Here is a 72,089-nt window from a genome sequence, read left to right on the forward strand (position 1 = left end):
AAAAGACCGGAGGGAAAAAAAAACATTCATGAAACTACCCACAGCAATGAGCTGAACTGAGTATCATAGCATATCAGGTCAAGAATCTAATCATGTCTAACTTTGGTTATGATTTAGTGTGTGCTATATACTGAAGTAGCCATGTCGTTTGCATGAAATCAGCTGTATCTCTCACTCATCTCACTGTCCTGTCTCCCCGAATGAAACACAAGTTTCCCTCTTGTTTCCAACTTCTGTATCTCTCACTCATTTTTCCTTGTCATTCGTGTCGCTTCTCTCCTTTTTTTGCCTACCTGTGCATTTGGAGTGGCAATGTTTAGCACATGAAATGCACAGATTTGATTGGCTGTGAGATGCCTTAATCAGTGGATTTCCTGATTTGATCAACCAGTACTGTAAAGTCTAAAAAAGTCGGTCACAATAGCATCACCCCACCAAAACTTGAAATACTAGAATAATTTCTTGACTACAGGTCCAGGTCCGTATAGGATGGTGTCTGGATCCAGACTTGGACTGTGGCCTGCCAGTTAGTGACCTGTGCTGTATGCCGCATTTCCTCAATTATTAACACCTCACCCCAAATAGACACGATGCATTGTCCACTTGAATAAATAAATGCCTCACCTCAAATAGATGCAAAAAGTATATACGTTCTGTATATATTTATGTATGTATATACAGTAATCCCGCCTTTATCATGGTTAATTGGTTCGAGACCCGACCGTGAAAAGTTAATCACTGCAAAAGTAGGATTCCTTATTTACAAATAAAATATTTTCCAAGTTAGAGCATAGAAAACCTGTTTACGACCTTCTAAATACTTTTAAAAACATTATTAGAGCCCTTTAGACATAAAATAACACCCACATAGTCACCTTTACAGTTGTATTACCCAATAAAGTAGATATAATCAGAGAAAATAAGCCATTTAAGACATAAATAAATAAATAAAACTGGTGCTCGTGTGTCTCAGTAAATGTCTTCCGGATGTTTGGAGGACAGGAATGATGTCGGGAGTTCCCAGCTGAGTACAGTATTTACCACAATTATTTATTGTCATACTTACTACATCATAATTTGTGGTAATGAATTATCATATTTTTATTTGTATTAAAAATATATGATTTTGTATAAGGCCGCACGGTGGTCTAGTGGTTAGCACGTTGGCCAACACAGTAACAGCCTGGAGATCGGGAAGACCTGGGTTCGATTCTCCCCTGGGCATTTCTGTGTGGAGTTTGCATGTTCTCCCCGTGTGCGCGTGGGTTTTCTCCGGGTACTCCGGCTTCCTCCCACATTCCAAAAACATGCATGTTAGGTTAATTGGTGACTCTAAATTGTCCATAGGTATGAATGTGAGTGTGAATGGTTGTTTGTCTATATGTGCCCTGCGATTGGCTGGCGACCAGTCCAGGGTGTACCCCGCCTGTCGCCCGAAGTCAGCTGGGATGGGCTCCAGCATGCCCCCGCGACCCTAATGAGGAAGAAGTGGTATAGAAAATGGATGGATGGATGGATGATTTTGTATAATGATAAATGTATTTGTACAAATAATAATGATAATACATCTTCATGACAGTAAACACACAGGTCAGGTTAAAGAAAAGAAAAACATTTTTAAATAAATAAATAATGGATTACAAAATGTAACAAACTGTGCAAAGGCAGTATGCCAAATAAATGCCTAAATGTGTCTTCTGAATGGTATTCTCTACACTTGAGTGAACACACTCTTGGCCACTAAAGTTTGAGGAAATTCACTGCGTAAGTGCTTTATCTAGCCATGGCCAGGAGTGTCGAAGTCGTGCCATGGAGGGCCGAGACAATGCAGGTTTTCTTTCCAGCGGGTCACTAAAGCAGGAGATTTTAATGAGCAACACCCCCTTCAATTTGAGAGAAGGAGCTCATCACTTAAATCACCTGCTGAAGAAACTGGTTGGAGAGAAAACATGCAGTGTCTCGGCCCTCCAGGGCACGACTTTGACACATGTCAGCTATGCAATCTGACCTTGCTCTCGCCATTAGAAGCATCCAAAATTTAAAAGAAGGAAAATACAATTTTGTTTTCTATACCGCTTGTCCTCATTAGGGTCATTGGTAAGCTGGAGCCTATCCCAGTTGACTTCGGGCAAGAGGCAAAGCACACCCTGGACTAGTCGCCAGCCATTTGCAGGGCCTCAAATAGACAAACCATTCACACTCACATTCACGCCTACAGACAATTTAGAGGGTCCAATTAACCTAAAATACATACAGTACATTTGAAATGTAGGAGGAAGCTGGAGTACTCAGAGAAAACCCCCACACACACAAGGAGAACATGCAAACGCCACACAGAGATCCGAACCAGGATCCTCCTGACTGTGCGGCCAACATGATAACCACTAGGCCACCGTGCGGCCCTACTGCATACAGTTCCTTGTTAATGCTGAGACACATACAGTATAAGAGACATTGTGACCCTGACGGTTTTGGAACACTCAAGCGACATTTCTTGTCTTAATCACCTTAAAAGCCTCCAAGAGTATCACGACTAAACGCAACTAAATCAAACTGTCTGAGGTGGCAGAACAGTTGGCATGGAAACGGCACATTCACATTCATAAAGAGATTGGCACTGGAACGGCGGCCAAGGAGAAATGAGCCTTGTACGCTATCCAAACTTAAAAGATGATGTTCACTATTTAGAAGATACCTTACAGATCATATATGAGGAAATATGAGTGCACACATACCTTCTTGATACTGCTGATGGTATCCTTATGAGACACTGGGAACGTGAGGTAGATGCCAGTTGGCAGCAGGAAGTCCATCCTGACCCCTTGGTTGCCCTCCAGCTCCCACTCTGCCTGCATCCCATACTTCCCCGGGGGCATGGTGACGACAGCCTCTCATTTACCATACCACACTGATCACCAGAACACGTGTGGTTAATACAATGACATTATACTGTATATAACATGCACACATGTTGAATGAATGGCAGCTTGTTATCCTTTTCCTATGCCTACCACTGCATTAGGGTCATGGGAGTGAGTGCTGGAGCCTATCCTATCTGGTGCACATGTATACAAATATCATTCACACTCACATTCACACTTACGGACAATTTAATTTAGAGCGTCCAATTAACCTAACATGCGTGTTTTTGGACTGTGCGAGGAAGCCCATGCAAGATTCGAAGCCAGTTCTCAAGACTGTGAAGTGCTAACCACTGTGCCACCGTGTGACCGTTGACTAACGTGCATATTGAACTATATACTGTATACCTTTTTGCACGCACAGCTTAACAATGTTTGTTATGATGGCTGTAAGGAACTGCATTATAGCTTGTTACTAGTATTATGATCCATCGTGTGGCTAAAAGAGTGTAACCAAAATATTACAAACAGATAAACATCAGTGAATACCTCTTTGAAACAGAGCATTATTATCTCGGTATGTGTTACCATTACTGTAGATGGTGCAGGTGTACCTAATAAAGTGAACATATGCTACACAAATCAAATGAGATATGGTCTTGTGCATAGTACAAATCAGTTACAATATCAGCACAGGCCAAATGTTTAGCGTTTGCCATAAGTAATTCTACACTATTGATTTGAGGTAAGGGGACACTTGCGCTGTGCGAGGCACAAAATGGGCAACAGTCCGTATATAAACACCAGTAAATGTGGATATTTGGAAAATATCTTAGCAGATGCTAATCAATGCCGTCCAGAAGGTGAGACTAGACTATAAGAGCACATTTAATGTGGAATGAGTGGAAGCACTCGCCTGTCAGTCCCCACACCGGCCATCTGTCCCTGTCTTCGGCTTGTCACGGAGACGATGGTGGCTGGACTGGCATCGTGGACATGATCCAGATCTGGGAGGTGTTACACAGAGCTCCGAAGGACCAGGTACACCAGAAAAGTGCGTGTGTGCGCGAAAACGTGCACTCCGACTGAGAGAGGCTGAGCTTTGCCTCGCAGGTGCAGCAGCCAAGGAATCGTCTGACAAAAGTGGAGCTTCCTTGACGCGAAAAAAACCCGCCCACGTTTGTTGTGATGGGAAAAAAAATAATTTAAAGGAAATTTAAACAAATACCCCTTGTTAGGCTGAAACACGTATTTGTATGTCCTCCTCGTGCTTGCGTGGGTTTTCTCCAGTGTACTCGAGCTTCCTCCCACATTCCAAAAACATGCATGTGAATGGTTGTTCGTGCATATGTGCCCTGCGATTGGCTGGTGACCACTCCAGGGTGAACCCCACCTTTCGCCCAAAGTGAGCTGGGCAAGGCTCAGCCATGACATTAAAATACACAGAAGTCATCTATATTTCTTTGGAGTGAAATTTGTTTAAAGTTAAAATAATTAGTTCATGCATAAAGTTTGAAGTTACAGAAAATAATGACTGTCTTTCTTTTGATTATTACTGTACATAAGTTAAAAAAATGTTTATTGTTATGTCTAATACAGGGGTGTCTAAACTTTAAACTTTTTATATTTTTTTTTACTTTTTCTAAAAAGGCTATGAAAAATGTTACATACAGTATACAGTATATTTCAAGACAAAGCTTTGTGTTATTAAGTATCAAAAGCTCAGCTTTTTGTCTTCACATTTTTGCCTTTTTGCTTTTATTTCTATACTGTGCCGCGGGCGACAAAAACAAGCCGCCAGCTGCAAATGGCCCCTGGGCCTTACATTGGACACGCCTGGTCTAACATATGCTACTGGAATATCCTTTGTGATCAACATAGTATTTATGTATCTGAATGACTCAGAGGCACATCATTACTCCTTCATGCTTCCTAGAAAATTGTGTCACCTTATTTTCTATCATAATCACCAATTATTAATTACCTATTTCTTTTATTAATTGCTTTGTTTTCCTTGTTGTTTTAAATGTCTTTTTTTATTTGATTTATTAGTTTTTACTGTAGTAATCTATACTTTTGCTTCTTGTTTATTTACTAGTCTGTGCAGCACTTTGGAAACAGTCTTTATAAAATGTGCTCTGTATATAAAGTGGATTGGATTTGATTGGAATTACCTTAACTTCAAATCTGCAGTCAAGAACACTACTCGAACCAAAAAAAAGTGATAAATGACAGTCAAGGTTGTTTTTACCACGTTTAATGTGTGCGCGTTTTCCCCAAATCTGTATAAAAATGCACAATCAGAAATGCAGAGTGTTAAATTATAGGTTTATTAACTTCACTATTACACATTGTTAGCCGTTTTTCCCCTATAAAAAGTGGTACATTACAGGGAAGAAAAGGTCAGTCATTGCTGAGACATGGAGAATGGGTATGATTAAAAAACCCCAACTTCTTCCTACTCATTTTTGCACATGTTGAATTTGAAACTCAATGTAACTTTAAGCATGTTTGAAATAAACTAAACCTTTACCATTGCCCTATGTTTTCTAGTCATTCACATTGACAAAACGGGGGAACTTAGTACTTTCTCCTTTTGAGTTTCACATTACTACCCAAAATAGGCTGGAATGTTTTTTGTAAACTGTTACAATGTAGACGGATGTTTGAGGCCAGTTTCTTTGCAGCGTCACTGAACAAAGTCCACCTCTCCGTCAGGCTGACTGACAGTTGCAGACGTGAATGTTGGTAAAAGTCATACGTGTGGACTTACTTTACACAAAAAACTATTTGAATACATTAATGTTGTATTTCAGATATATGACACAAATAAAAAATAAGTTCTGAGTACAACATGGAACGTGAAAGAGTTAAAAGTATACCGCAAATGAATCATGTTTGTGTGTTTATCAGCATGCATGCTTTGTTCTGTGCACAGTGATGCTGGTGGTGTAGGACCGCTGCAAACCGATTTCCTTTGTCTGTATAGCAAACTCACTTGATGTAGCTGAAGCAAAACAAGTGTTTGTGAGGGTACTTTAGACCAACTGGGGAAAACAGGAAGTGACTGTGCAGAAGAGAAACTTTTGGTCAGAGTGGCAGTAAAAGTATGAACAATGTATTCCAGCCAACCAGCCCCCGACTAAGAGTAGTGAGACAGAAAAACACCCGATAGAAAACAGCATAAACATAACAGTACAGTGAGTCTGACCCATACTGACACTTGTAGTTGTCAGGAAGTCATGTTGGAGGTAACACATAACACAACTGAAGCCGTGTCTGATGGCTGAGTGCAAATGCAAACAATAATGTTGCAAAAAATTACATGCATTAAAATAAAGACAGCAAAAGGGCAAAAGAGTCAAAGTAAGTCATTGCTAAAGAGCTGAGAGGAAGCTAGATCCTCCTGAGAACTAGAACATTTTTATTTTTGTGCATTGAATAACTGTCAAAATGGCACAATAGTTTGTTTTGTGTTTCTTTTGTATGCAATGTCCTTTGCAGTTAATCATATCTAGCTCCACCTGAAACATTCTTATACTGTAGCTCCGACTTGCCTCAAATCTTTATATTCCATTTTTGTTGCTGGAACCTGAACTTTTCTTGGTTCGTCATTTTTTTTAATTTCATGCCACACATTTTCAGAAAAAGGTACTGCAAGATGCAGTTTTTCTTCTTGGCCACGCAGTTATGGTTCTGCCGTGACCATCTCCATTGTTTCATATTAAAAAGTAGTACTAGTACTTGTCCACCATACAGGACAATGTCAAATTGTGATAGCCTACTTAAGATACTGAAAAAAAATACAAATGTTTTGTGTTGTTTTCAGTATATTAAAAGTGACTATATGTTGCCAATACCACCTCAAAACTATTGATTAAACCTGCTAAAAAGCACATTCTAAAAATATAACTGGGAAAAAAACAGAAAAAATGCAAAAATCTGCAGTAATTTTAAAAGAATAAAGTCAAACTATAAAGACAAAAATAGATGTAATCTAACAAAAGTTATAAGGTTGTATTATGAGAAAAAAATTTAGTAGAATACAGTTGAAATAAATTTAAAAAAACATTTTTTAACATAATGAGAAAACAAACAACGAATAAAGTGAGGAGTTCAGTTACAATTACAAAAATATATTTTATTATAAAAAGAAAAGCATGGATCCAGGATCAGTTCCACAGAGTAGAGCACATTTTGCATTGCACAGTGACAAAATATTCATTGACAATATTCATAACATACAGTAAAACACACACATGATCCCAGAACCTTCATTTTAACAAGTCTACAAGAGCACAGCACTTCAAAATATGCTTCAACCACAAAAAAACCCTTCAAAATAAATGAAAATCTGTAATCAATAGGTTTATCTCTTTCCAGAAAAAAATAATTTACATTTTTACATGTAAATTACATTAAACATAAATAAGTTCCTGGAAGAAAATACTTACAAGCCAGTAACACACGACACGTCCCTGTGTAGACACCCTTTAAAAAGGTTTCAACAGTGTTGAATAAGCATTATTCATTGTTCAAGTGCACCGAACTGGCAACCGATGCTTATAAACGAGGATGGAGAGCCAAGGTTTGCCCCCTGGAAGTTGGCTGCAGAGGGTTCGTGGACAAGTCTACCATCAGGATGTTCAATGATCTGGGAATTCGAGGCCTAGTCCAACGCCAAACTATCAAAGCCCTCTCAGGAGCAGCAAAGAAAGCTAGTCGGTGGCTCTGGGTGAAGAGGCGAGACATCTCCTGGGCCGCAAAGTAACATCAGGGGGGGGGGGGGCACACCTGAGACACCAGGCGTTGCCGATGAGCTCTCTGTAGGTGTCGTAGGCCTATCATTGAAACACCAATGAAGGACGGCGGCCACCTGACGACACCAAGAAAGTTTGAAAACCACCCCCCACCCACGACGTCGCCATACATCACTACAGCTTCGTGATAACTGATGCATACATCGTTAACATTCATACCCTGGTATGTACAGCATGTTCATTCGGGGGTTGATCCACCTAGTCCTAAAAACCACTGATGTTGCACTCATTTCAATCACAGTCATTTCTTGCACTAAGCACCTTGTCAATGTAACTTTCAAGAACCCCGCTCCAAACCCAACAATCAAGTGCAAGTGACACATCCAAAACCCATAATTGTTCAGGAGTGGTAGCTTACTTGCATCAAGCTTTCAAAATGCCATTAAAAAAACAAACAAACAAAAAACAGTCTATTCTCATGCAAATGTGCATCATGTACTGTCAATATAAACAATGTGTTTGTGGACTTTAACACTATGTAGTAGTTTTGCCCCTTGCAACTCAACAAATGCCTGGTGACATGCTACATTCTATTGCAGTCAAAGACAGATAATGCATATAATACGTAAATCAAATATGCACTACAAGATCTTTGGCAAACATCTCAAAGTGGGCATAAACAAACCAGAGTACAGGTGTGACAGGAAACCCAATGGTGACTGTACATTAAGGTTGTGACTGTCTTAGGGGGTACAGTAGGACACAATGGAGTGAGCAGTGAACAGCATGTTATTGCACATGTAACACCATTGTGCTCATGTCAGAGAAAGACGAAGCAAAGCCTCACTGTGTTTTAGTTAGGCACTCCACCTGACTCCTAAAACATGAGAAATGATGTAGAGTATCTGACGGGGGCAGTGGTAAAGAGCAAGAGGTTTCTTACCAAGTGACACCCCCAGAAGAAATAACAGTCCGGATGGACCGGACCAGTCAATGGCTAGTTCATCTCCAGTTGTAAAATATCCACAGGCCGGCAAACAACAGGTTGGTGCTGAGGCTGGCGAACAAAAGTACCATCCAGACTTGGCGCGTCATAATGTCTGGGGAAGTAAAATAGAAAATGAATCATTTGTCATTATGTGGCATGTTGAGTTATAGTTCAAGGCTATTTAACTTGACTCATTTTATGACCTCTTATAATCATGGCTATTCAACCAAATGGCCAATATAGTCAGAAATACTGTAGTTACAGTATACCTGGCGCAATACTGTATGTTTACACTAGTCCAAGATCCTTTTCGCAACATGTGAGCTCTGCTGTTTAAGGATCTATGGCAAAAACGCTAGTCAGAGATCCTCTATATTAGGGGACATCAACCACTGGGCCGTGTGGAAAAGCAATGTTAAAGGAAAAAAAAAAAAAAAAAGTTGTTTTGTTGCAAAGGGCAGAAGCAGACAGGTTTAAAAAAACAAAAAGCCTACCAAAACACAACCACTCCAAGTGGCACATCACCTGCAGAGACAGCTGTCTATTGTCTATGTCACAAGAGCAGGGGTGTATTTAGTCATTTGGGGGCCCAAGGTAAACCTAGTCATTAAGGCCCTCCAGATCCTCTTTTTACATTTTTACAAAATATGAGTATTTTTTAGTTATGGCGCAGACCCCCAAAAATTGATTTTCCCTTGGGCATTTCTGTGTGGAGTTTGCATGTTCTCCCCATGCGTGCGTGTGTTTGGGTACTCCGGTTTCCTCTCACATCCAAAAACATGCATGTTAGGTACGTATATAAAGGGAAACGGCAAAAGTGGCCGCTATAGACAGATGGCCGTTATAGACAGGTTGGCGGCCATTTTGAATTTGTGCACGCACATATAGACATGTCTATGATTAGAAGCTTGTTGTGTTTGCAGATACATATAATTATACTGTTACATGTTAACCAGTAGAGGGCACTGTGGGACTGCGGATAAAAGTTGTAAAGAACTACTAGGTTAAGTGCATCGGTGACGTGAGTCTCTCCTTCCTCACAACAAGGGGCATTACAGTATTGACCAGTGCACATTGTCTCACACCAGGAAATAAACGGTGTCACTTTAGTAGCAAGCTCCAAAGAAGACGGCTTTTTTTATGTGGAACAACTGACAGTTTGTGTGGATCTTGTGAATGATTGTGACTGAGCTACAACTCAGTAATTAAAGTCTACACACGACGGCTTCATTGATTAAAAAACAAAACTTTTTCGTGCATGAAGCTTCTGCTTGAGTCGGCATTTTGGCCGCTATATGCGGTCAGATATTGACCAAGGGATACAAAATGGGTGGCCGCTGGCCACATTAGACAAGTGACCGCTATACACAGTGTCTATAACACACAAATTTTCTGCGGGGGATTTTTCAGAGGCCGCTATAGGCAGGTGGCCGTTCTATACAGGTGGCCGCTAAGACAGGTTTGACTGTATACATATCTATATAGCTATGCTCCGATCGTTCGGCCACTGATCCGCAGCGGCCAATTTCTGTGAACAATCACATGATCAGCAAATGCAGGATAAATGCCTTTCAACATCGATTACAAAAGCCCATCACCTGTGGCTCGTACTACTGCAGCCCGCAGCGATCACCGCATGCAGTGTAGTGTTTTGGGCAGCGTGCTCCTCCCACTTTCCTTCACACTGCGCAGGCGTGCCGAAACAAAAACAATTATGTCTGCCATGTGGAACTTAACTGCCAACACATGCCACAAAACTTTAAAAAAAATTTTTTTTAAATGTACTAATATTATTAGTAAATTACCTATATGTTGGGGCCCCTGACAGTCAGGGGACCTTGGAATTGTCCTGACATATCCCCTTTATACAGCACCACTGGCCAATAGCATTCATCATAAATAAATTGAAAAAATGTATAATTATTCTATGTGATCATATATCGGACGATTTCACTCATGGATGATCGGTATCGGACTCGGCAGCACAAAACCCTGATCAGAGCAACCCTAGTCATTACATTTACGTGAGTACATATGTCCGCTTAAACATTTCACATACAGCCTACAGAGATGTCTGTGAAAATATAGATATAAGTATCTGATGATAAATCCGTCTAATAACAGTTGTTTATGGTCTGGTTGTATTGCTCTCGAATAAAAATGTGACACTTTTTTTGTATAATGGTTAATTACAGTATTAAATATTTCTTGGTTGGCTCTGGAACAAATCATTGATTACTGTTGATTTCATTTCTAGTGAAAGACTTCCTACAATACTGTACATAAATACACTGCTTACTTTGAGAGAAGCGTGTGTTCTTTGGTACTGCTGTGGTTGTGCCAACCAGGCAAGTTAAAGACCCCGAGGAGCTGCTCTCTTTCGTCTTCACACCCCTCTCGTTAAGTATTGAAGCCAAATCTGCAACATGGTGACACAAAGCAATGTCGGAAGTGTAATTTACTTCAATCCAAAAGCCTGTGGTGGTAAATGGTAGTGTGGTGCATTTCAGAATCTAAGAGAAAGTAAGGACGGATTGCTGTACTCACCACTCTGGCTCTGGAAGAGTGACATGTCTGGTGAAATGCGGCCACTGCAAGCAGAAGTCTGGTCCGCGAGGAGAAAATGCGATGAGGACACCAGAGGGGACTTCAACATGGACTCTGTATCCATCGAGTACAGCTTTGGTGGCTTCTGACTGCTGAGGTTGAAACGCGCTGGGCTGATGAGAGGGCGACGTTGTCTGGTCGAACAGGAGCTGGAAATCCCAGAGCCATCCACTGAGGGAGTCGGCGAGGGCCCAGGTGATGATGGCCGACTACACGACTTCATTGAAAAGTAGTCTGTGGAAAAACAGTGGCGAGACAATGTCAACAAGCTGCTTTAAAAAGGAATACAAGTAAAATAATAGAAAACCAATAGGCTTAGGTGTCTAGTATTATGCTTACTTTTGAGCACAAGCACAAATTGCACCAAATTTTAAGCTACACTCCCGATCAAAATTTTAAGACCAGTTGAAAAATTGCTAGAATTCCATTTTGCACATTTGGATCTTAATGAGGTTTTAAGTAGAGCTACAATATGCAAAAACAAGAAGGGGGAGTGAGACAAAAAGCACTTTGAAAAAGTAATTTATTGAAAACAACAATTAAACTGAACAAGGCTGTTAATCAGCTGATCAAAAGTTTAAGACCATCGCTCAAAAAATACAAAAAACTCTCCAAACTAGAACAAAAAATGTTCTCAGTCGGACTCAGTAATGAGTAGCTCCACCGTTCTTGTTAATCACTTCAAAAATTGGTTTGGGCATGTTTGATGCGAGTGTTTCCAGGAGGCTAGTGGGAACATTGCTCCACGTGGTGAAGATGGCTTCACGAAGGGCATCAACTGTCTGGAACTGATGGCCATTTTTATAAACTTCCCTTGCCATCCATCCCCAGATGTTCTCTATGGGATTTAAATGAGGGGAACATGCAGGATGGCCCAAAAGAGTGATGTTATTCTCCCTGAAGAAGTCCTTGGTCAAGCGAGCATTGTGAACTGCAGCGTCGTCCTGTTGAAAAACCCAGTTGGTACCACACAGACGAGGGCCCTCAGTCATGAGGGATGCCCGCTGCAACATCTGTTTGACTACCCCGCACCACCTGAAGCTTCGGTGTTCTACTGAATGAAAAAGCACCCCAGATCATGATGGACCCCCCCTCCACTGTGTCGGGTAGAAAACATCTCAGGTGGGATCTCCTTGTCATGCCAGTAACGTTGGAAGCCATCTGGACTGTCAAGGTTACATTTATTCTCATCAGAGAACCAAACTTTTTTCCACCTTTGAATGTCCCATGTTTGATGCTCCCTGGCAAAGTCTAAACGGGTAGTTTTGTGGCGTTGAAGGAGACGAGGTCTTTGAATTCGATTTTTAAACCCTTTTCCCGCAGATGCCGTCTGATGGTTACTGCGTTGCAGTCGGCACCAGTAAGGGCCTTAATGTGGGTGGAAGACCGCCCTTTGTCTTGATGGACAGCCAATCGGATCCTCTGGCTCAGCACAGGTGTGATTTTTTTGGGTCTACCACTTGACTTTTTTGTTCCATAATGCTCAGGATCTTTCAAAAAATTTTGAATGACTGTCTTACTGCACCCAACCTCAGCGCAATGGCACGCTGCGAGAGGCCTTGCTTATGCAGCTCGACAATCCGACCACGTTCAAAAAGAGAAAGCTTCTTAGCTTTAGCCATCAGTAGGGCATGACAGTGTGAATGCCTGACAGAAAATGACAATTTTGAGCAGATTTTGGCTTTTATAGCCTGTGGTCTTTTGATCAGCTGATAAACACCCTATTTCAGTTGAATTGTTGTTTTCAATAAATTACTTTTTCAAAGTGCTTTTTGTCTCACTCGCCCTTCTTGCTTTTGCATATTTTAGCTCTACTTAAAACCTCATTAAGATCCAAATGTGCAAAATGCAAATTCTAGCAATTTTTCAACTGGTCTTAAGATTTTGATCAGGAGTGTACTGCTAACCCCTGTGTCTGCCTCATCATTAAATGTTTACTATGTCATCTTGTCTACTCCGAAGACAATTATGAAAACAACCAAGCAAATTTTGGCACAATACTACACTACACAAACTTGAGAACAAAAGGTGAGCTGTGTGTACTTAGAGACAATCGCCCGTTATATGCACAACCTGACCCGAGTGCCAACTGAACCTTTCTGTCCACCCTGCCGATGGTCTCTGTCCAGGCTGCTCAGTACAAACACAGCCAAGTTATAAGTCAGTTGAGCTCAGTTATAAGACAGTTGACAGTAGCCATTAGTATTACTACTACTACTAGGTAAGGGTGTCTTAGAATAGTCGACTGTTCGACATTTCAGTTTGGAGGAGTCTGATTTGACTCTCGCTGTTGAATCGTATTGTAGCAACGGGTGTACAGTATTATGTTGTTCTGAGATGCTGTTCAGGGTGTGGGCGATAGATGGCAGTGACGTTCTGCACGCTGGTTTAGCACAAGCTTTAGGGCAGTGGTTCCCAAACTTTTTACAGTAGCGTACCCCTTCAGACATTTGACCTGAAGCCATGTACCCCCTACTCCTGCACACTTAAAAAACATAATATCTTTTTAAGCTTAACTAAGTTGAAATATTGAACAATAAATTTGATAGTACCGGTAATTCCTGGTCAAAATTAGTATTTTTCATGATCACATTTCACATTTGTAAATGAAATCTTCAATATGGAACACTCTTAATGCACAAAATAATCATCAAACTTACTTATGTGTTCATATGATGCACACAGAGCAATGAACAACTTCATACTCTGTCTCCTTTCTGCTCATTCTCCTTGCGCCATGAGGCGTTTAGGCGCACTCGTAATTGTGAGTGTTGGATGCTAATTAGTTTTATTCACGTATCCCCATGACAACTGGTGTACCCCCCGAGGGTACGAATACCCCACTTTGGGAACCTAGGCTTTAGGAAATAAGTCAGAAGAAGGAGAGAACTAGGAAGCGTTGACTGTTCATCTGCTTGCAAGACACCCCGTGTATATTTCGAACAAAAGGCGGACTTTTCTGTAGCTATCCGGCCGTTGTGTCATTCAGCCATCATGACAGTATGAAAATGCCATATGATCAAGACTGTACCATTCTGACTACATGGGGGTGCCCATGGGTGCTGCGGAGCATACATTTTTACATAATCTTTGTTTTTGTTATACCGTAAATAGTCTATTTTGATACAACAACAGCCTAACTTGTGCTAATAAAAGAATTGAAAATGATGGGTGTTTAACATAAGACCGACACTTACCCCGCCTTAATGAAATCACCTGTTTCAGCGGCGCAATCCAAAATGACCTGAGATGAGCGCTGGCTTTGAACGCTGGGAAGACCGTCAACATCTACGGAATTATTGGCTCATAATGGCTACTAAAAATCATCCAAAGTGTGGAAGCATTTTGAAAAGGTTAAAGATGAGCCCAACAACGTGAAGTGCAACTTGTGTCAGCAGCTTCACACAACAACAGACAACATGGCAAATCATTTACAACAGGCAAGGCTGTTACGTCAAATTTTATATCCCAATCTTGGATTTTAATCCAAGAAATTAGACTGCTCCCTGAGTTTTGGCAAGTTGTTTTTCAGTCCACGTTGTTCCTATTTTATGTGCACTTTTCTAATGTGCAATATGCCCACTTGCACTTTAAGACATTCCTCGTAATTAAGGCTGGGTGCAATAGCAATATTTCTTTTAAGCACGATATAGAAAGCAAACGTATCGTTCAGATCTATATATATGGGATTTGGGCTGTAATTCTTTGTCTTGACGCGGTGGTCTCACTCATCACTACATGTGAGCGCCATTGAGCGTAAGTGTGTGCTCAAGCAGATTGCAAGCTTTTTCTACATGCAAGCTTTCTTTATTCACTACTCACTGCAGCAACCGCAATCTTCTGGCCCGTTGTTGTGTGCACATTGAATGAACAAATAAGTAAATTTGATAATGACGTTGTGCATTATAAGTGTTTCATCTTGAAGATTTTCCAAGATCATTAATACTGTGTGCTAAATGACAGCTAGTCTTCTTATGTTTTGCTGTGACTAATCAGTGTGGCATTTTCTGAGCTGTATGAGCCAGTCATTTGTTTGCTGACTGGATGCACTGACTGTTAAAAAGCCCCCAATTTTGAACGAGTAAATAAATTTATGCTTTCACAAGTAATGTGTGTTCTTCGGGCGTTGTGGCCACTTTGTTCGGCGGTCCTTGAACACACCATGTGTCACACAGATTGAGACTTGTGTATGACTTTCTCAGACGTTGCACAGACAGACGTGTGTCTTCTATTCTTCCTTTCACCGCGTCCTTGTTCACAAATGTTAATGCTGTGTGTAAATGCACAGAGGTGATGTCCATTTGGCTAAATAATAAGCCTCATATTGATTTAATTTCCTTATTGATTTCTGTACGTTATGTGCCCTTGTTTTCATATTTATTTATTAATTATTACATTTACGTGGAGTTGCATTGTACTGATTATTTCCATGTTGTTGCAGACCAAAGCACAGCAAAACAGCATAAAGATCACAGTTCACCACATCTTACCACAGCTTGTCACCACTTAAAGACTCAATACACAAGCAAGTACAAATAAATTCACCAAATAGAAGACAAACCTACCAGGAGATATCTTACCCCTCTAAAACCATCTCCGTTTTAAATTAGTACCCTGTGTGCAAAAAAATAAGTGTTTTTTTTTTTAAATAATGTCATAATAATATATCGAAGGTGTTTCATTGTGTAGCTTATGTTTTTTTAAGTGTGCAGGACTAGGGGGAACATGACTTCCCCTCAGATGTCTGAATAGTCGCGTATTTAACAACTTTATTTTTTAATGTGCGGCTTGCATGAAGCTTGAGTCAGTCTTTCATTCGTTTTCTATGCCGCTTAATCGCCATTAGGGTCGTGGTAAGTATTTTTTTTGATAGAACAACTTGACACGCATATTTGGCTTGTTCTGTGTTTAAACTCACTTTGCAGAAAAAATATCGGGATATACAGTATATCGTATATTTATCGATGTTTCTCAAAAAAATATATCGGGATATGAGTTTTGGTCCATATCACCCACGACGCCCAGCCCTACAAGAAATATGTCCACTGGCCGTAAAAAAAAACTAAATAAATAAAAACAACATTCAACAAATTGTCAACTATGGACAAAGCAAATCAGATTAGACTATGAAATCCTTAGTCAAAGACTGCCCTAATAATAACAGCAACAACACCACAAGTGAGCTGCATATTATAGAATTTGAGACAACTGCTGTTTTTGACATAACTGGACCCCAGTGCTGCTGTCCACCTAACCCATGGTCTCCGTACAAGCTCCTCAGTACAATATGGCTAAGTGGTCAACAATAATAATGCTGAATGCTCATCCAAAGTGAGCTGCTACTGTACTTCTCAAAGTTATGAGTAACTACACATTTTATGGCTTTTGGCATCACAATATTAACATTGACTTATTTATGAACATGTATGACAGTTCAACCCTTATTTAAAACAACCTGTACAGCTAATAAACGCTTTAGGTTGTTCCTATGAGAAAAGTGTTTTGAAGTAGGGACCAATTGGAGGACAACCACCACTGTATGATGCATGTAAATACCTGAGGGAGGGGAGTCTTTGTAGAGGGAGGCTGGTCTGCTTCCACTGAACAAGTAGCCTGAATCTGAAAAACAAAATTAATATATTTACAACCATTAGCTATTAGACCATTTATATTCAAAGAACATTTCAAGGGAGACCGTGTTAGCAACAGTAAGAAAAACGGATGGGAATAAAAACAAACAAGCTAGCATTGATGGGACATCACACAAACTATGTTTTTCATTGACAGAACGTTTGAGTTGCTCAAGTGTAAATCTTTTCTGCCTCCTAGTGGTAAAAAAAATTAGATGCAGCTTTGGGCTAAGCATGATTATAGGAGGCTAGAAATATAATTTCAGTGCACCTGTCCTGGTGAAGGTGGAGATGGTGCCGAGACAGAGGGCGCTGCTGAGACGACGAGGCAGGGAGGAGAGGTAATCCTTGCCTTTCGGGGGAGCCTTTTGGTGGTTGATGAGTTTGGAAATGTTGGGAGGAGGCGAGGGAACGAAGGAGCGAATCATTTCTGGGGTGAGCATAGCGGGCTGGTTGCTTAGGGAACGCACTGAAGAACCCTCGAGGTATCTGCAAAACAAGAGCAGCGACAATCTACTACCTGGAGTTAAATTACATTTTAGAAAGGAAAAACAATAGTGTCGTAAGACCAACATTTATTTGCATTTTATTCCACCACCGTTCAAGGGCAAGTGTTGTCTGTTGTTGTGAGCTTTGTTAACAGCACTACTGAGATGACAGCTGTTGGTCAACATGTAAAGATTGCTCACTGCCTGTTGAACAAATGATGCTCTATCTACAATGCAGCGTCAGTCTTTCAGTTTCACAAACACACAAAGTGACTTACGCAATGTAAAAAAAAAAATCACAATTGTTTTAATTAATCAAAAAATGCAAACTGGTATTTTTAAAGGCCACTTGAAGAGCATGGTTTGCATTTACATAAAATAAAAACAGGACACTTGCTTACATAAGCAATTTATTATACATACACACACACAGCAAGATTTCCAACAAAGTCTTGATAAAAAGTGTTTGTAAAAAATCCACACTTCAGCATTCAGAAAAAAATAATGAAGGGTGACAAACACAAAACCAAAACTGCCTGGTTGCAAACGTACAAAGGCCTATAAGAGCCGCACTAAAATATACATAATACTACTATTGTACAAGATTAGTCAGAGAATTTCAAGGATAAAATCAAAATGTCACAAAAAAGGAATTTTATGTCATATGAGAAAGAAATTACATTTTATGAAGATAAAATTGTAATAACGCGGTTTTACAAGAATAAAGCCATCATAACATTCCAGCTTTTTCTTTTCAGTGTGGATGGGTTTTTAGCATATTAACACTGCTAACATTCTAGGTACGCTTCACAGTGTTCAGGATAACAGTCCTCTAAATAAAAAAAAAACAGCAGCAAAAAAACATTCACTACATTAGTAAAAAAAAGTAGTTGTATAATCTAAATCAAAACACAAATGTGTTTGTCGTGCTAAGGTGGAGCAGCTACATTAGGCCACCTCAATAAAACTAGTGTCTTCAAAGTTACAAGTTACAAGTCACATTACAGTGTTTCCTCGTTTATCACGGGGGATGGGTTCCCAAAACAGCCCGCAATGACTGAAATTCGCAAAGTAGCCAACTTCTTTTTTTTTATTTTTATTTTTTTACAATGATTATATTTGTTTTAAGGCTGTAAAACCCCTCACCATACACTTCACATACTTTTGTCATACAGGCAATAACATTTCCCACATTACTCTCGTTTAAACACTCAAAAAAGTTCAAACCTTAATTTGAATTTGAATGATCAACAACAAATTATTAAGTCACTCACGCATATTTCACTCCTGTGACTGTCTTTTCGTCCTGGCGCGATTCCGCTGTACTGTAGCGTTTTTGTATGCTTGTTAACAACATATTGCCGCAGACAAACCGAAGATTCAGATACAAGATAGCAAGCTAGCAATGACACAGGAGACATGGCAGGACGACACGAAGGAGACTGGTTGGCAATGGTCTACAGCCAATCAGGATGTAGAAAACAATGGACGGGGCAGACAGACGAGAGAGGGAAGAGATACACTAAACTTCCCACAATGCAATTCTTCTTAAAAGGGCCAGGCTCGGCCTGTAACAGCGTTCATATGCAGTAATAAATAAAAATAAATATTTTTAAAAAGCACTAAAAAAATCTGAAACAGCGAATCCGTAAAAAGTGAACCGCGATAGCGCGAGGGAACACTGTATATGCAAAAGAGGAACTGGCCACCTCTGTCACGTAAAGCCAGTGCATCGCGACACACAAGTGACCATAACACAACTGATGTCGTTTATGGAGGTTAACAGAAGGTGTTTCTAAATAACTACAACAATCAATCATTTCATCCACCTTCTCAAGGGACAATGCATGCTATGAAACTTGGATATACAGTAGATCTCTGCTCTTTGTGGGGGTCATGTTCAAATGTGAGTAATTGAGACGCCCATAAAAATTACTATTTTTGACAGTAATAAAACCTGGATTATGCTGCTGCATTGAGGCACCACTGTACACTAGGCCGGTTCACTCCTGCTCCAAAACATCCCCGCTTGCTTGACATTCTCCCCCAATTTCGGATCAACATTTGCAGCAAAAGTGACCTGTGTAATTATTAGCTTAGATTCAGCTCCAGAACCCTCCCGGTCTCTCTTCATTGTCCGCTCATGGCAAAGGACACTAAAAAGCTAAATGCATAGAAGCATAATCCAGGTACAATGCATACAATACATTTCACATATTGGAGGTTAATGTCACATTTCGTCTGGAGAAGTTAGTTTAGTGTGTGAAATGCAGCCATAATAAAATGGAGATTCAATAAGTGGCAGCAAAGGGTGCTCATTTTTACACTGACTGGTGAGTCAGTAAGTTGTTTTAAAGTGGAGCATGGGGGGCATGCATACGTAAGAGCATTCCAAGTCAGAGCAGTGAAGCAAGAAGGCACACAAAAGGAAAAAAAAAAAAAGAGCAGACTGAAAAGTAAAGAAGTGTGTGCAGGAATGGCAAAGAGAGTAATAAACTTACAAGGCAAAGGCTAAGCATTAAATGCTACATATTGCAAGAAATATCATCTTAAAGTGGTCTCAGATGTAGTACATACTAAAAATGGTGCCAGAAGGGCTATTACGTAGGACGGCTTTATTTCGTTCAGTGTGAACCAAGGTGTGTGTGAGTGGTAGTTTGGAGAGGGCTGGTAATAGTCAAGTCAGTAATTCATGCAATGTAATGACTGCTGTCAGCTCCTTAACTAGGTTGTTCTAGTCAGTTTCTTCTACAAAAAACAGACATGGATCATTTTTGCTACATAGCAACAGCCTTAAAGTATAAATGATGCATGACTATTTATCACACATTCTTTAAAACACACACATGGCACAGTACAACAGGACTATTTAAGGTTATGTGTGACGATGTTTTCATGCCAACCTCATCGACTTGTCATTTCATTTTCTAAAGTCTCATAAGGTAATTTTTTTGGCATGTTTCTAATATGGAGAATGACTATGTACTGTAACACACTACAGTGTGCTACTACAATGCTTCCAAATACCAAAATCCTTCATGGACAATGACAGAAGATGAACAAGTACAACATCAGCGCCGAGATTCTGACCTTCGATTTCTGCCTCTTCGTTGACCCAGGGGGTTGCGCGTTGCTACGGCAGCGGCAAAGCTGACGATGCAACAGAGGCCGGTGGTGATGTGCTTGGCTGTGTTCGTCCAGCTTGACCCATCACTACCCATGTACTCCACCAGCAGATGCCAACACAGAACAAGGAACCACAGCACAGAGGACACAGCGTCGATTCTCCTTAACCTGAGAATAAGACCATTTATTAGGACTTCCTCTGTCATCAGACATCCATAGCGAAATTTGACTTACCTGGTGGTTCCTCCCAAGAGGATACCAATGAGACACAATGACACACCGACACAAACGACCACCATCTGATTAGCTTGTCCGCAGAGCCACAGGAGTTTGGCATAATCAACAAGAGGAAATGAGAGGATCCCAAGCAGGCCTCCAACGCTCTCACTGCTGCTATCGGACACATTGCGGATGGAGGGTTTGGGTGATTTCAGCCCTCCACTTGATGCAGCCGGCTGGTCGGCAGGTTGATAAAAAGATGTAGTAAGCAAGAAAGCACAAATGAGCATGGCAAGGCATCGGAGTACCACCACCCCAAGTGGACAAGAACCAGAGAAATAGCCCTGTGCAACAGAAAATAGAATAGAACACTTTTAAGACATGGAAATAGTAATCTACTTCAAGATAAGGGGAAAAGGCACACAAATATAAAAGCTCATCAAATACTCTACTGACCTAAATGTAAGACTACCACCCCCCCCAATAAAGTGTAGATTGCAATAAAAAGAAATAACAACATTTCTTAGCTGCTTAACAGTAGTTTGATGACTAAGCTTTCATCGGAATTGGCAGCATAAAAGGCGAGTGTATGTTCTCTTCAAAGTAAAATATGTTTTTGTCTAAATTAAAATTATTTTATGGTTCCTTTCATATACAGCCAGTAGCAAGGGTGCAGCCTTTTAATGTGAATTCTGCAGGGGGTTTTTTGTTTTGTTTTGTTGTTTTTTTTTATAAAATGGGAATTCTGGGTGCCATTAAAAAAAAAAAAAAAAAAAAAAAATGTTGTGCACCCGTCCAATTTCTCATTTTATTAGTAATTACCTATTTTTGGGGCCCCCTGGCAGTCAAGGGACCTTGGCATTGTCCTGACTTTTCCCTTTTATATGGCACCCCTGGCTATTTGCACTCATCACAAATAAATAAATTGAAAAAAGTATAATTAATCCATGTGATCGGTATCGGTATCAGCCGATTTTAGTCCTGGATGATCAGTATCGGAATTGGCAGCATAAAACCCTGATCAGAGCATCCCTAAAATATATCCAGTCATACAGAATATTACTTAACATTGTTTTTACATAAAAAAAAAAAACATTTTTAAAGGAAAGCCTGACATGATCAGTTCCACACAACTGATCACATAACTTATTTGAGCAATCTATTATTATTATGCAAAGCCATTTTTGCTAACGCACAAAATTTAATTGTAACCCAAATAAATCTGCTCGAGAAAAATGTCAAAGGTGGTGGCAGATGAATATTATGACCCCAACATACTTTGGCCAGTGGGCTTTAAGTTTGATGTTCCATCATCACCATTCATTCATTGGTTGGTTTTGTACGCGACATTACGTATTGGCAGAAGTTCTGTGCTCTACTATGAAATGCACTTACCTTTATGAAGCCCTTAAGAGATTCTTGGGTGTGTCGAAGCTGATTGCTGAGCAACACAGTCCTTAGCTGACGATTCTGATACTTGATGTAGTAGTCCACAGCTGCCTGACACGGCCTGCATAGCTTGTAGTGCTCCTCCAAGTGACACTTGTATGCGTCAACCTCCTCGTCGTAGTTCTCCTAAAGTTAAAAAATAAAAATAAAAAAAATTATTGTTTCTTATTTGCTTCTGCAGGCCTAGCAATAGTAAAACAAGTAATTTGATACATACATCATTCTTTGGCATGAATGAGGACAACAGCTTGAGCTTAGTTGACTGGTTGTGATTGCACTTCCTGCATAACAGCATCTTAGAGTTGACCCATTGCAGTTTACCAGGAGATGCTTGCGTAGGCAGGCTACCGGACACACCGTGGTTCAGATCCTCAGTGTACTGCGCCGGAATGGGCTTGTTGTAGTCCCCATTCTAATAGAATGAAAAGTAGGGATGTTCCAATCAGGGTTTCATGGTGCCAATTCCGATACCGGACGCGTGTTCTGGAGTAATATGAATAGGTGGAAAATAAAATGTTCAATAATTATTTTTTAGCTCAAGATAAAAAAAAAAATTAACAGAATAAATTCAGTGTCAGGTTGCAGCGGTCTCCAACTTTCATCACTATTAGAGCTGTCAACTATATTTGTGTTTTATTTAAGACTTTACCAAGCACATCTCCACTCAAACAGTGTGGTCTTTATGCAGTTTTGTACTTATGTGTCATTATATAAAAAGGATACAGTCTCAATTCAACAGCTATCATAAAAAACTACTGCGAGTTGAAGCAAATATTCTTTGACCCTTTGGTGAGCTACTCAAAATCACCTTGCGAGATAGGAGACCCTGTCATAGTATCACATCATAAGGCTGGACACACTGTGTATATGTTCATTAAACAACCACACACAAAGACATAATCAGTATAATGACAACAAGAGAGTGAAGTTGTTCAGTGACACTTAAAAAAGTTAGTACGTACCCCATGAACGTGATATACACTTCCCCTTGGGACAAAAATGAGCTACGAACTAACCACATTGCTTGTTTGTTTTAAAAAACTAAATGTCACTGTGGTAAAAAGTCGCATTTGGAGTCCGAAGAACAGAAGCTAGGCGGTTAACTGTAGTTAACTGCTAGCTAGCTGCCACCAAAGTACAGGCAGTGACAGCTAGGCAAAACATGTAAACAAAGATGTAAGAATAGCCAAGCTGAGATACATTTGGTAATGGAGTGATCAAACACGTTGACATTGATTGGCGTAGCCTGTGTCTAGGTCAATGCGAGACGTGTCATTTTGTTTGCAATCCTACGTGACACGGCAGACATGTAGGGTTTGCCGTCGCACGGCAATCTTTTTTGTGATCGGCTTTGAAAGGCATTTATCGGCATACGCCGGTCACATGTTTTTTTTTACGAAAATTGGACGATATTGATCGGTGGCCGATCAATCGGAGCATCCCTAAAAAAAAAGCACAGTTTTAATGATGTAATCACTCAGGCTGACGTTTCCGCCACAGAAACATTTCTCATACCTGATTTTGAAAAACCGTGCCATGCTTAAACCAAAATTAACTTACCTAAGTAAAAAAGAGAGAATGCCAATCCTCTTATTCGAGTCGAGTGCATTTTTTTTTTTTTTTAGAAAGTCTTCCTTCAAATTGTGACAAATGTACTACCACTACTGGTAACCCCTGCTGGCCGGTGGTGGTGGTCTTATATTTTTTGTTAGAAAAAAAGTGTACTTTGGAACCGATTAACAGGCTGATGCTATAGCTAAATCAACCATGAGTGTTCGTGTTGTCGCTGACACAGACATATATTATGTATAGTGGTTTACAGCTAAAATGGACCATAAGGTCCATAGCCAGACCTTCATGAGCTCATCCTTCTTAGAGAGGACGACTTGCTGGCTGTCCTTGACACTGCAGACAGGCTGTCCAGACTGAGTTTTTTAGTAAATCTTCTTAGGGTTAAAAAAAAAAAAACACATCTTGTTTTGGATTTTACTTACAAACCACACAGATTACCAGGAATTATTTTAGTCCAATAAAAAAAGATCCTGGATTTGTTGGTGGAAAAGTGGGCAATTGACAAGAATAGTGTATTTACTTGTTGTGCCATAAAAGTAGTGAAGAATTTGTGACACTTACGTCCTGAAAGCCATTGTACTGGTCACAGCAGGGACAGTCCCAACAGTTCCTGTTCCCATACGGAACTATAGTGTCCTGGTTGCAGAACCAGCAGTTCACCTTAAGATTCAGGGGCTTCCTCCTGTCAATCAATGTGATATGATATTTCGGTATCTTAAACGCGAGAATAATGACTACAAAGCAAATGTGAAAAGTATCCAGTATAAACACTTTTAATTGCAGAAATACCAGTACTTTCAATTTGGACATTGAGTTGATGTCTTGGGAGTACCAGCAAGCCATGTTGTTACCTGTTAGCAAGCTTGTAGATGAGCGCGCCACCGGCTACAAACGCCGTAGCGCTGTACAACACCTGGGGATATCGTTGGACAAAATGGTTTAACGTATCCATTCTGGCAATGGTAGTGACAGTTTAGCGAAAAACTGAGGAAATTAGTGATATTTTTTAGCTTATCTCATGTACAGAGACTACACCGAAAGACAACGCGGTAAATCAGACCCGTTTATGTGTACGCCCATGTGCCGGAAACGGAAACTACGTCTCACGGACGCGTTTAGATACGCGTTCTTTTTATGTTTTTTTTAACGTTTAATTATGTTAAATAATTAATGGTAACTCTTTTTTGTAGAATATTCTCCATATTGTATCCAATTTGTTTTTGTTTTGTACAAACTCGTATTTGACCAAACAGGAAGTACTTGAGAGCAGTGATGGAAATTCCGGCTATTTATAGAGAGCCCTTTTGTCGTCTCGGCTCACTAAAAAGAACCGACTCTTTCGGCTCCCAAGTGGCTCCTCAGATTTTTTTTGTCTTAATTTGTTACCAAATTATGAGTATTGTGTAAAATGAATTACTAATGTAAAAAAAATACATGATATCAAATGTTTAATATTTAAATGGATTTATTTAAATGAACACATTATACAGCCTGGAGATCAGGAAGACCTGGATTTGATTCTCCCCTGGGCATTTCTGTGTGGAGTTCTTCCCGTGTGTGCGTGGGTTTTCTCCGGGTACTCCGGTTTCCTTCCACATTCCAAAAACATGCAGGTTAGGTTAATTGGCGACTCTAAATTGTCCATAGGTAAGAACGTGAGTGTGAGTGATTGTTTGTCTATATGTGCCCTGCGATTGGCTGGCGACCAGTCCAGGGTTTACCCCGCCTGTCGCTGGTATAGCTGGGATTGACTCCAGCATGCCCCGCGACCCTAAAGAGGAGAAGCGGAATAGAAAATGGATGGATGGATGGATTATTTAAATGAACAGCTCCAAAAATATATTATTATAATATATTATAAACAAATCTCAATAGACAAGGTAAAATCTCTGCATGCAAATTTCGAACTATTTACAATCAAACAACACTACATCAACAAAACGCCACACAATAAAACACAAATTAAAATGTGCAAAACAAAAAGAAAAAGCAGCAACCAGGTAACAGTTCTCAGGGCATTCAATCGATCGCAACTGGACTGTTCAGGTTGTCTTAGAAGACGTTCATTCGTTAGACTTCATTAGTTCATGCTCAAAGACTAGGTGGGACACACACCAGTCAGACTATCTAGTCTGAATACAAAGAATACAATGAGCTGGATGAATGAGAATGTTTACAGGTAGGTAACAGTTGTGTCTTTACTAAAATTGGCATTAAAAAAAAGAAGTTCCCCAGCTTTGATTGGCTGATACTGTTTCTCCTTTCTGTTATGATTTGAAGTGAGTAAAAACACCTTAAGTTTTGAACTACAAATAAACTTTTTGCGAATTTAAAATTGGCCATCACTTCAACAAAATAAAATAATTTATCTCGGCAAGAGCCTCTTAAAGTCTAGACAGCGTAATAATTACTTTTGGACTCGTCTCCAGCCTCCTCATTTTGTCTTGCATTTAGGACTACTTGTTTAACTTATCACACAACATTCTTCCATCACACGTTCTGACACACTGACTGGTAAGTGACCGAGTCCCAATGAGGCTTGAGTGTAATGAGTAGTAATTTCATGAAGATTAAGAAGAAGGTTCATTGTTGTTCCTTTTTCCACGTCTGTGCTTAGTCTTACTTTCCTTACTTACCTGTTTTATGTTTTCACAGAGCCTTTTTTCTCCGTCGCTTTTTGTTGCCTTCTGCCTCCACGACTGAGTACCTGCATCTTCTTGTGCTTAATTAAAATACTCTTTTCTACATGATGCTCCAGTCTCTGCATAATGGGGATCCAGCATTCGACAAATGACAGCTCTTAACATTATTTATCATGTATTCTGGATTTATTTTTAATTATACAATGCATCTGTAAGTTTCATTCTATTAATTACTGAATAAGATATCTATTAACTCCACTGTTACACATTCTTTATTCTTTTCTTTACGATTAGAAAATGGTACCCTGGGAACATGTTCACACAGGACATCAACAAACTATCAGTAATTGCTGAGACTGAGAAGGAATAGGATGAAATAAAGTCTGCTTCTTCTTACTCGTTACTGAATAGCTCTAAGATTAAATAAACTGTTTCCTCCTACTCTTTTTCGCACATGTTGAATTGTGCAAGTGTAAACACGCACTTCAGTGTAACTTTGTTTATTTAACAAACATGAATTTTACATCAATCAAACCTACAAATAAAAAAGCTGGAAGTGCATCAAGCTGCTGCATAGGCGCCAAATAACATAAACATTCCAAAATCAACATGAGTTATATGAGCATCGTTTAATCTGGCTGTCAAAGCATAATGTCATTTGTAAAGTACCTGCAATATTAGCAATATTAAACAAACTCTGCAGCCACCAATAACTTTAACAAGCGAGAGCGTGAAATAACCATCACTGCGGCTCAACTTGCCCTCATTTGGCGTCTATGTGATGGCAGCCGCACCCCACAGGCACCGTGCCCCCGTCTGGGCTCACTGGCTGAGTCGCAGTATCAATGTCCGGCACCAACAACACCGGCGGCTGGTGATAGACGCCATAGGAGAGGAACGGGTGGAAGTGATGGGCTGGCGGCGGTGGGAAGTAGGAGCTCACCGGAGAGACGTTGCGGCTGTCCCCTGTGCGGTGCAACAACGATCTAGGCATGCACACTCCAGAGGAGGTGTCCACGTAGGGCGGCGGCATGTATACCGGGTCCGGTTGAACTTTCTTCACCATGCGACGACGCCGGTAATTGCCCTGCTCAAACATGCCCTCGAAGGAGGGGTCCAGCATCCAGTAGTTGCCCTTCTTCTTCACCCACCCGGTTTCCCGGGGCACCTTGACAAAACACTCATTCAGGGACAAATTGTGTCTGATGCTGTTTTGCCAACCCTTCTGGTTTTTGCGATAGAAGGGGAACCTGGAGGTGATGTAGTCGTATATGGCGCTCAGAGTTGCCCTCTTGGTCGAGCTGTTACTGATGGCCATGGCGATGAGAGCAACGTACGAGTAGGGAGGTTTCTCCCACTCACATTTTGGGCTCATATCGTGCAGCCGCACTCTTTGGTTGTTTGGTAATCTAGACTCCATGGTACATCTAAGATTGTGCATCTAAGTGTGCTGGTGTGTGTGTGTGTCTATGTGTCCTACTCTGCAATAAGCCTAAAGTGAACAATGTGCCGCCAAGCAAGGCAGGTACAACACACTCCGCCCTCTCAAGCCCCACTTTCATCGCTCACTTTACACACTTCATGTAACTTCCCTTTAAGTGTTTTTACTTCCTACATAGATTAATTAAAAAAAATTACAACATGCATTGCAATATACTCCTTTGGAGTGTGTTGATCAAAGAGTTGTAAGCATCAGTACAATAGAAATCGCTTATTTTTGCACTTTAGTTTTGAGTTGCTGTATTTTTTGTTGCACAAGTGTTCAGTAAACTTTTATTGTTACCTGGAGTTGTCCTGCCTCACTAGGCGTGACACTAAGAACGATTTATCGTTTTATATACATGCTGTGATCATGCGTTAACAAGTACATTGATGATAACATGTAATACTTACAGTATCTTGCTGTATTTTGATGATTTTTAAAACATTACCAAAACTTCTCTTCTAGGCGCATTGATTTAACATAGCCCATAGGAGCTAATGCTACTTCCATCAACAACAGCAGCACAGAAACAGCGACGACACTTACAATGTCCGCACTCATTGGGATGGCTGTGTCTTCCAGCACAAGTCTTGTTCTCCAGTCCTCAGGTAAAAAATGCTAACAGCAAACAAGCATCTTGTTGAGTCTTCGTAATAAAATTGAGAGCCAGTAAGTCAAGGCAAGGCAAGTTTATTTATTGAGCACAATTCATACGCAAGGTAATTTAAAGTGCTTTACAGAAAAGAATTATAAAATCTCTTCATGAAATGATTCCATAAAAACATAAAATCATTACATAAAGTTCCATAAATTATTCTATGAAACTGAAGAGTGCAGATAAAATACTTCCAGTTGTCATATGCACAGTTGAATCGAAGTGTTTTCAGCTTGGATTTGAACATTGCTAAAGTTGAGGATTGTCGCACAGCTTCTGGAAGATTGTTCCAGATTTTGACAGCATAAAACTGAAACGCAGCCTCACCGTTTTTAGTCCTGACTCTGGGCGCCCCCAGGAGACCACACCACTCTGGATGTACTGCAGCGGTTTTACAGCTCGTTTAGAGAGCCTGTTGAGAAGGCCGTTACAGTGGTCTAGCCTGCTGGAGACAAAGACATGATTAGTCTCTGGCTTAGACACTATTCCCTTGATTTTGACAATGTTTTTTAAGTGGTAAAAAGCTGATGATGTTATTGATTTAATGTGACTTAAAGTTCAGATCGCAGTCCATTATTACCTCCAGATTTCTAACCTGATGATTAGGTTTTAGATAAATAGTCTCAAAGTGACTGATAACACTCTCTCTATGTTTCTGTGGGCCAAAGACAATGATTTCAGTTTTGTCCGAGTTTGGCTGAAGAAAGTTTGCATCCACACGCTGATCTGTTTGATGCAGTGACAAAGTAAATCTGCAGGACCATGTTGACCGGCTGTCAGTGACACGTAGATCTGAGTGTCGTCTGCATAGTTGTGGTAGGGCACATTGTAGCAGAGTATTAGCAGGCCTAAAGGAAACATGGACAGATTGAGGGTACATGCTCGTTAGCTGTTAGGCTATAAGATGCTTGTCTGTGAGAAAGGGGAGATCGTTGTTATTCGGAGTTCTAGTTCAAATCAGGGTTGAAGCAGTCTTCTCACACATTCATTTATTTGTGGTGGCCTGCCACAAATAAATTTGGACTCCCACAAAAAGATTCAGCGCTACCTTTTTACTTTTATTTTTCTAGATTTTTATTTTTTAACACCTCATCCGTACCACACACAAACACATTCACCGGCTGTCGTGCACATTTTGGCAAATAAGTCTTTTCAGAAGTCTGAAAAAGCTACCTTAACTGCTTGCCCGTGGATTATTACACACCTGTTCATCAATATACTGTAGTGAGATATTAGATGCACAATGATGTGTACATTATGTTTAAAATCAGCACACACTTACAGGAAGCCCAGGAAACATCATGGATGTTTTTTTTTTGCTTGTAAGTGTTATAAGGCACACACGTCTACCACTGCATGAAATGAAACCAACACCTTTATGTCTTCATGTTCTGTTGTTAAATAAGGTTTTAAAACATGAAATAATGTTGCACCCTTCTGCGCAACACAACGCCACAGATAGATTACGGTCCTGTGGGAAACACTGTTATGGTGTCAGAAGTGGGATTGCAAGCTATAATTCTCTCCGAGGCCTTTACCAACTTGACCCAGGTTTAAACCAGAGTTGAGGGTACTGGTCCTCAGAATTCTATGAAATATGGTGTCAGAATTGGGATGGTTAGCGATAATTTTGTCAAAGGCCTTTAGGTGTAGTTTTAGTGATAATTTTGTCAAAGGCTTTTAGGTGTAGTTTTGACAAAGGAGAAAAAATATAAATCGTTTCAGATGATTCAAACTATTTTTAGGTTGAGCGTAGCACAATGTAATGTCCCAGTTTAACACAACCATGAAATAAAGAGTTTAGTTCCTCCGGCTTTTCATTCAGCCGTGAATGGCTACACACAGATACTCAAAAGTTGTTTAACAGGACATGTTGGACAGTTTAGTTGTTTTAATTTCCATAGTTTCAGAGAGAGAGAAAGTAAGTTAGATCAGGTTCATCGGGAAGGGAATATGTGCGTATTGTTGTTGGTACCACCATTTGACTCTCCATGACACCTGCAAATCTGTGATTAGCACCACTCCAATACATAACCTCCAATTTCAGTTGACAAGAAATGAAACCTCACTCAGCTAACTCTCATTATGAAGTACAACACATCTAGCCTGATTGCATTAGTAGTGATTGTCACAACAGTTTGTTGTTTGTTATTTTTAAATGAGTGAACAATTCATAAAATAAATAAATAATGTATTCAATTTAACAAAAGACAGTTATGTATACAGTTGAATAAGCATAACAGTAGACAATAAAACACAATATCTTCTAAGATAGGCCAGTTTACTTTCAGCTCCTCTTGAAGTCCTCCAGGAGAAAGGCTTGAACATTGTCCAATCTTTGTTTTTTTCCTGTTTGGGCCCCCTCGTTGCATCTTGTAAGGTGATCTAATGTATTCCTGCTCCCATGTTGTCTATTGTGTTGTCCACACAACATCCTGTTGACAATATCCCAAGATCCGTTTTTCTCATCTTGGTTGAACCACACTCCTGATCATAAATACAGTACAGTATGTCACCTATATGCATTCCTTTCAGCCAGGGTCTCCCAAAATTTTGCTAAGCATCCTAAGAAGAATTGGATGGGGATTGTCTAAGATAGTCTAAAGATATAAGCTCATGTGCCAGCAGTTTTACCCTTTGAACACTGTGCATTGTGGGTTAATACATGTCCTGACATGTCCTGCTGTTGCCAAACCGTACTGTGGAGGTGACCTTCACTTTTACATTCTGTGAGCATCAGTCACATCAACTTAATAGGAAAGTGGCCCAAAACAATGTGAAGAGCTTTCTGGATGACTTGTTTATGTAATTAGTGAAATAAGTGTGCGGTTTGTGGGATGGGGGTGGGCTAAGTTACACCATTGTCTAATTTGCATAATTAATAGGGATGGGCGAAACAGTCTAAAATCTATATTGCAATATAGATTGCAGGCTTTTGTGATAACGATATCTAATCACAATACTGTATATTCTTTGGCATATAAATTATGATAGAACCATTTCAAAACAGTTTACAGGTTACAAAGGCTCCTCCTTTGACTGCTGACGTTTGCAGTAATGTCGTTTACAGTTTTTGAATATTTGCGCTCACAGTGTAGTTGCTCTGTGTAGCTGTTGCATTATTCTCTCTCTACACCAGGGGTGGGCAAACTTTCCGGGCCGGGGGCCACATTGACTTTTAAAATTTGAGAGACGGGCCGGGTCAGCACAAGATACGATACATATAAAAAAACCTGCATTTGTTAACAGTACATATGAAACATAAACAGAAAAAAGCATTAAAGTATTAAGATACATTGCTTGGAAAATAAAAACACCTTGGCTTTTAAGGCTCTGACGTTGGCTTGCATTTCATGCACAAACTGTTTTTTCTTTGTAGCTCCACATTCAGCTCGTTCATGTGTGCCAGTAAGTCCACAGTAAAAGCTAAATCACAAAGCCAAACTGTGTCATTCAGCTCAGGAAATGTGTCAGTATTCTCAAGTAGCTCCAAAAACCAAATCATCTCCTGTTTGAGCTCCCACACACGTTGACATACTTTTCCCAAACTTCACCAGCGGTCATTAGAATGGTAAAGTAAGTCCGTGTGATCCGCGCCAGTTTCTTTAAGAAAATTAACAAACTGACGATGGTGAAGACCCCTCGCTGAAATAAAGTTAACGAGTTTCACAACTGGCTTCACTACGTGGTCAAGCTGCAACACGGATTTACACAGCACTTCCTGGTGAATTATGCAGTGTAGAAACATGACTCCCTCTCAGGGTTTCCTCTTTCACCTGACCTGAATTCTATTGAGCATCCCGACGTTTTTTCCTGTCACATTTGGCGAGCGAGTAGAAGAGCCGTAATTGGAAATGACTCTCAAGTCCCTGCGCCTACGGCGCCACCCGGTGTTGAAATGCCGTCATTACAAGTCAAAATGAAATGAATGCAATCATTCACATCAAACCGGATTAAAAAGGGCCGGATCTGGCCCGCGGGCCGTAATTTGCCTATCTCTGCTCTAGACTCTTACTAATCTACTTGCTAATTTCCTGTTCATTGCTGATTACTCTCTGCTGTGACGCGGTTCTAGTTTGACTTCTGTTAAAGTTAACTTTAGTTGCTGCTGGAGTACCCAACATGCCTTGTGGGCACTTTGTAAATAACATTTAAAAGTTAAACCTAACCGTAATTTAAAAGTAGTTTATGTTACAGCTTAGTCGTCATTACCCACATAGAATATTTGTGTGACCATTACTATATTAACGTATGGGTTACCCTGAATTGGTGAAATGTGTGACCTCCCAATGGTCAGTAAATTTTGTGTAACTCAAAAGAGCCTCTGAATGTTCAATTTCTTATGTTCAGACATCTTTTTTAAGGTATGTTGAATGGAAATTTGTGTGAGTGGAACATCAATTTTATAAGAAGACAAAATGAACCTAATCAAGGTCCAAAGAGGCTCTCCCACTTGGCATCCAGTTTATCTAATAAGGAGACATACCAGCAGACAAATACCAAGTACATTAAGTAACAACCAGTGATGTGCGGTGTGGCTCATGGCTGGTGACTCTTGGTGTTTTTTTTATGTTACAGTTTTTCTCCATTGGTGTGGCTCATTTCATGAAGCAGAAATTACATTTTCAAAATTCTAAGATCATTTGCCAAACAGTCTTACAGTTCAGCAGAACACTAAAACTCACTTGCAAAAGCTCATATCTCTCCCAAAACTCTTCACTTGTGCTTCAAAACTAATTCCGCTCCCGTATAAATATTCAATACCACCAAAATACAAAGATCCTTCTGAGACTGGACTTTCTCAACACTCTTGGTTCTTTTAGCAAAATAAACTTGGATGGCTCAGCACAACACCCGCAAAAGCTCTTATCTATCCCAAAAGACTTCACTCGTGTGTGAAAACTACATTTATTTCCTATATAAATGATCAGTACCCAAAGTGCATAGTCTCTTTGGTGTTGTGTAAGTACTGCAAGTCAAAATGTTTCCATGTTTTGTCACTATGGCAGACGACCACTGAAATATCCCTTCTGTCCACCTCTCTGTCTAAGCCCAATCATTCACTGACAGTGGTTACTTTACTCATTTTTTGTCTAGCTAATACAGTATAATTATATTGTGTATAATATTGTGTATAAAACTGAAAAAAAAAAAGATTTCAGATTTTACGGTAACCAAAGCATCCGTAGCAACTGTAGCTACCTGGACTTCACCATTTGCAAAGATAGTCTTAGACAGTGAGACATGTACTAAGACATTTGTAATTTGATGAAATGAGTACGAAATTAAATTCTGTTGTGAACAATTGTCAGGTTTTTTGGAAGTTTGTACATTTTATTTTGAGAACGTCATGTCTGTTTCAAGAAATGAGCCAAACCAATGGAGAAAACCTGTAATAAAGGTTGCCCATGAAGAGGATAACCAAAAAAAGAGGTGAATAATTCACTTTGGTTTAAAAAATGTTTTCAAAATGTTTTCAGATAACTTCTTAGTTCCATCTATTTATTCATTTATAAATTGAAAAACATATGTGTTCTTACGAGGGCTGTCAAAGTTAACGCATTAGGAAGTTTCCTTTAACGTTCATCTTTCATTCACTGTTTGGTGTGACGGATGAATAATAATACAAAAAAAATCATCAAAACAATAGAGGCCCTTTCAGTCAAAGTAAGTTTAGCAAGAATTCTGCTCAAACCAAAAAAACAACTCATTGCTTGAAATATGTGATATCACCTGTGGTGACTTCATAGGTATCTATCTATCTATCTATCTATCTATCTATCTATCTATCTATCTATCTATCTATCTATCTATCTATCTATCTATCTATCTATCTATCTATCTATCTATCTATCTATCTATCTATCTATCTATCTATCTATCTATCTATCTATCTATCTATCGCCATCTACTCTGATGTATATTGGCCAGCAGAGGGCAGCATTACCTTACAGCAGATCTGGATGCCTGACCAGTTAAAAAATTGCAGGAATTTACATTTGTACATTTTTGCTCCATATTTGTTCCCACTTGTGGCTCCACATCCACAGCTGCGTTTCCTGAAAATACGGTGTGGGCTGAGGGTTAAACGCTAATCGCATGTAAGAAAAACAGTGCATCCCATTCCATTTTCTTCTGCTTATCCCACTTCGGGTCGCAGTGGCAGCAGTCTCAGTAGGGAAGTCTAGACTTCCTGGTCTGTAAAATAGTGCAGTTAAACGAAATTTCCGTTAACGTGTTATTAACGCATTACCTACAGTATATATATATATATATATATATATATATATATACTGAATATATATATATATATACACACACACACACCTTAATTAACCTAAATTGCATAGATGGTTGTTTCTTTATACAGTATGTGTCGTGTGATTGGCTTGCAACCAGTCCAGGGCAGTGGTGTGCGGTCAAGGCCAGCAAAGGTTTCTCTGCTGGCCAAAACACTATCAGATGCATTGATAGCAACTTAAAATTCAAGTATTTCAGAACAGTCTATTTTCTTCATTTCATAGCATGTTTCTTAGTTGCTAGAGTGCTAGTTTCTTAGTTCTATGTTACATTTTTTTGTCCAGTCAGCTTCTATGTGTTGCCATGTCTGTCTAGTCTAATCTGACCGGGGCCTTCAGAATCAGGAGTGCTAGCCCATGTCAGTTAAACACCTTTAACAACGGGGCTCTATTTTTATCAGGCCTAAAATAATGGAAGCATTTTTTTCATCCTCTAATTGTTTGACTAGAGCAAAACTGTTTGACAGTTAGGTCCACAACGACTGACTGAAGAGGAGAAATTGACATGTCTGGTGAGTAGATGTGTTTTATTTAAAAGTCAAATACTGATTCTGAACTGCTGCAGTTGATCTTGTAATTTAGAAGTATGGGTTTGTCTGAACCCTTTATTACCTAGCCATCCCATTCACACTCATTACATTTGGCTAAGTGTCACATTTACAAGCACCGGCAATTACCAGTGGAAGTTCCTAATGCTCGAAGTTACAGTACTAGCAGAAATGAAAGTCAGTTGTATCTGTGGCAATGTATTACAAAATAAAGGGTTAACTGGGTGTCTTGGTTTATTAATAATGGTATTGACAGCGACCTGGCAGTTATGTCTAGGTTGGCATAGTGGGTAATGATGCCAGTGCCTGACTGGAGTTAGAATCCCGTTTTTTTTTAACATCGAGTTCCATTGACGTCAGTGCAACCTTCCTTATATGGGCATGTCCAGGCAAACGCTGCTCTGCTTCGCTCTGCTCTGTTTACCGTGTTAGCACGTGTGGCTCCCAGGAAATGTTTGTTCGGGTGTGCCTAAAGAGGCAAGCATCAGGCAGAAGTGGTTGGAGTTGCTGATTCCCGGCACCACCACCCAATGGTCCAGGATGTACCAGGGTGTACTCTGGCCTAAAAGTCAGTTGGGATAGGTTACAGCTCACCTCTACACAATATCAGCGTTGACAGAATGAATGAACTATGCAGTCAACAAGTCAGAGCCTTGATGACTTGTCTACGCAGATTGTCTGTGTAGGGTGACCATATTTTAATTCCCGAAAACCAGGACACTTGGTCCGGCACTGAGGCATTTATATTTACATCGATGTACTCAAAGATGAGTTAATAATAAGTTGTCAGTGGGGCAAAAATAACTTCAAAATCTATGGAATTAAATAATTATATAAATAATGTATCTTCTGTATTGGGTAAAAATTGAATAATATAATACTTAGAAAATAGTTACCATTTCAAGTCTTACTGAACAAAATAACAAATAAAAAATATGCAATATCATTAGCTATTTTAGCAAATCCAGCAGCCTCTCAGAGATCGTGTCACATGAGTGCCCTAATTCTGGTCAAAAACAATGAAAACCAGAACATTTAATCTACTTTAAAAAAAAAAACACACAAAAAAACAGGACAGCCAGGACAGGATGGGAAAACAGGACATGTCCATGGAAAACAGGACGTTTGTTCACCCTAACGTCATGAAATCTCCCCAAATGGCAAAAAGGACATATATTGCGGACTGGCTGGTTCATCTTTCATCACTGTTCACTGTGACGGATGAATAAAAAAAAAAAAAAATTAATCAAAACAATAGAGGCCCTTTCAGTCAAAGTAAGTTGAGCAAGAATTCTGCTCAAGCCAAGAAAACACCTCACTGCTTGAAATATGTGATATCCCCTGTGGTGACTTCATAGGTATTTGGTGAGAAGGTTGGTAAACAACATCCAATGCTGGCCTCCTGTGACCCCGCTGTTTCTTCATTCCGACACGTCCCATTCTAAACTTTTGAAGTCCAAAACAAAAAGAGGAAAATGTATCCCGGGGGTCTTTAGAATTCATGTGAGGAGCCATAAAAACAACACTTCATCAGAGGCGCCATTCAGAATGGTGATCTGCAATATATGAGGGGGGGATTCAAATGAGAAGCATTGTGCCATAGAGATCTGTCTCATTCTTGGCCCCTTTGCATCTTTTTGCTGGCCTCTCATGAGTGACTTGGACGTGGATAAGATAATCCCAGCACATAAAACTGTGTGTGTGTGTGTGTGTGTTTGGGTATACATTGGAATGACACAAGAACATTTGGTCCAGTGTATCAATCTGCTGAGGAAAGGAAGGGGAGGTTTTGTGGAGTGATATGGACGATGTGAGCGGTCTGTGAGAAAGGCAGTTCCAGTTGCTCGCTCTTTAGAAATGGCCCCCCTCCGCAACTCTCCTGCTGTGTCTTACTCAGCTCTTGTCCTCTTGGTACAATGCTGACCCCAACCCCTAGGGACCCACCCCTTCCCGCATGTGCACCCCAACTGCCCTCCACATGCTGGAGCTATACGTTGACAGGTCGGAGCCCAGACCTCAGCATATGGAGGCCAGCGCCTAAAAGCTTCACCACAGCTGGGACTCTGCTGGAGAGGGTTGAGTGCCTTAGCAGCATCACAACCTTCCTGCTAGCACACTTCCAGCACACCAGGCAACTTTCTGCTGAGTGGTAACCAGCGGACAACCATGTTAGTTAGGTTTGCCTATATTCTGAATCGAAAAACATGCATGAAAAATTACCTAGATGCATTTTATATGAAAAAATACACTCAAGTAGGTTAGCTTCTAATGGGCGAACAAATGGGCACTCACCAAACCAAAGTTCAAAAAAGTGGTTCTTTTAAGGCGGACTGACTGCTGGAGTATGTGCGAACAGAGGTGAAAAGTGTGGACTGAATGTGTGGCGTAACCGTGCATGCTTTACTGGCATGCTTTTATTGTGATGGCCGAACTTCCCGGATACAGAAAGTGTTCCGCCGAGTTTGTCCGAGTGTTGCCGAAGGGACCGGAAAGTGGTTCTTTTGCGGTTGAGATTTTTTTTATTTAAATTTTTTCAATAGTAAACATACAACAAATTTGGCATCAATTTCAAGTACATTTCCAGGATAAAATAGTGCCACAAAACAGAAAGGAAATAAGGAAATCAAAGTATACATACTTAACAATATACAGTACAGGTGTCACTCGTTTATTGCTGTTAATTTGTTCTGGAAACGTGGAATAAGTGAATTTCCGCAAAGTAGGATTCAATCTTGATAAACGGAATATTTTCGTAGTTCTAGCATACAAAATCCATTTATGACACTCTAAATATGGTTTTTAACATGACATGAAATAGCACCCCTATAGTCACCTTTACACTCCTATTATTTATTTACACCACATTGCGCAGGCTACGGGATCACTGCAGGGACATAAGAGCATAGCTCCGCTGCTAGCATAGTGAGCTACCGAGCGGAGAACCCGGAGAAAACCCACGCACGCACGGGGAAAACATGCAAACTCCACACAGAAAGATTCAAACTCAGATCTTCCCGATCTCCTGACTGTGTGGCCAACATGCTAACCACTAGGCCACCGTGCGGCCCTCCTCTCCAATTTACTTATTCTAAACTTAAGAAAGTGTTTCAAACAAGGTGGACAAGGACAAAGAAAGAAGCTCAAAACTTACTGTTTCCACACGGAATGGAAGGAGACCTTTTTTTCCACACTATGATGTCGGACATGTGTAGTACTGTATGTCTTTTCGTCGTATTTTCGTTCCTTCATCTTCCTTGCATGGAGGAGTGCCAAAATTAAAAGGGAATACATGTGGAAATACAAAGAGAATCAATAATACAAAAATGTACAAATGTAGTCATATTCCTTTTCCATTTTGTCATTGTTTTTTCTGTATTTTCCTTGTTTTTTTCATCTTGGCATCGCTTTTCCTGTCATACTGCTGTCATGGATAAATCAACAACTATGAAATCGGAGTGAAATTAAGTGGTTATTTTGCCATGATTTGGATACCCCCCCAGCCAGTTGCTGAACCGCTGCCATATTGGCTATGATGTCGATCCTGGAAACCCTTTCGGCTGTCGTCACTCCATGGAGCAACAACAAAGCGAGAAAAGAGCTATTTTCTGACATTTCAGACTGTTCTTCGGTAATTAAAGACTTTTTTGAAGTAGAAGAAAATGTAGGAGTGTTTGAGGGAGCGTTGGGCATCAGTCCATACAGTTTTGAGCCATATCTTGACGAGTGAAGGCGATGTGAATGTGTCTACACCAGCAAACAGTAGGAGACTACAAAATAAAGAGGTCCTGGCTGGACTTTGTAGGTCATTGTACCTTATATAAGTGTATATAAGGTATAGACTATATGCTTTATATAAAGAAATTACATTATACTACATCAGCTCATACTCCTGTTTTGAAAATGTCCAACAATAATGGTAATAACATACTAGTCATGCCCTCCTGCATGCTAATATACTAGTATTTGTTAATGTTTGTAAATTTGTATCAATGTAATAATGTTTTGAACTTTGACCTTGATATTTATTTCATAGGTGGTTATGTGGGAGAATGTAATGAATTTGTTTCCACCATGTTTGGAAAAAAAAACTTTTTATTTTGTACACAAGGGGGATACTAATGGGCACTCGCAAGCAGGGAGCAGTGTGGCGGCTCGCCTGGCTGCAGGCTCAGACTCTCTCATATTGAGCGAAATGTCCACTGATCTGTTCTAATAAATCTGGATAGACCATTGGTCAATGACTTGTGAAGCGACGCCGCCGCCATATTACCACTCACAAGAAACACTTCTCGGACAATGACTTATGTGAGAACTTATGAGTTGTTAAGTCTGTTGGTAGTTTGTTACCCACTCACACTAAATGCAAGGTTAGTCTTCAGACTAACCTCGCACAACAGGTGTGCTTGAGTTTAGTCATAAGGACTCAGGTATGATCATTTTTAAAAATTCTGTCGATATCATACCATACCTGAGTCATAACGGCTCTATGATTTTAAAACTTGTCCAAAGTCACTCTCTTTTATGATTCATATTTTGTACAGACGAGAGAATAGTGAATTGTATGAAAGTAAGAAAAAAAAAGTAAAGGATCATGACCATGGATTTTAGAGGAAAAAAGGGATGGGATATGCAGTTAAAATTAAAATGTCTTTCTAGAGGAGTAAAACTATGCATTGCTATAGGAGAGTGCTGAGCCAGGGTGCAGAGTAGAATTTTGTCCCAAAGGCAATGAGAATTGGAAGGTGAAAAAGTACATTTAATATAGCCAAAAGATAGAGAATAACGTATCAAATCGTTTTTAAGGGACGAAGGTTGCGTTACTTGAAGGAATGGGAGAATCTCCCCGCTTTTTAATTTAAAATATACATGTTCTGCGAGCCTCTTCCTCTGCTTTGTACACCATGTACGCTGTGCCAATGTAGTCTGCTACGTACGAGATGTGAGTGGTAAGATGGCCTCTCTGTGGCTTCAGCGGCTTACACTGGAGCGTGCGACGTATGATCTATCCAGATTTATTAGTACAGATCAGTGGAAATGTCGGGTTAAACTAATACAGTGGTTAAGAGGAAAGTTAAAACATGTCAGCTCATGCACTGCTTTGAAGAGTAAGCAATTTAAGGGAAAGAAAATTAAACTGATGCCCTTAAGAACCATATGTGAATGGTAGCAGAAGCTATGCTTTATTGCAAGATAGCAATACAATGTTGTGATTGTTTATTGTACATTTGATTTGTTGTGTCAAACAAAATCTAGCTCAGTAAATGTGCTGAATGTGTAATGTGATGTTGAACGCAGTATTTATGCTGAACTAAGTTGAATATGGATTAATGGATGTATTGTAAACAATGAAAGAAGAGAGGATTTAATGTGCAGATGCTTAGTAAATGTCCTCTCTTTCTGCTTAGCAAGACGATGGACAGATGTGAAGTTGGCTGTGTCTCATTAATATATCCTCTTTTCAGAGAGGGCATTTAAGCTGTCTAATGGTGCCAGCAACAAATGTGTGTTATCTCATACAGTACAGGCCAAAAGTTTGGACACACCTTCTCAATCACTTTGGGACACATTCCCAGTTTTTGCAGTTTTCCGGACTGACTGACCTCATTTCTGACAGTAATGATGGCCACTTGTTCCTCTTTACTTCGCTTGTTGGTTGTTGCCATAATACTGTATGAATTCTAACAGTTGTCCAACATGGTGGTGGGTTTGTATCAACCTGACTTCTGCACAACACAACTGATGGTCCCAACCCCATTAATAAGGCAAGAAATTCCACTAAGTAACCCCGACAAGGCACACCTGTGAAGTGAAAACCATTACAGGTGACTACCTCATGAAGCAATCAAAAAATAAAAAACAATCAAAGGGTGGCTACCTTGAGGAATCTAAAATATAAGACATAATTAGCGTTATTTCACACTTTTTTTATTAAGTACATAAGTCCACGTGTTCATTCATAGTTTTGATGCCTTCAGTGAGAATCTACAATGTAAAGAGTCATGAAAAATGAAGAAAACGCATTGAATGAGAAGTTGTGTCCAAACGTTTGGACAGCACTGTACGTATGTGTAAACACCGTATATTCATAACAGTACCTGAAATATGCCTGTGAATATTCTCATTCATCCATGTCATTGTATTCTCAGGGCATTCAATAGATTGCAACCTGAACAGTCCAGGTGTGATAGAGAGAGCGCCTAAAATAGGTAAAATTGCTTTTTTATTAATTTTTGTAATTTTCTATCTGCAAAAGGCGTTAGTCTCAATCCCATTTTACTGCAAGGCATATAATCTACAATAAAAGAACATGTCATTAACATGACATTTCAGCTGGAAGAGGTACACTGACTACAGACCATTTATCCACTGGTATTACCAGTACTTTGCCTGACACGTCCACGTGTCACTCCCATCATGTGCTGGAACTGAAATCAGGAATTTTTTATTCAGTCAATGATGTGGGATTTAGTTACCAATGATCCCATTGTTTGAGCAAAATATTTGCTATTTGTCACAGATGTTGTTGCTCTTAATAAATACAGTATATATTATTTGTGTTTACACTGTTTTTATGTTCCATCCATGAAACGAAGTTACATGCGCTCTCACAGCATCTTTTTGACAGCATGCAGCAGTCAGTGGCAAGTGTGTGTGTTAACACACAACAGGTCCTTGAATCCGTCTGTGTAGGCTCTGTACTTCTGTGAAGAAGGTGTCGGACGTTTCGCTCCTCATCCGAAGAGCTTCGTCAGCAAACTAACAAGTGCTGGTAGCCTCGGCCTTAAATACAGTAAGAGTGGGCGGAATTGGTGTGCCAACACCCTCCTCCTATTGGTTCCTTACACTAAGCCTGGGCGGAGTTGTGGTCTAATCCTCTCCTGCCATTAGCACCTCCGATCAAAGGGAAGTGTAGCTCTCTGTAGTTGGGTATGAACGACTCTGATACTGGCTCGTTAGCATCCTTGAAGTCGTCTCCATCGTAGTCCTTGCTGCAACAAACGTCTTCAACACTCGCCATAAGTTCCTTGACATAGTCTGCAAAATTTAATATCAACAATGCAATACGTACAATTAAAAACACATGTTAACATGTTTCTACCAATGCATTTTTAGATATACACTCCTGATCAAAATCTTAAGACCAGTTGAAAAGTTATTCAATAAACGAAATAAATTTAGCGCCAAGATTGCAAAGCCTGGCCTTCTTATGCCCGTCTTTGTTCTTTTTGTTGTGGGTTTGTTTCGTTGTGCAGGCCACACGCCTTCACGCGCTATGATTGGCATGTCACACCAGCGACCGCACCTCCCTAGACATAAACACAAATGCACAGCAACGTAACATCTCAGCTATCAGCAGCACACTAAACACATTCAAATAGCATGCTAACAATGTAATGAATTGGTGGCAATGCTGACGGGGTTAACTTAGCTCAGCCGTAAGTGACCAGCTCGGCGGCTGGATGCTTAAGGCACACAACACATACAATATCACAGTGCAAACAGCGTCTAGCATTGTACGAATGAGAAATAACCAGGTTACTCACGTTTATAGACGCAAACTGTTAGCTGAACATCTTAAACAAGGTCCGTGTTAAGACAACAACTCTCAAAGCTCCGAGGCTGCCCTGGTGCATACATGTGCCCATCTCATGTAGTGATTGGGTGCTACATTTAATCACATGTTAACTTAAAGGATTAAAAGAGAATGGGCACTGCTAAAACAGTCTTTTGTACAATTTCTAAAGTGTTTTTTACATATTGTTATTTCCATTTTAGGTGTAAGTGATTTAAACAAGAATAGAAACCAAAAAAAAAATTAGATGCAGCTCACCGGTAAGTGGCACTATTTGAGCTATCTTTAGAACAGGCTGGCAGGCGACTCGTGTGGTCCTTTGGGGCGACAGACTCTGTGGGGAGCTACACTGTGCCGCTGTCTGCTGGCATAACAGACAGCAGTGGTTTGCCATGATGCGTATACTTTAAATACGCAACAAAATTAATGAAAAAAATGAGTTACCGCCATTAACACGCTATTTTTGACAGCCCTACTAAAAACTAATCATTCTTACAGATCACTTACACACATACACAGTACACATATAGCTGAATAATAAACAATAAATGTAGCAACTTCTCATTAATCCATGTCAAGACTTAAAATAATGAACCGATTTAAGCCCCGCCCATTTACTCTGAAATCACATCCAGTTTCTGCCCCACCCATTTAGAGTACAGATAGGATACAGATAATTTAGATAGGTGAACAGATACAGATAGTGGTGTACTTGCTCATCCCTTCTAACTACATCTATCTGATCTTTCAGTATTTTTTTTTACTAATAATAGGCCATAGTCAACCACAAATGAGCGATCATATATTAATACATAAAAAAAAAAATTGTGATAGAGTGAAGGAGCGATGTTCGAACCGCAATGTAGCGAGGCACGAGTGTAAATAGGAAACAAGAAAAAAAAAGGAAAATTTCATTATAAACAAGGGGTTTCCTGCAAGATTCAGATCGTTAATTGGATGACAGTTCCACGGCTTGTTTTGTCTGAAGTTGACAATAAAAAGGCTGCAATGTGAAATACGCCTTGCCGTCAGTTTGAACCCACACATATACAAAATACCACAGAATGGAAGTTGGACTACCTCAGGTTGTCAGGTTTTGGACAGGTGTCATACTACAGCGGTGCTCACAAAGGTCCAAGGAAGGCTCAGGGTGTTTGCGTGTGCACAGTGCTCAGACAATTGAAAAATTCTGGGGAACATTGACTTGATTGTTGTTGTCAATGAACATTTGAAATAAAAGACATACAAAAACAGTGCGAATATGGTTTTGAATGATGTATATCAATGTATGTTTATAAATACTGTATATGCATGAGGTAGAAGGATAATAGAGAAATACAAAGATGCCTTATTTAGGGGTGTGCGGTTGCGTGTTTCCAGTCCATATGGCCCAGTGGAAGTGTTAATGTACTGGTTAATAAATAACCATGTGGTCCACGACAGATACTTTCTCATTTCCACTTTCTCATGCACTCCAAACCATAATTCAAGTTAAAAATGAAGCTGTTATATATAATGAGTTTTAAAATTTTGAAAATAACAGCCACTCTCTCATGAACGTCCTGTCCTCTTTGCGGTTTGGGTAAAATAAACACCGCAGCTATAATTACAGCATTTATAGTTGTTTTGAATCTTAAAGCTTTGATTTTGAGTTTGACGTTGATTGTGGGGTGTGGGTTTACCTGTCTGGGTGGCTGTGGCAGTTAGGCTCATCAGGGGTCACCAGTTAGCATTTTGACCCTTTAATACTAGGAAAGGGTGCACTTACTGCTTGGCCTGGCATGGCACAATACAGTGCTGGTCCAAGGACAGGTGGTCATTAAAAGTGCTGTAATCCCCTCCATGAATAGGTCATGGTCAGGAGGACGGATGGAGAAAAAGGGAATGAGGGAGAAATGGGAAGGGAAAGACAAAAGAGGGCAGATAGAGCAACTCGGGGAGGGAGGGACTGAGTGTTTGATGTTGGGATGCTGGGATGCTTTTAGCACAGTCTGTGGACCATGCTTCAGAACGGATGTGTTAACAGTTTCAGGCTCAATGGAGGGAGAAATCCCCACAAAGAGAGGTGTACAAATATTGTGGGAAATCCGTCCGCTCTTTAATATTTCATGAAGGCCCACAATCTATTCATGGGACTCCATTCCTTTGGAGGGGCCTGCATTCAGGCTCACGCCACAGGCTCAATGGGCAGCCCTTAATTGAGTGCCCGCTCATTCTTGGTCTCCCTGGCAGATTGTTCCCCATGAAAGCCCTGCCTCTTCATCCTCCTCTTCGTCTCCCTGAGAGTGGTCCAAAGAAAAAAGGGGCATGCCTTGCTGGTGGTGCATGTGGGAGGGTGAAGAAGGGAGAAGAAGGGTGGGTGGTGGTGGATCAAATATGATAATAGGGGCAATAGGGGATACTAGTGCATACAGAGCTGGGGGCAGGGGGCTAATCCTTGGGGCGGGTGATGGAAGGAGGCTGCATTCCCCTAGATGGCAGGAGCATGCAGAGAGGCATGCGGGCCATGCAGGGAGGCTACGTGCATGTGTTTAATGAGTTCTGCTTATCAAGAGAGTTAACACCAACAGCATTTCTTGGGTTATTTGTGTGATGGTGTATTATGGATGTGCAGGTTTCAGGGGGACATTTGGTTATGCGTGCAGCTTTTGTAGCATGGCATTTACTATACAACTACAACTACATGAATATTTAGACTTCCTTAAATATTAAGAATAATGATAATAATAATGTTTCATGACTAACACACATTTTTTTGAAAAAATTCCACCATGAATTTCTCTCATATTTACTTTAAAACGTATTTTAATAATTAGAAAAGTGCTATACAAAACCAGTATAACAGTAAACAGTAAATAATAGCACTGAATACTCCAATCACTTATATTAATAATGATCATAATAAATTGGATTTATAGACATTCATTTAGGGAGGGGAGTCCAAGGGTGACTTTGATGTTGTCATCTAGTGACTCTTGATGTGAACTTATTACGATAATGAGAATAGTGTGGAATGAAAGATTCCTTATGATATGATGAAAAATCATCATAAAACTATGAAAAATATGATATTTAATAAAATAAATGTGATATTCAAAAATATAAGGAAATTGTAAAGAAAAAAAGCGAAAAAAAGCTTTCTAGTGTTGAAATTTTAAATATCCAACTATATTGATGAATGTCATATGAAGTGCAACTTCTTCAAAACAACTTCGCCCCCAAAATTGGTAACATTTTCTAGGTTCCAAAAAGTGTTAATATTGGTCATGCATACGTTTTGTGCTTTGTGATTTGTTGTGATACATTAATCTATGTTATATTATTTAATACATTTTTATGTATATGTCGATGTTATGTAATTACAAAATACCCATACTATAAAAACACAATATTTTTTTAAAGTTTGGGATACTCTAGTCTACAATATTCTGCTGTGTAAATATTCGCTACAAGATGAGCTCTACAACAAAGATACTGACAGCAAGGTTCATATCTTTGACTTTTAAGTTATTGACTTTTAGGTTAATGAGCTTTGACTTGCAAAATCAATTGTTTTTATACAGTCAGGAAAGTCCCTCTCCCTTCACTGCATGTCGCACACTCTGTGTTGATACTTCTAGGCTTACGTTAAGCCCTGATCATAAATGTTCACCTCATGCCTGCAGTGCAGTGAGTGCTTCAAGGGGGTCTCACGATTCTACACTCAAGGTGGACATCTAGCTGGAAATGTGACCTAGGGGGAGCTCTGGTCATGCTGCAGGCCTCCATCTGAAGCTTGGTCTCCTGATCCTCAGATTAAAGGTCATCCTGTGCTTTCTAAGGGCCTGTAAGACCCTGGGAGACCTGACTCAGTCCCAGTGACTCCCCTTCTATGCTTCAAACTGTGTCCAACAGGCTTATGTGCCAGCTCGGGGGAGAAAGCCTGCAGGGAGGAAAATCCTCCGCATCCAACATTCATTCATACGCACACACACAAATGTGCACACACATGCATGCGCGCGCACACACACACACACACACACACACACACACACACACACACACACACAAAGTGAATAATACACGCACACAAAAACAGTGGATGCATGATTTATCCTGGCCGTCCCACACCCACTATCCAGCTCCATCACCCCCTAGGTGGAGTGTGGCAAAGCCATGCTAAATGGATTGTGCAGAGGAAGAGATTTAAAGCTTTTCATTGGGTTTCAGTTTGTCTCAGTTCAGCGCTTCTCTGGTCTTTGATCGATGCTCTCAGGCTCATTTCTACACTTCCTGATAACTGACTATAGACTCAGCCAGGTGGCATGTTACAAAAAGTATATTTTCAACCTGTAGAAGAGTGTTCAATGTCACATTTGACTTATCAACTTTATATCTGTGTTTCATGATTGCTCTGTGTTGTTCATGGGTCTATTGGTTTATCTTAGCAATTCTAATTAATGTCAAAATAAAAATATTAAAATGTATTAAAATTATTATTATTCCTGATTATTTTATACTGTAAATTAACCTTAAAAACGTAACTTCATGCTAAATTCACACATATTCACATGGCATGCAGAGGTCTTCCTCCTCCTTGTACTACATGTACTGAATATTATGCAGTGTTTATTAGTTTCATATGTTCAAAGTAAGCAACTAAAATACCACCCCCCCAGGTCAAAGAATCAAACAGTACACATTACAAAGAGAACACGTGAAAAACATGTCAAAAGATGCACAATTTGCAATGTTGAAAAAAGCACTCAGGAATTGAATACTGTCTTTTTTTTGTCCCAAAAGCCACTCTTTGACAGTGTTTTGTTAAAACTAATCCTACTATCAAACCTTGACTGTAATGATGTCAGGACAAAGTCACTAAAGTGTAAGAGAAAGGACTGTATCTTGTAACATGATTGTACTTTGCTTGTTAAACCAACAATTGTAGATGAATATATTGTCCGACTTAATCCCTGCAGGCGGCCCACCAGCTCAGGAGGAAGTAGTCCAGCAGGAACAGTCTAATCCAAACATCTCCGGATATGGAACACTCTCACCATGCTGTTCTGCTGGGCCTTTTGTGTTGGTCCGTATTAACGCCGCAAGCAAGCGCCTGAGCCCTAGATTGGCACGTGATTAGGCTCAGGATGCTGGAGTGCAGAATTTATATTTTGCCCCATGCAAGCATACTCACTAGGATGTTCTTTGACATTGTTTTGATGGCTAATTGTATTCATTTCCTCTTTAAAAGCACCGTAAAATCTCCCTTCATTGTGTTAAGGGCTTGCCAGCCTTAGTCTATAAATTAATTGTGCTAAGTGGGAGCACCAAGCCCCACTATTATTTATACTTTTACTAGTGGCTATGGTGTCACTTAGATAAACACAGCGGAGGTTCATCTCATCGGGCAAACAAAAAGCCAGAGTGTGCCGCTACCAATGGCTCCGCCGAACTTTGACCCGCACAGGTCACGGAGAGCATTTGTCCCTCCGTAATTGGACAGAAGGGCTCTTTCGCTCTTCATTTAACCTTTGGGGTGCAGATCTTTCTTCCCCAGTTAGCATAAAGCCCCCAGTCCTGACCGAATGTTTTCAGCCCTGTCTTTCCACCCCCATCACAGGCCTTTGAAAGGCAGAGAAAAGCTGAAGTGTGCTTGCCTTGTCAAAGACAATGGTAGAGTTAGTGACCCCTGACCTGGCGGGCCTGGCTCTTTCTTCATAGATCAGGCGCTTGCCTTTCGCTACGCTAGGTTATTGCTGCACAGCTTGGCAACCGAGCTAGGGTAAACACTTGTTAAGATTCCACTTCTTCAGGCTCCCCCACAGCATCCCACAGCCAACACTGCTTGTATATTTTTGTCTCGTCTGAGAATGGAGCCCTTGTTTGTAAGTGAGGCAGCATCTTCATCATCCATCATTCTGACATCTCTTTGTGGTCGCGCCAAAGGGGACAGCAGTCACAGTTGCTCAAATAAACCAACTAAAGTCATGGAAATGTATTAAACATGCATGTGCTTTGTTTGGAAGGCTTGAGACAGAATTCCGGACATAATCTTCTAACACAACATGAACATTCTGTACAGTGATGTGAAAAAATTAGGATATCTCATGATAAAACCTTCCTACTCCTGAACCACGGCACACAGCAGGGTGGAGATTTGGCCAAAAAAATGCACCCTAATGTGTTGCCTGTGCTATTATTTTTCTGACGTATACATGTATACCCTAAAGTATGACCCCATAAGTTGAATTGACTTGAAATTTCTTCTCAATGTGCACACACCCACTATAACTTTAAATTTGGTAGACACTGACTTACAGTGGTGTGAGAAAGTGTTCGCCCCCTGCCTGATTTATTTATTTTTTGCATGTTTTTCACACTTACTGTAAATGTTTCAGGTCATCAAACAATATTAGCCAATGACAACACAACTGGACGCAAAATGCAGTTTTTAAATGAAACTTTTTATTCTTAAAGGAGAAAAAAAATCCAGTCTGTGTGAAAAAGTGATTGCCCCCTAAACCTAATAACTGGTTGGGCCACCCTTAGCAGCAACAACTGCAATCAAGCGTTTGTGATAACTTGCAATGAGTCTCTTACAGCGCTGTGGAGGAATTTTGGCTCACTCACGTTTGCAGAATTGTTGTAATTCAGCCACACTGGAGGATTTTCAAGCATGAACAGCCTTCTTAAGGTCATGCCACAGCAAAACTGAGACCAGCCTTAATGTTGTTTTTGTTCAGCAGTGGTTTTCATCTTGGAATTCTGCCATGCAGGCCGTTTTTGCCCAGTGTCTTATGGTGGAGTCATGAACACTGACCTTAAATGAGGCAAATGAGGCCTGCAGTTCTTTGGATGTTGTTGTGGGGTCTTTCGTGACCTCTTGAATGAGTCGTCTCTGCGCTCTTGCAGTAATTTTGGTTGGCTGGCTCCTCCTGGGAAGGTTCACCACTGCTCCATGTTTTCACCATTTGTGGATAATGGCTCTCACTGTGGTTTGCTAGAGTTCCAAAGCTTTAAAAATTGCTTTATAACCTTTTCTGATAGACTGATAGATCGCAATTAATCTCAGTTAAGTCATGTTTTAACAGGCGAGAAATCACTTTTTCACACAGGGCCATGTAGGTATGGATTTTTTTCTCCTTTATTAATCAAATGTTCCATTTAAAACTGCATTTTGTGTTCAGTTGTGTTGTCATTGGCTAATATTTAAATTTGTTTGTTGACCTGAAACATTTAAGTGTGACAAACATGCAAGAAAAATAAATCAGGAAGGGGGCAAACACTGTTTCACACCACTGTACATGTATGCCAGCGTGCCTTCCAAAGCATTTTGAGCACAACCTGTAAGGGCCCACGAACGTCATTTCCGGGCATGTAAACAAATTAAGACAACATGAAGTGTCCTCATTTTTGACAGTGTACTACTATATGTGGCACAGTATGCTATATGTCTGACTCTGCGCAACATGTCTTAACCATAATTCTAAAAAATGGTCTTTTCTGTCATTATTTTGAGTCAGGACTTATTTTTTTATTTTGGTCTAGTGTATGTTAAGTATCTATTGTCACAATCCAGTTGCTGTGACTTTAAATCCAACCTAATTGGGACTCCACTGCATCTACAATTACTTCCTTTCCTTAATCTCTCAAGTGCTGCCCCAAATCCTTATGTCTAGTTGCACTGTTGCCGTAGAGACCAACCCCACCAGGAGGCGGCAGAGAAGGGTCAATAGTGGACCTTGTGTGTCCAGATGCCTAGCACACGGCTGCAGTACGAAAAGCATCCTGTGAGGTGGCCGTAAACATATGGGCTGAAAAAGGGAGGACTCCTCTGGAGCTGCTGGCCCTCGCCTCAGAGACCCAAGGCTATTGTTCCGAGCCTGTCCTCCATGTCACTTTAACTTTTAATGGTGCAGAACAGCAATGTGCCGTATTCTCAACTGCCCTCTACTGTGGCGCCGTCAGGCCATCAATAGCTGGACCCGTTGCCTCTTTGCCTCTCATTCCCAGTGGGTGTTTTAGTGTCCTCTTCTTTCATGCTTTTCTTCAGCCGCCTCCTCCCTTTGCTACTTTTGCTTGCTTGCTCACTGTTCTTTTGAGTGATGGTCTAATTGTCAAAGAACAATTAAGCCATCTGATTTCTCCTCTCCTTTGTTGTCAAGAAGGCTTTGTTTTAAAATGAGGCCTTCAGAATACAGGAAAAGGCCTGGCAGTCGCTTCAATATCTGTCTGGGTTCTCACCGTGTGGGCCCAAAATACACCTCGACTGGCCACACTGTGGGGCTTTAAGTGGGAGATGCCGTTTTCAAATGTTTTTATAATGTCCACACCTTACAAAAAGGCCTGCAAAATTAAAAAAATGGAGACAATCCAGGACAATAAATGGGAAATTATGGGAATTACAAAGAATATAAGGGAAATATACTGTATGGAAAATGAGTCTAAATGAAACATGAAGCATCATACAGTGTACAGCTCAAGTACATATTGTATATAATTTCCCCCAAATTATCGGTAAATTATTGGTAAATGATTGCTATTTCATGGTTGATAATGGCCTATGAGTCAAAAAATATTGAAAGACAAGCCATATGTAATATTCTGGTCACTACAAGGTATCATTAATGTTACATTGATGAGACATTACCTACATTAAGTCAGCCGTGGATGAAAAGTCCGACGTGACATAGTGAAAAACGTTCTCCTCCCATTCGGTGTGGCAGTGGTACATTTTTGCCTTCTTACTTTGTCCTTCTTACCCACTCTGTTTGTAACCTATTCTTAAGTTTAGAATAAATACTTTGGAGGCTAAATAGTTAGCTCTTCCGTCACTTCAGAGATCCCGTAGCCTGCGCGCAAGCAGTGCGCAATGTGATGTAAACAAATCTAGCAGTATACATGTGTACATCTATGTATGGCAGATTCATGTTAGACTGGCTGTCCTGTATATCAATCAAGTAACAAACATCATGAGGATGGATGATAGACTGATGTCGATCTTTTTTTTTTAACGGCATGCGATCGAACACCAAGGAACTTTCCCAACGCTAACTGTGAGTTATTATGTCTTATAATTGCTTATCATGTCTACTATATTATGTAAGAAAAGTATAAAGGTGGTATTTCATGTCTGCAGGACTCTAATAATGTTAAAAAAAAAAAACATTTTTAGAAGATCATAAACATGTTTTCTATGCTGTAACTATGAAAATATTCAATTTTTTAACATTAAATCCTACTTTGCGGAACTTCATCTATTGTGGTCGGGGCTGGAACCAATTAATCGTGACATACGAGGGAGGACTGTACTGCACAGCGCTGTTCCGTCCAGGGCAGAATGCAGGTTAAACTCTGAACTCATAATGTACATTCAGAAAAAACAGTTTTGGCTACAACCAACACATTTTATGCAAAGGAAATATTGGGAATTAACAATAAGGGAATTTGCAGGAATCAACGGAATAAACAGCCAATTGGCACAAGCGCAATTTAGAATAACAGGGAACTTAAAAGTATAATTGCAAAAATATCTTTCAGTGTATTTTGGCGGAAAGGATTATATTTCATGCAAATAATATATTGAGAATTAACAAGAATACATGGTAATTTATATGAATTAACAACAATAAACTGCACAATTTAAAGAAACGCACAGTTTTAGCTCAAACATTTACAGGAATTAACGGGAGTACACAACAAATTTTCAAGTAAATTTCCCCGCTGTGGGATAAATAAAGCACATACAATACAATACAATAGTCTTTCACTGGGGGCTTGGATGTATAGTTGAAAAATGCATCCTGAATCCTATTAAAACAACCAGACTATGCAAATCCGGGTAATCTGGACGATTTACTGCAGGGCTATCGTCTCATAAGGAATATGTTTATTTCATTCATGTTGTTTGTTTGCGCTTTTCTATGAAGTACTGTCACAAACATGTCAACATAGAAAATGCAATTTTGAATGCATGTCTGCTTATGACAAAACTAAATGTTCCTCATTATGTTTACATACAATGCAGCTTGTGTTGTACAAAATAGTATAAATTAACCAAAATGTCATTCATTCGCATGAAAATATTAATAATAAAAATGTCAACTTTGATTATTTCCAAAGTTCCACAGCTGAACTCCCCAAGTTGGAAAGCTTCTGCCGCAACTGAAGCAAGTTAGCAAGTAAGGACAGGCTGATATCATCATTAGTATGCGTGTTTAGAGTGCTAACTAGCTACAACAAAAAGAAAAGTGGTTTATTATCCCTGGTTAAATAATTGAACCACTCTCAGGCCTCCCCTTTGTCAGCCCAATAAATCTGTCTGTGATCCTTAAGGCCCCAAGAAATACAGTATGTCGCCGTTTAATAGACAGGTGAGCCAAACAGCTGGAAGACAGCTTTGGCCAAGATGGGATGTCTGCACATTTTTACCCCCACTGCTCCTATTGTTAGTGTAATGTCACATTGGTGACCCTGTCTGCTCCCAGCTACCATTAAAGTTGTTCATCCTCTTCTCTGCTCATACCTTCCGCTCCATTACATTCTGTCTGGCTCCCTCCCCTCCACATGTGAGTTGTAGCTTTGGACCACAGTGTTGCAATAAGACGCCTCCTTGTGTCTAATCCTGTTTTAATTTGACACTCCTCACCAGATACACAATGAATAACACAGGCTGGAAACTACATTCTCTAGGGCTACGTTTACACTGCAGGGTATGATGCTCAATTCGGATTTTTTGTTTCAATTTCAAATCATAGCATAAAGAATACAAGACATCATACAAATTTATTGATTTATTTTAAACCCTGAAGTTACAGTACAGTATAGCTGAAGTATCAAAAGTATCACTATTTTGATTTCAGAATCAACTTTAGAGCATGAAGAGCTGGAAATTTCAGTGTCAATCCGCACGTTACCAGCGTGCTATCCGCGCTTCTGGCAATTTCAAGGATTTTGTGCAACGGGAGTCAATGTTTTCTCAACCAAATGATTCCGTGTAAGAGATTTAGAAGAAAGAGGGCAAGAATTTTGGCTATAGCAGTTTGTAAACAACTTTCTGCAACGTCTGTTCCAAAGTGCATGTGGCGGATGTCTGGGGCAGGAGTGGTGAGGCATTCACGAGAACTGCTTCACGAACACCTTTTCAAAATAATTTTCAGATGAGAAGAACTTTTTCCGACATCGGTGAGTTCCTTTATTGAAGTCTTGCATGATAAACCATGCCTTTCCATGACTGCCCACATCGGTGTACCTTTAAAGTCTCGGTAAGCACGGCAATACACGCCTTTCGGTGACGTATAGGTCGGATATGCGACCTGACCGTTCATACTGCAGTTGCATCGCATACATATCGGTAGGCCTGAGTCGCATTTGAAAAAATCAGATACAGGTCACATATGAGCAGAAAAAATTGACCTGCAGTGTGAACAGAACGTAAACGTTCTGTTCACACTGCAGAGAATGATGCTCAATTTGTGTTAAAATCATATTTTTTACAGTGGGGCAAAAAAGTATTTGGCATAGGTACACTTCAACTGTGACAGACAGAATGTGAAAAAACTCCAGGAAATCACATTGTATGATTTTTAAAGAATTTATTTGTATAATGGTGCAGAAAATAGCTATTTGGTCAATAACAAAAGTTCAGCTCAATACTTTGTAATGTAACCTTGGTTGGCAATGACAGCCAAACGTTTCCTGTAGGTCTTTACCAGGTTTGCACGCTCTGTAGCTGTCATTTTGACCCATTCTTCTCTGGACCTCCGATGTTTTGAGGCTGTCGCTGGACAACACAAACTTTCAACTCCCGTCACAGATTTTCTATTGGATTGAGGTCTGGAGACTGGCTTGGCCACTCCAGGACCTTGACATGCTTCTTACGGAGCCACTCCTTAGTTGCCCGGGCGGTGTGTTCGGGATCATTGTCATGCTGGAAGACTCAGCCATGTTTCATCTTCAATGCTTTCACCGACGGAAGGAGGTTATTGCCCAAAATCTCACCATACATGGCCCAATTCATCCTTTCCTTAATATGGATCAGTCATTCTGTCCCTTTTGCAGGAAAGCAGCCGCAAAGCATAATGGGCCTCATTCACGAACATCTTCTTAAAAGTCTTCTTAAGAAGTGTACTTAAGAAGGTGCGGGTTGGAAACTGCGCCACATTCACGACACGTTCTTAAGTAGGGATAATCGTTCGCACCGGTGTTCTTAGGTTGATGAATGCCAACTGCGATGCCCGTGCATGTGAGGCCTAATTTGCATAGGTCACCGCCTATTATTTCCTACATAAGATAAAAAATGTGCCGTGCGCAACAGGCAGCTGGAGGCGGAGATGGCAACGCGCAAGGGCAAGACTGAGGAGCAGCTGGACAACAAACAAAAGGAAAACTTCAATTCTACTGAAATAGAGGTGCTTTTACAAGGAGTGAGCGAACACAAGACCACCTTATTTTCACGTGTATCCACCGGTCATCAGGCCATCCAAAAAGAGTCGGCATGGAGCACCATTGCAGGAAACATAAATGCCGTTTCCACGGAGAAACGCGCCACCGCAGAGGTTAAAAAGAACTGTTTTGACTTAAAATAGACTAAAAAAAAAAGATTGGACTGCACCGGAGGGATCTGGAGGAAACGAGAGGCGGGCCATCAATCAGAAACCAAACCATTTCGGAAACTCTAGAAAATATTTACACAATCATGATGGAAAAATAAAGTCAAAATACATCGTTTGTGTGTGACAATTTATTTTTTCTGTGGTTACATTTGATTAGACGCTGCCTAATTAATACAGCAGCCCCGTGCTCTGGCTCAAGACGTGGCTGGGGGCGCATGTCGTTATCTGGGGGTGCTACGTGTGCAATAGGCACACCACGTTTCATTGCGATGTTATTCTGATGATCCTGCACACCTGCAAGAACAGAGAGGGAAGCCTGAAGCGTGAAGCGGGACATCAAATATTCGTCGCTTTCAGCAAATAAATCTACATGGTCCCTTTACATTCTCTCTCTGCGCAGCGCACGTCCAGCCAGCTACTTTTTTTTTTGATGAATTGGGATTTGAATATATATTTATCCATGGAGTATATTTTAGTTGTTTTGATGATAAATAATCGTTGGGATATTTTATTTGCACTACATTTTTTGGGATCAGGTTGCAAAATCCATCATGAGGGCGATTACGCATTGAAAGTGCAAGCTTTGCTTGTGCGTAAAAGTCCTCCTGAGCGTTCGTAGAATTTGTTCTTAGATCTAAGAACTGTGAGTTGAGAACACGTTTCGTGAATGCCAAATATCTTCGTAAGAAGGCTTTAAGAACACATTTGTGCGTGAGAACGTTTCGTGAATGAGGCCCAATGTTTCCACCCCCATGCTTCATAGTGGGTACGGTGTTCTTGGGATGCAACTCAGCCTTCTTCCCCCTCCAAACACAGAGAGTGGCGTTTATACCAAAAAGTTCAATTTTGGTCTCATCTGACCACATGACATTCTCTCAATCCTCCTCTGGATCATCCAGATGGTCACAAGCACACTTTTCGATGGACCTGGACATGTGCTGGTTTAAGCAGGATTTTAATCCATTATGACGTAGTCCATTACTAATAGTAACCTTTGTTACTGTGGTCCCAGGCCTCTTCAGGCCATTGATCAGTTCCCCCCGTGTAGTTCTGGGCTGATTCCTCAACCGTTCTCAAGATCATTTGTACCCCACGGAGGGAGATTGTCAGTGATCTTGTGTGTCTTCCATTTTCCAATAATTGCTCCAATAGTCCTCCAACTCATCCCAGCCTTGTGCAGGGCTTTTATACAGATAAACATTAATACAGGTAACCATTAGTACAGGTAACGAGAGGAGGATAGAAAAGTAGTGGTAGTAGCAGTAGAGGATAGAAAACCTCTTCAAGAAGAAGTAACAGGTCTGTGAGAGCCCCAATTCTTGCTTGTTTGTAGGTGCCAAATACTTATTTTACACAAGAATTTGCAAAATTATTATTTTTTTTAATCATACAAAGTGATTTCCTGGATTTTTTTTTCACACTCCCTCTCACAGTTGAAGTGCACCTATGACGAAAATTACAGACCTCTCTCATCTTTTTAAGTGGGAAAACATGCGCAGTCGGTAATTGTAATGGTAATGGTTTAATTTTATTTGAACATGCCTACAAGTGGCAATAAAATACATCCCATAGTACAATTCACAGTTCCACATGTCCAAAAGGAATAGGAAGAAGCAAATCTTATTTCATCCTACCCGCCATCATTTTACATCTATTGCAGTACATTTATTCACTTCCTGTATTTCATGTGATCTTGTAATGCATACAAAAGTGTTAAGTAAAGTATCCATGTGGTAATATAAATGTCAGGGTTTTCTCACAATCATAATAAATAATAATACATATATAGTAATCAGTATAATAATAAATAAATAATAATCAATACAAATAGACATAAAAGAACAAGTTCAAGACTCTTCTTCCTTGTATTTTACAACATCAACTGCTTGTATTGTTTCTTGAAGTCGCTCATCTTGGTGCTTTGTTTGAGTTCCTTACTCAATCTGTTCCATGTTGTCGTGTTGATATAATCTTTATTATTTATCCAGATCCTTAATGTCTTTGCCAACAAGCACTCTGGCCTCTAACTTGATGAAAATCTTACAGTTAGCACTCCAAGTACCTTGGGTCCTTCCCTGGTTCCTCAGATCACGTGCCTTCTTGGCAATTTCAGCGTTGCGTTTTGTCAGATGCTCATTCATGTAGACGTTTGTACCTTTCAGCTTCCTTCTCTGTTTCAGCAGTGCCATTTTGAATTTAGCACCCATACTTGCTAAAATATACCATGTATAGCCATAAGGGAGAGAATTTTTTTTCCCATGAAAGTTAAAATATGGGAAAAATATTAACACTAATGGTGCCAGGAAATAAGGGTAAAATGGTAGTTTGATGGTGAAAAAGGGACAGCAGTGATGTGCGGTGAGGTTCATGGCTGGTGAGGCACTGAATCCTTTGGAGGGTTTTTTTTGTTAATACAGGTTGCTCATTAAGAGGATAACAAGAAAAAGAAGAGAATAATTCACTTTTGTTAACAATTTTGGTTTCAAATACTTCTTAGTCCCATTCCATCCATCCATCCATTTTTTATACCGCGTATCCTCACCAGGGATACAGGGGTTTGCTGGAGCCTATCCCTGCTGACTTTGAGCGAGAGGTGTTGTACACCCTTGACTGGTCACCAGCCAATTCTTAGTCCCATTCATTTCTTTTAGAATTAACTTAAAAACATTTGTGTTCGTACCTTTTATCTGTATATAAAGCATCCTATCCTCAAGGATAAGCTCTAATAAGCTCTTGGGTACATACAGTAGTCCTGTAGTCCTCCATCTTGACAGCCAAATTCATTCTTTCATTCAGTAGAGCATAAAAATATATTTGCATTTGACTTTCTGATCTCCAGCTGGTGCTGCTGCCGTCAATTTAAAAAAATCAAAAAACGCTGGCTTTTCCTCTCTGTGGAATGATGTCAGTGACAAGCACCTTCCAGCTCATGCACACCCCTACCCCGTCAGGATGAGGAGACTACTGCAACGCCTCGACGTATGACAAGTTATGGTATATAATAAATGTTTCTGTAAGATTATATCACTGGTGACATGCTGACAAACAGAAACTGGCAGGTACCATGATCCAACTAAGTGCACTCACTGAGTGCACTCAAACAGTAGGCCGGGCTTGCGCACTAAGCCGAGAGGAGACGCTGGGGGAAACCTCATCTTAGGTTTCTGCCCTGTATTTGATCACGAAATGTGCTAATTCGATTTTTACTTAAGAAAATGTTAAAAACTATTGGAATCATACAAAAATACATGGATAATAGAGTTCAATCGACAAATATTAATATTTATTTTATGTTGCCATTATTCTTTTTTACATTTTTCTCAAAAATTTTTCTCCATTGGTTTGACTCATTTCTTGAAACATAAATTACATTCTCAGAACTCATCATTTGGTCAGCCAGTCTTACAGTTCAGCACAACACTGTATCTCACTTGCAAAAGCTTAATCGCTCCAAAAACTGTTCACTCATGCTTCAAAGCTAATTCCTTTCCCATATAAATAGTCAGTACCACCAAAAGGCAAAGATCCTTCTCAATTGCTTTGGTCCATTTCCTGAAACAGACCAGACTTTCTATAAACACTCTTGGTTCTGTTAGTGAAATAAACTTGGATGGTTCAGCACAACACCATGAACACCATGGTTCACCTGCAAAAGCTCATATTTCTCACAAAACTAAAGTCCTTTCCCATATAAATTGCGAGTGGCCCCAAAATGCATCGCCTCTTTGGCATTGTGTAAGCACTGCAGGCAAAATGTTTGGATGCTTTGTCACAATGGCAGAGGAACATTGAAATCAAGTCCACCTCTCAGTCTTAGCCCAGTCCTTCATTGACAATGGTTACTGTACTCATTTCTGTCTAGCTAATATAATATAATTGTGTATAAAACTGGAAAAAAATTGGATTTTAGATTTTACGATAACAATAGCATCCGAGGTTTGACATCACACATTGCACTCATACTGAAAAGGAAATTGTAAGTATTTTTATTCACAGACATAAACTAACGTCCGTACATAAAGGTAAGAAAATGTGTTTAGTATAACGTACTATAATATAAACACAAAAACAAAAAACTTGGGGAAATTATGTCACATACAGTGCTGTAAATAAAGCTGGAGTTTTCACAACTGACACTTCATCACTGGTCGCTGTCCTCACCCTCCCTCACCTGGCCACCATCCTCACCCTCACACTGCTGTCTGTCTGGTCACAGATTCTCATCTACATCACAGTGCTGATTGTCAAATAATCAATTTATCCACTGATCTAAGAGATTCATATATGGTATACATGGTATTACAGTATATCACAGACTAATTTTGACAACTGAACAGACAATTGGGCATGTGATGACTTAGAAAATAAGACATTTGCAATTTGATGAAATTAAAGACAAATCCAATTCTGTTGCGAACAGTTGCCAGGTTGTTTGGAAGTTTGTCCAAGTTAATTTGAGAAAGTAATCTCTGTTTCAAGAAATGAGCCAAACCAATGGAGAAAAACTGTATAAACTCACTCTCGACCCATTTTTAGGTTCCAGCCCGAGTTTATGTAATTGTAAAAATTGTCCATTATAAATAACATTGACAGAATGACACAGTTAATAACTTAGAATGCCCAATTTTTAGATCAGTTGCAGCTGAATAATGTATAAAAGTGTACAAAAGTAGCTGTTGATCACTTTTTTCAGCTAAAGTTGCTGCTTAGTGGCCAATAGGTGGCAGCAGCAACTGACAATTTTGCTAAAGGATTCAATAGAGACAGGGCCGCAAAGTAGGCAATTGCCTTAGGCCCCCAACCAGCACGGGCCAGGGCCACCAAGGCCAGCAGCACCCATATATATTCATGCATAATTATGTTAGTATACTAACCAAATAACAGAACAAAAAAGAAAGCTAAATTCATATGATCTACTCCCCCCTCCCCCACACTATAATGGACTGTTCCATGATGACGGTGGTAAAGCGCCTTTGTGAGAAGCTAAGTGTGACGCTATGGCAGTGAAGTGAGCAAATAAGACTCAAAAAAGAAAGACTCAATGTTTGGTCTCATGCAGAGCTTTATTTTCCAACTGCTCACAACAACTGCAAAAATGGACCACCTCTTTATAGCGCTAACCCTTGCGCGCCCAAAACCTGGGATACCAACCACGCCCCAACCCGACTGTCGACTGGGTGAGAGACATGGCCGCTAGTGTCTCCTCCTGTGTAGGCTCAGTCAAGGAACTCGGGGAGCGACCACGATGAGAGACCTGGGCCGGCAACAATCTCTACCCCGCTACCATTATGCCAGTTTAAGCCTATCCGAAAAGCTCAGTCGTAGGGGGGTCGGAGGGGCAAGCGATGGGCGTCGTGGTGTACAAAAACAAAAACGAGCCGACCTAAGTTCCAGCGGCACGAATGATCGTGGAAAACAATGGTGAGTCGGGCCTGTGGCGCTTCGTCACAAAGGGGTGTGGCTGCGAAGCAGAACTCTCCCGCAACTCGCTCGAAGGCGCACTAACTCGAGGTGGTCCTTGGGAGCCAACCGCAATCCTAGCATGACCCACGGCAAACGGTCAACCCAGTTGCTGTCTGAGAGCGCAGCATGCAACGCCACCTTAAGTGAGGGTGGTAAGCCGCCGTGCGGTGTACTTGCACTCCTAAAGACACCGCCAAAGCTGACCAGAGCTCCGACACAAACTGGGGCCCCCTGTTCGAGGTGATATCAGGCGGCGTGCCAAAACGTGCAACGTGCCATCTGGTGCTCCAATCCACCATCGTGAGCAGGTGCATAAAACCCTTGCGGTGGAGGCAGAGGACCCACCAGAAAAATCCTGGATGTGCGGAATGGGGTAGCGATTTTGCTTGGTGATATTGTTAAGGCGGCGGAAATGGCCATACGGCCGCCATGACCAATCCGCCGTGGGGTGAGGCCCACGGGCTTTTACACCGCCTCACGATGCCCAAAGGCTCCATTGCAGCAAACACCTCTAACACACAAAGTGTGTGTGAGTGTGTGAGATTGTATTAATGAAACGATAATTTTTCGACATACATATTTTGTAGCACTCTACACCTTAGCTGCTTCACAGTATTCATGTCAAAATATGTCTCTCTGACACACACATGAACACCCCCTCTCTCTTTGAACACAAACTCCCCCTGTTTCTGTCTCTCTATCTCACACGTACTGTATAAACATAAGTCATCTTTGCCAACTATTGATTTCTCCCCATTTCCATGCCTTCCTCCTGACACTGTGTATAGATATGACTGTTAGCTTATATTGTTTAGTAATTGCTTTTGTTACATTGTAGTTGTTCATCTTCACCCTCATCACATGCACAGTCTCTTCCTCTTTCTTTCTGAAACACACACACACACACACACGCACATCTGTTGTGATGATGTTTGCGTTGTTTTTGTTCAAAAATAAATATCTGGCATTTTGACACAGGTTTAATATCTGAAACTTATTTGCTTTTTTGTGTTAAAAGAACATATGAAGAGGGCCCCTGGCTGTGTTCTCCTTAGGCCCCATATTTGCTAAGTCCGCCACCCGATACAGAACAATTGACACGCTTGCCAGTCTCTTCATTACTGGTTATTAACAGTAATTTAACGTCATTTAACAGCGAACGCAATAATAAATTACATTTCTGATGAGTATATTTTTGCAATCGTACACTCCACGCCAGTGCGTGTGGTGATGATCCCAGCTTGTGGTTAATGATCAGCCTGTGAGGCCTGGCCGTGTGACAGCAGAGGTTAGCACTATGGTGTTAATGAGAGAAGAGGACGGATGAACCTCCTCCTCCCACACACACAGCCCTTTTGTCTCTGCTGTTGCTCCCCCATCATTAGCCTCATGTGGCCCTCTCCCTCCTCTAAAAAGGCCACAGCCAGTTTGGCAGTGGGTTCACACATGCAAATCCCAGCCCAGTGCTAATGGAGGTAAATGAAAATTAATTGATTCTCATTCAAAGTCGCCTTCAGTTGCCCTGTTCTCCCGCCCGTGTTTCCTTAATATGGAGACCTTGTCTCTTCTCAGCAATACACATTCTCCCTACTTTGTCCTCAACATCTCAAACATATTGCAATGTAGAGGCCATTGCTATGCAAAAGGAGAGCATGGCAGCACAGCGTCCTTACACCTTGCTATGTATGAGATGTGTCTCTTTGCAAAGCACAAAGATTTGGCCTTACTTGTTCCAAATAAAGACTATGCCTGCTTGCTGTTCTTTGCATCTGGACTATACACTTTACTTTACTATACACTCACTCACTTTCTATCAAGACCTACCTGTCTCCCTGAGACTTCAGGTCAGTGAGCATCAAAACATTTCCCCCCGATTTTGGTTTGTCTTTGACTTTCTGTGTTTTCTTGTGTGAAAATGCAAGCACAGACGAGTACCAGTGATAGCAAAAAATGAAAAGTGTAATGATAACCATAGAACTAGACATGGAACCTATTGCAGAAAACTGCTACACACTTCTATCTGTCCTGGCTGCTCAGTACAAAATGGCTTGAACTGACATCAACAACAGAAGAACAACAAAATCTACACCACTAAGTCAGCAGTGTTTAAGGTGGCAATCCATGCATCCATTACTTGTCATTTAAGTTCAGTGTGCGTAAACAATTTGTTTTTGGTATGTTTATTTTACCAGCGGTTAACTTATTTTTACACTTGACCGTTAAGTACCGTATATTAAAAAGTGAAGTGTATAAGGTAAATCATTTACATTATCGTCAAGGATGCTAACATGTTTTTCATTCACTTTCTAATGGTTATCACAGGTGAGCTGGAGCCTGTCCCAGCAGGCTGTGGGCAAGAGGTGGTGTACATCCTGGGCTGGCCAATTACAGGACACATACGGACAAACAACCATTCACACACACAATTAAACAATTCAAACTCTCCAATCATGCAAGCAGGGTGAGAACAAGATTTGAACATGATAGATTAGAACACAGAACTGAACTGAACTGAACAGAACTGGCTGTGAGGCTGAGATTCTCCTCTGACCGTGCCTCTTCGTCCTGGCGCCGTTCGGCTGTAGCGTGTTTGTATCCTCGTTAAAACATATTACTCCTGTCATCGTATTCCGTAATGGCGGCCTAGAGCCGCGTAACTTCTGCCTTCCTTCCGCATGTCCAGAAGTCCAACTTTTTGTGTAATTCCTCTGTCTTTTGGGTGCAGAAGGTTTCGTCGATATTGTGGGTTCTGTCGGGGAGAAAACTTGCAACCATGCATTGTTCAGAGTCACGTGCTGTTAGCTTCTTTTGTTTCTTCCATTGTTTACAGTATTGGCGTTTAGCATGCAGCTCACACGGTTAGCTAGTTTGCTAGCCATGGCCACAACAAGAGACTACACGAAGGAGATTGGCCGGTGCAGACAGAAGAGAGAGAATAGAGACTCCCCGCTTCCTTCTAAAGCACAGAACTACAACACTCAACTCAACATGACGGGTTTAACATTTTCTTACAAAGAAAATATCCATTGTGTTGTGACTTGAGTTGCAGGATTAGCCACAGGAGACTGCATTGAGAACTGCATTTTATTTATCATGTATTTAGAAAGAATTCAATTGTTTTTGTTATTTATTTTAAATACATATGTTCCACTTTAGGCTCCAGCATGCCCCTGCAACCCTAATGAGGAGAAGCGGCATAGAAATGGATGGCTGGATGGATGTTCCACTTTCAGGCCGCACTGTGGGCTAGTGGTTAGCATGTTGGCCACACAGTCAGGAGATCAGGAAGACCTGGGTTCGGATCTCCGCTTGGGCATCTCTGTGTGGAGTTTGCATGTTCTCCCCGTGTGTGCGTGGGTTTTCTCCAGGTACTCCGGTTTCCTCCCACATTCCAAAAACATGCATGTTAGGTTAATTGGTGACTCTAAATTGTCCATAGGTATGAATGTGAGTGTGAATGGTTCTTTGTCTATATGTGCCCTGCTATTGGCTGGCGACCAGTCCAGGGTGTACCCCGCCTCTCGCCCAAAGTCAACTGGGATACCCTCGCTACGCTAACGAGGATAAGCGGCATAGAAAATGGATAGATCTTCCACTGTTATATGTTATATTAAAAAGAATGTTTTGACTTGACTTCTTGACTTCTTTTTTTTTAATAAAGATATTTCCAAATAATACACTTTAGAGCTGTAATTTTTGCCCATGGTTATCATACCATCAGAACCTCATACCGGCCTATGCCTAATGCAGATTTGTGCTAACAAACAGTGATGACATCCTAAATAACATGTTGGGTCTTTAAGGTTTCCAGAATAGCTGCGCCTTAGGGACATTCAAGTATGTAAGCTCATAAAAAAGGATATGATCGCCTGATAAAAAGTAATCTGTGCCTCAGAGCCGTAAAAGACCGCTTCCTCCTTCAGAATGGAAAAGCATCTTTTGATTGTCAGCTCATTACCATGTGATGCAGTCGTGATAATGAGCTACGATGGATGGACACGTCAGTTGTGAGAGATAAGGCCGCATGGCCGCCTGCCTCTTGTTCTGCTCTGCTGTTTGTTTACCAATCAATCGATCACCCTCTGTTTGCCTTTTGTCATTAACCAAGCCTCTTTTTGCTGCTTTTTTGCTCCTGCAAGAACTGCTGGTGAAACATTAACCAGACAGAGGTGAAGTGACGGCGATGAAACCAGCCTGGAGGGATGATGCAGTTGTTATCTACCAATGGGACGATTGTTCTTGTGCCTGTAGAATGCGAGCCAGGGTCAGATGAGGGATCACGTTGGCCTTTTAGACTGTTTTTTATCCTTGAATGAGACAGAGGTTCATTATGCTGATGTATAAGCCCATGTTACTATATTTAACTTTATGGCTGAAGGGCTAAAAATAAATGAAACTACCAACTTTGCTATTTGAATATCGGGGAAACTGTGAAAGTTGCACGCACGGTGTTGATCTCACACAGTGAAAAGCATGCTGACCTCCCAGGATGTGCCATTCATATAAAAGTGAATCACATTCCCAAAGCCGGATAGCGTTAGATCATTCCAAAGGCCATACCGTGAGAGTTGAACGCCAATCAAGGTAAAAAGCACAAATGTACAGAAAAAATAACGCTGCCATACGCACCCGCCCTGTGGTCACGCATACAATACCCGACACGTTGCGGAATCTCAAACCAATCAGACCCAATAAAACCAACAAAGCTTATGAAAGAAAAAGAGGAGATGTCCCATGAATGGAAGGCAGTGAAAGGAGAGCTATCATTCATTACGCAATGGCTCCCATGCCTGGACAAGCTTGCTCCCAGCTCCACACACTTGTTGTCATTGTGACACGCTGGCAGAGTGAAGCCTCTGTATTCTCAGGATCAATTCAGAGGCTGACAACACCACACTGAACCAGGGTGCCATTTGTTAGGGACCACCACCGCCCCCCTCCTTCTCTCCCCATCTGTCAGGAGGCCTCCGAGGCGCTTTTTGTGTCCTCCGTGGACGGGTGAATGTAAGTGGGTGGGAAAGAGGAGGATAATCAAGATTTGGATGTGGATGAGGGTGGGTGGAGGGCGCACATATGAGAGATTTGAATGTGTGCTAAGTCATTATGTTGATTTCCTTTTCTTTCTCTCGCCACAAGACATTCAGAGAATAGTTTCTTTTACCTTCCTTTCTTCGCAGTACCTCCTGTGCTGCCCATTTTTGTGCCCAGAGGGACAAATATCTGGGAATTGGGTCAATTAAGAATGATGGTTTGCTGATAAGAGTGAAAGGGAGAGAGCTGTTATTTTAATGGCTTAATAGGCCAGGTCTGTGATGATGCTCCTCCCACTTCACCTTCTAGCATCCTACTTGACGCACCTGCAAAGTCTTAAACCTACAATTCTCACTTGGATGTGTCTGAGCTATTGACGGGTCACAGAACAACTATTTGTTCTTCTTGTCTCAGGCTCAATTCACGAGTCGCTGGCTCGAAAAACCAACCCGGGCCCTCTTTCCTGCTGATCACTGTCTTATACTAGGAGGGTTCATGTTGGTTCTAGTTTACAATGGGACACGTGGTGACCTTTGACCTTGGCACTGACCCTGCTCGCTACCAGGGGTTAGGTAGAGAAACAGATGTGGGTAAACTTCCCCCGTGAACAACAGAATGAGGCCCACTTGTCAAAGAATCCAGTTTTCTCCTTCATGTGGGTGAAAGTAAACCGTTAAAGAAGAATGTGGGTCTAATTGGTAACGGTTTGGTTTGTTGTTACTCGGTGCTTAATTGGTGCATCTATAGTCCTCTCTTTTGTAAAGCGGGATTCTTCTTGTGGTAAGTAACATCTAATACGTACATTTCTCAAGTGTGCAGTTATTGTAAGAACCTATACTTGGAGTGAAGCATGCTTTTTAGGTTACAAACCAGTAGGGGGCACTCCAGGCCTAAATGCTGCCTGTTAGTTGCCTCATCGGCGCTGTAGACTGGGAAGGAGTCATTCAAATCATCACGGTAGCTCAGCCAAAACAGCTATACACACTAATAATACAATACAGTAACAAGTTCATTTCCTTATTTCGTACTCTATTTAGCTGCATTATTATTTAGCAAATTTAATATTAGAAACGGTATCATGCAAGGCTTCAAACTCCAACCGCAGCAAAAAGCAACTAATGACTTACAGCACATAACATTTCATGAGCATATTTTTATTTGTTTTATTTGTCACATACAAGCAATGTAAACTGCATTGAGTATGTGTGTATAAATACACTGTAGTTATTAAATTAAATTCAATGTTTTATGTTCTACATATGCATGAAAGCAAATAATAATAATGTGAATTTTTACACTTACATATGAGTACATAGAATGAGCTAAAACATTCTAAATGCTTATAAGAGTTTTTCTACATAGCCATACATGCATAAAATAAAAACAATTATTAATTATTAAAACGGGTTTTAATCCAAAAGTACAAATACAAAAAAGAAAATGCTTTAGAAGGCTTCGTTCTCAGTAATATTAAATATGATTAACTTCTGTGTTCATTTGTCTGATCGCTAAAAAGTTGTTCTGTCATGGGTTTTTGTTTAAAGCACACGTGGATTTGATCAAATATTGTATCCTTATTTGAACCCATCCACTGCTCATTGAGTCCATCAGGAAACCAGTGAAACATCAAGTGTGAATTTCTGACTGTGGTTGCCTGGGTTATGTCCACAAATGTCTAACATGCCATTGGAATACCATGCTATGCTTCCACTGGCTCCTGTCTAATGAGTGCTGGTCCATCTTATAATTAAAAGCATCATGAGACTGGACAACCAGTAGAGAGACAATGGCTGGGAAAGGTAATAACCGGTCATTTAAATCACTTCAAATGGGACAGCCTACTTGGATTCAGGGGAGACCTTTTCTTTAGTTTTTCAGACACGGCCCAAAAAATGCGACATCTCTTTACCAGCATGCCGCTACGAGGACGAGGACCGTGCATCCTCAGCGTGAACCCTCTTTCTTTTTTTTAATTCTGTGGCCGGAGTCATAAATTTCTTGTTCCTATTGTGTGGGAACTCTTCTTGGACATTGTCCCGGTGGCTCTACCCACCAGTAGCCAATAAGTGGAACATGATCTCCTATCGAGCAGCAGTCTAGCATTCCTGACATTTCCAGTCGTCTGTCTGCCATAAGGTCGCAAGAGACAGCGTCGAACACCAAGACACCTTGTTTTGGTCCCTGTTCCTGGTGAGCTTGTCTCCACGCTGGAATGTTATTGTCTTCAGTGGAAGGACAACCAACATCTGAATACCTGCTATGACAACACAGTCAAAATGTTGAATTTGTTCCAGCACTTATATACTATTCACAAATAATTAGGGATATTTGGCTTTCTGGTAAAATTTCAGGATGAATCTAAAATGCGCTGTAACCTTTACAGGTGAACTTAATTAGTTAATGACTAAACTTTTGAATGCACATGTCCAACTGTTCAATGCGTCAGTATTTTTGCACTTGCTGTTCTGTAACAAGGACCCGAACGGCAAAATTCACAAGTGATTTATTTTCCACATAAAAGCATACAGAATGCATTTATGTGACTCTTCCAGTCTCTCTGTAACTCTGTTGCAACCTACCGATGACACTATGAGACACTCTCAGTGGCCACTACTCTCTGAGAACATCCTGTCTGAAGCCTCGCAATGCCAAGATACTGTTGATCAGGCGTCTTCTTGATCTTGTGATGTCCAGATATGAACAGCATGATGAAGAGGGCAGTGTAAATATCAATAGTAACTGAACCAAGAAATGTATTGGTCGATTCATGATCACACATCTTTTTGCTGTTCAGCTCCTTGTTAGTGAACAGCAGGTTAAACACTGAAAGACTGAACAGTTGGACATTCAAAGGTTGGAGAAGGTCAAATTAAGTTTACTTGTAAAAGTTATAGTGCATTTAGTTTCATCCTGAAATGTTACCCGAAAGCTGAATATGTGTAAGTGTAATAGCTGTGATTGGTATTTCCATCCAGCTATTTTCTGTGCCGATTTTCCTAATTAGGGTCGGGGCAGACTTCGGGCTAGAGGCGGGGTACAACCTGGACTAGTCGCCAGCCAATCGCAGGGCACCATTCAACACTCGCATTCATACCTATCAAAAATTTAGACCAGGGGTCTCAAACTCAATTTCACTGGGGGCCAGTGGAGGTAGAGTCTAGGCCGCATCAAGTATCGGGAGTAGGGCTGGGAATCTCAGGGTACCTCACGATACGATACAATTCACAATACATCCATGTGATAACACCACTGTTAGTTCAGTGTTGGTGTTTACTTGCCCCTGTAAGTATGGAAGTAACACTGAGCTTGCCCGGATGTTGCAGGCTGCAGTTATACTACTCTTTGATGTCCAGTAGCGGGCCGCAAGATACGATTTGGTGGGCCGCAAATGGCCCGCGGGCCGTGAGTTTGAGACCCCTGATTTAGAGTCTCCGATTAACCTAACATGCATGTTTTTGGAATGTGGGAGGAAACCGGGGTATCTAGAAAAAACCCACTCACGCACGGGAGAACATGCAAACTCCACACAGAAATGCCCAACAGAGATTCAAACCCAGGTCTTCCTGATCTCCTGACTGTGTGGCCAACACGATAAACACTCGGCTACCGTACGGCCCGTGATTGGTATTTCTTAAAGGGAAATAACATAAAAGGCTAATCATGAATGGAAGCTCATGATGTTATAAGTTGCAGAGACAACACAATTAATTCATGATTGTATTAACTGAAAGGAAATGTTAACTACCCAGCAGATGTGACAGTGTCAATCAAGAAAATTGTCTGGATTGTTGTTGCTGGTCACTTCACATGCTTGCAGCCACATTGGCCAATGAAAAAATGGCATACATGCCCACTAAGGGAACAGGAAGTAAGGACAATTGCTCTATTTAAAAAAAAAAAAGAAATTAACGTAATTAATGAAATAAATTAATTACCGCCGTTAACGCGCTATTTTTGACAGCCCTACAAAAAACGAATACGTTCTACAGATCACTTAAACACATACACAGTACACATGTAGCTGAATAATAAACAATAAATATAGCAACTTCTGACCAATTCACGTCAATCTCAGACTTAAAATAATGTGCCGATTTAAGCCCCACCCATATCCGGTTAAACCACACACACTTCCGGTCTATGCCCTGCCCATTCCGAGTACAGATACGGATACAGATAATTTAGATGGGTGAACAGATACAGATACAATGATCGTATCGTCAAAAAGCGAATTATACAAAATAAATTTTTCGCACAAGAAATAATTTCAATCCAATAAATCTGTTCCAGCCACCCAAACAACACAAAACACATATTAGAATAGTTCTAGTTTTACATGCAGAAAACAATGTGAATTACTATTAAATGACAAATGAAAGGGATAAATCAACATTTAACATCTTTTACCTTTACTGAAGATTGTTGTTGCAAAGATGGCGATTAGTGGCGACGGAGGAAGGAAGGGAGGGCCACACTGACACAACCTTTTGTGTTTTGTTAGGACTTCTTCCTTCAATTCAGTAGTGTTTGTTACTACCTTATCAAAGTGCTGGCACTTGCAAGTTTCTTTTTCCCCATGATGGGTTAAAAAAAGCAGAGACTTGTGGTGCAACTGTGTTAGTTAGCAAAGAACTACAGTGTCAGCTGGTGATGACATCATAGAGGGGCAACGGAGCTGGGGGACAGTTGGTTTGTTGGTGGGTGTTGAGAGCAGGCTAACAGTCATTTTACATTTTGTAATAAAGACACGTTGGACACAGTTGGACTTACAGTGTATTAGTAACATGACAGGACTGAGTACAACAGGTGGGATGCTTTGCTTGGGCACTTGATTCTGCAGAATGACGTGTGGGCAAACTGACAAGTTTATTATTATTATTTATTTCAAACATGCATACAATGTTACATTGCGATGCATCACAAATTCATCATTCACTGTTGAACAAGTGATTACCACATAAACACACACAAAAGTACCGAAAATTTGTACCGAAAATTTGTACCGGGCATCTGTACCGTATCAGTTCAAATGTGAACCCATCCTTAATCCTGTTTGAAGCCTCACAATGGGGCGGTACTGCTGTTCAATGGTTAGGCGTCATCTTGGTCTCATGATGCCAAAATGTGAGCAGCGTGGTGAAAAGGACTGGTTAAATACCAACTTGAATTGAAAGTGGACATTTACAGGTTACATTTGGTTACATTCATGGATTACACATCATCGTGAATTTTGCCGTTCAGCTCCTTGTTAAAGAACGTCAAGTCGTGCAAAAAGTACAGAAACTTTGAACATATGCATTCAAAAGTTTACAGAAGGTGACATTAATTTCACCTGTAAAGCTTATAGTGCATTTTAGGTTAATCCTGAAATTTCACCCAAAAGCCGAACATCCCTATCTTTTTGTGATTCGTGTATTATGATATTTTAATGTACAAATACCAGCTCAAGTCCACCCAACAGCAGCTTATGACATTGTCTTCCCCAAATTCTGAAGAAGTCCCAAAGGAGACTGTACTTCCTGAGAAGACTGAGGAAATTTGGCATGTCCACCACAATCCTGAGTTGCTTCTACAGATGCACTATCGAAAGTGTCCTTACCGCCTCCATCACTGTTTGGTACGGTAACTGTACAACACGTGATAGGAAGGCACTCCAGCGGGTGATCAAGACCTCACAGAACATTGTTGGGGCAGCCCTCCCCACACTGCAAGACATTTATAAATCTAGAGTCCTACGAAGAACACACAACCTCATCAAGGACAGCACACATCCACAACACTCATTATTCACACTCCTACCGTCAGGCAGACGCTACAGGAGTTTGAAGTCCAGGACCACAAGGCTGGCAAACAGTTTTTACCCACAGGCCATCAGGCTCCTCAACGAAGCACTCGCACACGCCGCACGCAACACACGCACACACTCATAGCACTTTATTTATTTATTTATTTGTATTATTTACTTGTATTAATGTCTCGTCTGTTGTTGTTGCTTAATTTATTGGTATATATGTTTATGTGTTTATGTTTCTTATGTTCTTATTCTTTCATTTGTTTTCTTTCTTTTCTTGGGAGAATGAACAGAATAAGATTTTCATTGCA

At 40.6% G+C, this 72,089-nt stretch overlaps 3 protein-coding genes across 5 annotated transcripts in view; all 3 read right to left on the reverse strand.

Moving 5' to 3' along the window:
• The window catches only part of pik3cd (phosphatidylinositol-4,5-bisphosphate 3-kinase, catalytic subunit delta), a 29,821-nt gene extending 25,684 nt beyond the window's left edge, over positions 1–4,137 (reverse strand). The window contains exons 1-2 of the mRNA XM_054794970.1: positions 3,778–4,137; positions 2,736–2,908 (exon numbers count right to left, since the gene is read on the reverse strand). Of these exons, the coding sequence (XP_054650945.1) occupies positions 2,736–2,876 (141 nt within the window). The 5' untranslated portion in view covers positions 2,877–2,908; positions 3,778–4,137. The remainder of the gene's footprint in view (positions 1–2,735; positions 2,909–3,777) is intronic.
• A 2,886-nt stretch (positions 4,138–7,023) lies between these two features.
• tmem201 (transmembrane protein 201) lies at positions 7,024–24,775 on the reverse strand. Of its 3 annotated transcripts, none has more exons than XR_008573491.1 (12): positions 24,552–24,775; positions 24,262–24,382; positions 22,346–22,540; positions 22,075–22,254; positions 20,695–21,023; positions 20,425–20,628; positions 17,118–17,335; positions 16,773–16,835; positions 11,157–11,450; positions 10,909–11,028; positions 8,565–8,721; positions 7,024–7,702 (listed from the first exon to the last, which is right to left on the reverse strand). XR_008573491.1 is itself a non-coding variant. In XM_054797081.1 (11 exons), exons 1-11 carry the CDS (start codon positions 24,650–24,652, stop codon positions 8,624–8,626), a joined length of 1,923 nt encoding a protein of 640 aa, XP_054653056.1. In that variant the 5' UTR covers positions 24,653–24,775; the 3' UTR covers positions 7,024–8,623. The 3 variants fall into 3 exon arrangements, 1 of the variants encoding a protein (XP_054653056.1); XR_008573490.1 differs by having other exon boundaries at positions 7,024–8,498; XM_054797081.1 differs by having other exon boundaries at positions 7,024–8,721.
• A 2,062-nt stretch (positions 24,776–26,837) lies between these two features.
• Positions 26,838–27,762, reverse strand: foxl2l (forkhead box L2-like). Its single transcript, XM_054771688.1, has one exon. It carries the CDS (start codon positions 27,760–27,762, stop codon positions 27,106–27,108), a length of 657 nt encoding a protein of 218 aa, XP_054627663.1. The 3' UTR covers positions 26,838–27,105.
• Between the last annotated feature and the right edge of the window lie 44,327 nt (positions 27,763–72,089).

This window comes from Dunckerocampus dactyliophorus, chromosome 1 (assembly GCF_027744805.1).
Source record: "Dunckerocampus dactyliophorus isolate RoL2022-P2 chromosome 1, RoL_Ddac_1.1, whole genome shotgun sequence".
NCBI classification, from domain to species: Eukaryota; Metazoa; Chordata; class Actinopteri; order Syngnathiformes; family Syngnathidae; genus Dunckerocampus; species Dunckerocampus dactyliophorus.

Excerpts from the sequence above, each read along its gene's own strand:
- foxl2l (XM_054771688.1), bottom strand. The coding sequence starts at position 27,762 with ATGGAGTCTAGATTACCAAACAACCAAAGAGTGCGGCTGCACGATATG.
- tmem201 (XM_054797081.1), bottom strand. The coding sequence starts at position 24,652 with ATGGATACGTTAAACCATTTTGTCCAACGATATCCCCAGGTGTTGTAC. Across the intron at positions 22,541-24,261 it reads AGTACAATGGCTTTCAGGAC|AATGGGGACTACAACAAGCC; the intron begins GTAAGTGTCACA and ends TCATTCTATTAG. Across the intron at positions 22,255-22,345 it reads CATTCATGCCAAAGAATGAT|GAGAACTACGACGAGGAGGT; the intron begins GTATGTATCAAA and ends TTTTAACTTTAG.